The following is a 72,089-nucleotide window of genomic DNA, read 5'->3' on the forward strand; positions in this document are numbered from 1 at the left end:
GCAAATGGGTGGGGTGAGTGGGGTGAGGGATGAGGGCTGGTTTTCACGTCACCAAGAGTCTAAATGCCCTGGCACCCACACCCTAGGCTCCCCGTCACAGCCCCCAACTGCCAGCAGTTGCCCACCACCATCCAGAGTCCAGAGAATGATACTGATATTTATATAATTGAATGCATGTAATATTTAGTATTATAATTTCATTTCATGGAGTACATATATGACATTGCTGTCTCATAAGATCGATCAAAGAAAAGGAGGTGGGTGTTTCCCTAGCACCAAATTTTAAATTAGAATTTTACCAACTTCATTTTATTACTTATTTCTTATAATTACTATTATTTTATTATTTTTCTAGCAGCTTTATTATTATGCGAGCCTGGGGTTCAATCTATTTGGGTCACTGGTTTTAGCCCCGCCATGGGAAGGATGTCAAGTCCCACAGACAGCAGCCATAAGAACATGCAAATAGTGATCACGGGTTCACAGATAACTCAGCATTTCAGGGAACTTTTTCCTTACACGGATGTGGGAGGAGCTTCCCCTGCAGCCCATGCAGGAGGAGTCAGTGTGGCACCAACATCAGCTCAGCAGCGAGAGATGGGGAGTCAGGCTGGGGTTTAGGCATGTTGAATGCAGATGAGAAACAGACAATAGGATGTAAATACATGTAAAAAGTAATAAATTTTTTTCATTTTATACTTTGACCGATTCATTAGCTGAAACTTTCAAATGCCAAAGTTCAATATACCTATTGTTTTGAATTATCATTATGTGTGAGAATGAGAAACAATAAACATGTATTCATGTTAACATTATATTAATAATAGTATTCTTTTTCGTTTTCAATTTTTTTTTCAATTACAGTTGACATACAATATCTCACTAGTTTCAGGTATACAACATAGTGTTAGACATTTATATACTTTTCAAAGTGATTCTCCCCAACAAGTCTAGTACCCATCTGACACCATACATAGTTAATACAATCCTACATAATAAAAGGCTAATATGCAAATCGACCAAACAGCGGAACGGTCACTATGATGCTCACTGACCACCAGGGGGCAGACACTCAACACAGGAGCTGACCCTGGTGGTCAGTGTGCTCCCACAGGAGGAGCACTGCTCAGCCAGAAGCCCTGAGCTGGCCTCATGGCTGGCAAGTGCAGCAGTGGTGCTCCCACCTCTGTGGCAATGCTAAGGGGAGCAGGCCTAAGCCGGCAGTCGGACATCCCCCGAGGGCTCCCAGACTGCAAGAGGACCCTCCCCCAGTGCATGAATTTCATGCACCAAGCCTCTAGTACTATCATAATGAGAGCATCCTTAATCATCATAATTAGTAGTATAACACTGTCACTGTACCCACTACATAGAATGGTCTAAGAACCTTTGGCTTTCCCAAAGTAGTCTGTGCATATAAAGACAAGCTATAGTACCAAGCACATGTGGCTGATCCTGTACTCGAGTCTCTCCCATCCCCCACCCCCCACCCCATTCCTAGTCTTGTTCTCCTATTCACCCAGTGACGAAGGACGCTCAGCTATTCCAGGAAGATGGATGGAGGCCATCACCATCCTGCGGCTTTTGTTTCTTATCACCTCAACGCCATTAGGCCTTTTTCTAGTTTCACGCAAATTAACTGCTCATCAATTCCATGATTGCCAAAGCTCGCAGCAGCTGTACCTCTCAGACTAGGATGACTTTAAACCTATTTGGTTCTGACTTCCCAGCACATGAGCCTCCCTTTGTTCGACTCAATTGATTCATTCCATCCAGTTTATAACCAAGCCATTTATTTCACTTAACTATCTGCCGAGCCCACAGGAAAGCCCGGGCGCCGGGCCTCCCACACTTGTGGATCAATGACCCCGCCATCAGCTTGTGCCCACAAATGAAAGCACTCGTCCTGACTAACTAGCTTCCCCTGGTTTCTGTTTTTGTTTTTGTCGAGACTATTTTCAGAGGCAGTGAGATGTCCAACAGCCCTCAAATATTGAGGCGGATTTCACTTAGAAGTGTTTGATTAAATAGAAAGAGGCTTAAGGGAGATGATTCTGTGCAGACTGAGCAGCATTTATGGGCAGCCCTGGTCCTGCCCTGACCTGAGCAGGGCCCCTTCAGCCATCACTGCAGGGCCCAGGCCCCATCGCACCGCTCCAAACACACACCTTATTTTACGTAATGATTCCCATCTCACTAGCAGAGGTCTGTGCAGGGCTCTTTGGATGTTTTCTAAAGAGGTGCTGGTATTTATAGGTGAACACGTTGTAAAATCTTGCTCCAATTCACCTCTCCTTCCTCTCTTGAATTTCTACCACACACAGAGGGGAAAAGGTTAGTCCACATTTTAAAACAGAAAGCAAACACACAGCGGGTGCTCTGAGTTATTTATGGGATTTGGTTTGATGAGGAAAGGAGAATTTATTAAAGTTTGTTCCAGAGGAAATTCTAAATTTTCTCAAGGATCAGGCACTTGAAGGTAAACATATCATTTTATTCTAGCATCTCTTCAGTACATGCACATGGTTTAGAATCAACCTAGTTGGGTTCCTGAAACTAAGCCTCTTCTTATCCACGAGGCCAAGGCTGGATGTCATCCTGCCTTCACTCTCCTCTCCCCGCTCCTCACAACACACCCCCACACCCAGCCTGTCAGCTCAGAAAAGGAAGCTGACCTGAAACTGGCTGTTTTCCTGGGCTTCTGGGTCCACATGGTTGCTCAGTCATAAAGAATCTCCATCCTAGCTTCTCAGATTCGAAAACCTTTTGGAGAAATTAGCCTTTAGGGGTTGTCAAAACCTAACTTGTCCCAACACAGTTTAATAGTTAATAACAAAACAATGGGTTAGGGTTTATAAAATAATCAAGGGTGTTTGGTATAGGAGTCATTAAAAAGTGGTAAAAGCTATTCCCATTTGGACAAGTGTATAAACCTTCAGTTAAGGGAAATCTAGAACTTCCTGCAATCCACTTCCAAAGTTCTCATGCTAATGTCTGGTGACGTCTAAAACAAAAACATAAAGGAAAGTGTCCCGTAGTCACTATTATATTCCCCTCACTCTCTTCACTGAGAGAGAGATGCATACACATATATATGTATATAGGTATATCTACACACACATATATAATCATGCACCAACTACTGATGTTTCAGTCATGTGGCTCAGTGACAAACTACATATGTGATGCCGTATGCCATGCAGCCCAGCTATGTAGTGGGTTATCCCATCTAGGCGTGTGTAAGTACACTCTATGATGTTTATACCACAAAATAACCTAAGGGCACATTTCTCAGAATGTATCCACATCCCTAAGCAGCATGATACCGTACACATGTGGACATACATATACAATTTCAGCACAAAATTCTACTTTGAATCTTATGACAAACACTTCGCATTTACTGCTTCTCTGAGTTCTGAAAAGTTCTTTTAGGGTTTCTTAGAGGTTCTGGAAGTTTTTTCATGAAAACCTTTTAGTAGCTGAGAAAGATGTTTTTCACCGCCTTCTCAAAAACATTGTCTCAGAAAGAAGCTTATTTTTTCATATTTATAAAGATTTCAGAATGTCCTCTTTTGAAAGGTGTCTATTTAGGTCCTTTGCCCATTTTTTGATTGGATTGTTTATCTTCCTTTTGTTAAGTTGTATGAGTTCCCTATAAATTTTGGAGATTAGGCCCTTAGCAGATATGACGTTGGCAAATATGTTTTCCCACGCAGTGGGTTTTCTCGTTGTTTTGTTGATGGTTTCTTTTGCTGTGCAGAAGCTTTTTATTTTGATGTAGTCCCATTTGTTCATTTTCTCTTTAGTTTCAAGTGCCCTAGGAGCTGTATCAGTGAAGAAATTGCTTCAGCATATGTCTGAGATTTTGTTGCCTTTGAATTCTTCTAGAATTTTTATGGTTTCCTGTTGTACATTTAAGTCCTTTATCCATTTTGAGTTTATTTTTGTGTATGGTGTAAGTTGGTGGTCTAGTTTCATTTTCTTGCATATATCTGTCCAATTTTCCCAACACCACTTATTGAAGACACTATCTTGGCTCCATTGAATGTTCTTTCCTCCTTTGTCAAATATTACTTGAGCATATTGGTTCGAGCCAATTTCTGGGTTCTCTATTCTATTCCATTGATCTATATGCCTGTTCTTGTGCCAGTACCAGGCAGTTTTGAGAACAGTGGCTTTGTAATACATCTTGATATCTGGTATTGAGATCCCACCTACTTTGTTCTTTCTCAGGATTGCTGCAGCTATTCGGGGTCTTTTTTTATTCCAGATGAATTTTTGGAGAGTTTGTTCTAGATCTGTGAAGTATGCCGTTGGTATTTTAATGGGAAGTGCGTTGAATTTATAGATTGCTTTGGGTAGTATGGACATTTTAATGATGTTGATTCTACCAATCCATGAACACGGTATGTTCTTCCAACTGTTTATGTCTTCCTCTATCTCTTTTTTCAACGTCCTGTAGTTTTCTGAGTAGAGGTCTTTTACCTCTTTAGTTAAGTTTATTCCTAGGTATCTTAATTTTTTTGGTGCGATGGTAAATGGGATTGTTTTTATAATCTCTCTTTCTGAAAGTTCACTATTGGTGTATAGAAATGCCTCAGATTTCTTGGGGTTAATTTTGTATCCTGCTACATTGCCAAATTCATGTATTAAGTCTAGTAGCTTTTTGATGGAGTCTCTAGGGTTTTGTATGTATAATATCATGTCATCTGCAAATAAGGACAGTTTTACTTCCTCTTTTCCAATTTGGATGCCTTTTATTTCTTCTTCTTGCCTAATTGCAATGGCTAATACTTCCAGTACTATGTTGAACAGGAGTGGTGAGAGTGGGCATCCCTGTCATGTTCCTGTTCTTAGGGGAAATGGTGTTAGTTTTTGTCCATTGAGTATGATGTTGGCTGTGAGCCTGTGATAAATGGCTTTTATTATGTTGAGGTATGATCCTTCTACTCCCACCTTGCTAAGAGTTTTTATCAAAAATGGGTGTTGGATTTTGTCAAATGCTTTTTCTGCATCAATTGATATGACCATGTGGTTTTTTTCTTTCAATTTTTTTATGTGATGTATCACGTTTATTGATTTGCGGATATTGTACCATCATTGCATCCCTGGGATAAATCCTACTTGGTCATGGTGTATGATCTTTCTGATGTACTGCTGGATCCGATTTGCTAAGATTTTTGTTGAGGATTTTGGCATCTATGTTCATGAGGGATATTGGCCTGTAATTCTCTTTCATTGTGTTGTCTTTACCGGGTTTTGGTATTAGGGTGATGCTAGCTTCATAGAATGAGCTTGGAAGTGTTCCTTCCTCTTGAATTTTTTGTAGTAGTCTGAGGAGGATAGGTTTTAGTTCTTCCTTGAATGTTTGGTAAAACTCCCCTGTGAAGCCGTCTGGTCCTGGGCTTTTGTTTGCTGGAAGCTTTTTGATGACTGCTTCAATTTCTTCCATAGTTATTGGCCTATTGAGATTTTTAGATTCTTCCTGATTGAGCGCTGGAATGTTGTATTTTTCCTAGAGGACATTCAGAAAGCCAAGAGACATATGAAAACATGCTCAAAGTCACTAATCATCCGAGAGATGCAAATCAAGACGACAATGAGGTACCATCTCACACCTGTCAGACTGGCTATCATCAACAAATCAACAAACGACAAGTGCTGGAGAGGATGTGGAGAAAAAGGAACACTCGTGCACTGCTGGTGGGAATGCAGACTGGTGCAGCCACTATGGAAGACAGTATGGAGTTTCCTCAAAAAACTAAAAATGGAACTCCCATTTGACCCTGTGATCCCACTTCTAGGAATATATCCCAAGAAACCAGAAACACCAATCAGAAAGGATATGTGCACCCATATGTTCATAGCAGCACAATTCACCATAGCTAAGATCTGGAAACAGCCTAAGTGCCCATCAGTAGATGAATGGATTAGAAAACTGTGGTACATCTACATGATGGAATACTATGCTGCTGTAAAAAAGAAGGAACTCTTACCATTTGCAACGGCATGGATGGAACTGGAGAGCATTATGCTAAGTGAAATAAGCCAGTCAATGAAGGAAAAATACCACATGATCTCACACATTCATGGATAATAGAGACCATTATAAACTTTTGAACAATAATAGATACAGAGGAAGAGCTGCCTCAAACAGATTGTCAAACTGCAGCGGGAAGGCCGGGGAGGGTTGGGGGGTAGGAGGGAAGGGGGTAAGAGAGCAACCGAAGGACTTGTATGTTATGCTTATATGCATAACCAATGGACATAAGACACTGGGGGGTAGGGGAGGCCAGGGGATTGTCAAGGGCGGGGGAAAAAAAGGACACATGTGTAATACCCTTTTGTAATACTTTAAGCAATAAAAAAAATTAAAAAAAACAAACAAAAAAAGATTTCAGAAGAACATTGTTTGGGACTCTTAGAAAACAGCACACAAATTCCCACAGGAAGTTCTAGGGTTTTTACACAGGGACAGAGGTTTGCACAGTCACCTGACTCACTCTTTACAGAATCTTTTCAAACAGCCAAGTTCAAAGCAGTGCCTCTTACATCGCAGAACCGCTGCCTGCAGGATGCGTTCATGATCTGCCCCACCAGGTGACATGGCTGCCATGTCTGATACTACTACTGGTCTTACCTGCACTTCTCAGAGCTATCACTGCGATGATCATGATGTCTTTTTCTCTTCTCTTCTATTTCAAAATAGGATAGTTGTAGAAAGTTAGCTCAGTAAAACTGTTGTGATCCATCTTGGCTCCATGTGAGCAAATTGGTGCTGCTGATATTTAAGCATCGAGTGCTTCCCCCTGCGCCGCCCCCACCCCACTGCCCCCACCACCAATTTCTGTCCTGGGCCGAAAGTAAGAAGTGTGTCTGAGAATCAACTGACTCCATTTCTTGCTTCTGACCTGCTGGCTCTCTGTGTGGAGCCCACACCAAGGAACGTGTCCCCATAGCTTCTTAGCATCCCATACCTGAAAGTTATTTCTAGCCATGCAATTGGAGGAGGCAAACTCTGAATCTAGATGGTGCTCCACTCCTTTTCCCTTTTTTGGAACCAAATTTGAAATTGTTAATAGGGATTAAAGTATGGTATCCTTCTTTTCATAGACTGGTTTCTCTTTCTAGGATCATGATCCAGAAGTCCATCAGCCTGGACGGTTCGGATTCCATATGAAAAACAACTTTAATATTCTCAGAAACAGGTTTAATTTAGAACCAAGAGGTACATGAGTCAAAATGAAAAGTATGTTGCAGTTGGGGTTAGGCGCGCCTGGAAAGGAATTCTAATGCAATCTTTTGCTAGTTATGTACCCAGGAATAATCCCCTACAGTCCCCCTCTGTGAACTAAGAATGATGTGTAGAGAGGCCACAAGAAAATGAAAACATACAAAATTATCTATATAGTATTCATCATCTGTTTCCACTCAAATAAGCCTATTATTAATTGCAACAGTTAATAGCAATGTGGTCCTTAAACCCAGTTCCATAGTCCTCCTCTGGTCCTAAACAGTTGGACTACACTTTAAAGAGCTGTATCCATTCTTGGCCAGCACACTTTTTAGCTGCCTCTTCCTGTCGAGGCCCTTGTCACAGTAATTCTGAATGCACAGAGAACCGTTATGCATTGATCTGAATATTCCTCCACTTCAGTTACATGCATGCAATTTAAATTTCTTAGAGCACATCTGGTGCTCTCAACCGCTGGGGAGACGACTGGGTGGACAGGATTAGGAGGTTGCAGACCTGCGGCTCCTCCTTCTTGCATAGAGGCTGTGGAGTCACCGGGCAGGTTTTGAACCCTAGGAAGCAGTTGACTGGATGACCCAGAGCTGAAGACCCTGCCAGCACTCAGCAGCTATGCCTGACCTCACGGAACTCGGAATGAATCAGGAGGGACTGATGAACCCAGGATGACAGCAAAACAACTCCTTAACACTGAGTGGCATTTTTTTGGTTTTAGGTCATTTTTGTTTGTGTGTGTGATTGGTTGGTTTTTAAGACAGACCTTCAGGTGATGCTTTCTGTGTCCTTAAATATTAATTGCTTGCCAGGCTGCTGCTTCCTTTATTTATAGCTCGTTTGGCAAATAACGTGTGACTTAGTGGCTCCCTGGGCAACACTGAAGGGAAACCAGACCCCTCGCATAACTGGACTGGTCCTCGTCCACGGTTCGGTCTCTGCAGCATCGGCATGCCACCAGCTTCGTCCCAAAAGCTCTGTCCACCTTTGATGCTTCATGCTCTTTTCTAAAATTTAATTTAATTTAATTTTACTGAGGTAAGAACACTAATGATGAGATCTACCCACTTAACAAATTCTTAAGTGCCCCACACAGTGCTGTGGACGATGGTGACAATCTTGCACAGCAGATCTCTGAGCTTGTTCTCTTGATGGACGGGGACTGTCTGCCTGTGGATTAGACACCTGTGCTTTTCTTCCTTCGTGTTTCTCCATCTTCCTAAAGTTCCTGTCTACTTATTTCACACCCGACTGACCCCCGCTCTTCCTTCATAGTCAGGAGGAAGGACAGTATGGGAGAAGTGCTTTGAAATCTATTTTAAATGTCTCTGGATGCTCGCACTGGGGTGCTGCGTGCCGCATGGCTATTTGTTAGGAGGAAGAACGTCGTGTTCTGGCTGAGAGCACAGAGGCTTAGGCAGCCTCATCTTGCCATCACCTCCTGTCCCCAGCGCCATCCATCCTGGGGATGTCCTTCTGCTCATTAACAGTGAGGCTGCTTTGCTCCTGTGATGTATCCACACGGCCTCGAATCATGGTTCCCGTGTGCTGCCCTTTCACTTGGGATTCAGTGGCCTGGAGGGTTGTTTGCAGGGAATTAAACCAGACATGTATCCCCACAGGGCGGAAGCATCTGCATGGCACTTGTAATACATGTGACCGGGCATCATTACAAAGGTGGTGCTAGCTGTGTGAGGACACAGAAGCTCCGCATGGAGCCATGGGGTCGCTGGGAGCCTCCCCTCGCTGGGGAATTGCAGGATAGTAGGGCTCCTGGAAACCCTGGATGTTCCAATTCAATCACCTCATTTTACAGCTGGGGATAAAATGACCCTGAGGCCAAACAATTTTCCCAAAGACACAGATAATTTATTGCAGACCCTGGACTAGAATCTGTGTGTCCTAATTCCTGGGTTAGGCCTTTGTTGGTTGGTTTTTTAACGATATTGCTCTGACTCTTTACATTCTGGACTTTCTTATAACAGAGAGAATGAAATAGTCACAGTGATTATCATATGTCTCGGAATTTTCTCATGCAAGTTGTTGGGGAAAGGGACAGGAAGCGTCGTGCGGAGTGTGGTCTGGCAAAGAGTAGGCTGCTCTGAGGAAATAAACTGAAGTGACATTTATTTCAGTCTGCGTGACTCAGACATAAAAATCATTTCATTGGTGCCCTAGCCATTTTTGCTCAGTGGATAGAGCATTGTCCTGCAGACTGAAGGGTACCAGGTTCGATTCAAGTCAAGGGCAGGTACCTCAGTTGCAGGCTCGATCCCTGCCCCAGAAGGGACACAGGCGGGAGGCAACCAATCGATGTCTCTCTCACATTGATGTTTCTCTCTCTGTCTCTCCCCCCCCCCTTCCTTGCACTCTCTCAAAAAACAATGGGGAAATAAAGAAAGAAAGAAAGAAAGAAAGAAAGAAAGAAAGAAAGGAGAGAAAGAAAGAAAGGAGAGAAAGAAAGTCATTGCTACTACAAGGTAAAATTTTCTCCCAGAGCAAACTAAATCAGTTGATTTGTTATAATCAGGATCATTGGAAAGCTGTGCTTTATTCATAGCTGGAACTGTGCTAGTTCCCCATTATTTCTGGTCAGAAGGTGGCAGGACACCTGACACTGTCCACCTCGCTCAGGGCCATTTGTAAGTCATGCTTCCAGAGGGGTCCCTGACCTAGTAAATGACACTAGACATCACCATTTACCTGGGGATACTGTGTTATTCTGGCAAAAAGAAAATTAAGATTATCATACAATCATGCCGGTGTATTCCACACTTAGGAAATTCATAGGATGGAAAAGTTTTTATTTTTAAAAAATATGTATGTGTCCTGAAAACTCACCCCAGTGCCAGGTACAACTCAGAGGCACTCGCTGTATTGAGTTACCTCTGGCAAGGGACCATGGGAGTCATTTCCTCCCGCGTGCCTACAGAAACTGGGAAAGCAGCATGGTCCTGGAGCTCTGCGGGAGGAAGTAGCTGGAAGGAGACATTTGTCTAACACAGTGATAAATTGCTTCTCTCGTTCTCTCGTCCCCTCATTTTCATGGGGCATCTTTGGTACATAAAGCAGGTGGGAAAACACAGTCAGCTCTTTGTTTCCTTTTGCAAGCTCCCATATACACCAACCGTACAGCCTGCGGGAAATAAATGGCACGTGGGTGATTTCGCAAGTCCTGCCAGGTGAACGCAGCAGCCCTGGTTAAGGTGATCAGTAGAGTCATTATGGGGAGAGGGGGGCTGGTCCTTCCATGTGCACAAGATTTCAATGGGCAGAGATGGAAGAGGGAGGTGACGAGTATGTGAGCAGGAGAAAGCAAAGTCAAGCAGAGAGTACAGAGGTGAAATCCTGGAAGTGACCACAACAACAACCATTAGAATTATGGGTTTTGCACAGGAAAGATGGTGTAGATAAGTGAGTTTGAAGAAAGCAGAGAGGAGCCTGGAGTGTTCGGCTTAGCACTGGCTTTGGCATGTTTACTAGATACCACACAGACTTTCCAGGGCACCTGCCTTCGGTTATATAGACGCAACAGGGGATTCTTCCTTCGAACATTTTCAAGTAGGAGAGAATTGAGGCTCACAAAAGAAATATCAAGTACAACATAAGAGTAATAACACTTGACTAAAGAGAAATGGAATCATCTCATTGTCCACATAGCAAGTATCTCTTGAATTTGATTTCAACTAATAGACCCATTTCAACATTTTCTCCTTAACTTGTAGATATCTGGACCATGACTTCCATGCTAGAACAATCTGTGGCTCTAAAAATCAGGAATTTAGAGTGGCAGGGGTGGAGAAAAATCCCACCATTGTACTGAAAGTATCTCCTCGGTGGTCATAACGAGGCATTAATATAAAACCAACTTAAATAACCGGGTCACACACGATGAGATTATAAGGGTCCACAAGCTGCCCTGAGCAATACCCCGTCACCTGACAGTGATCAGCCATGGGGGCAGGGCAGATTTCAAGCCCAAGTAACAGTGCAAGGCTAAACCTCTCATTTATGCAAAAGTCTAATTAGCTCTGCTTGGAGAGATAGGTGTCTGACAACAGGCCGGGAAGACGGAAATGCAGACGCCTTGGCCTTGGTGTACACAGCACAGATCTCCTCAAAATAGGGCGCTGCTATCATTTATCATCCAAACCAGGGCGCTCCTAAAAGTGAATGAGGGCGCTATTAATAATGAGGCTGGGACAACCGGCATACACTGGGACCGTCCCAGGCGACCTGGGACAAAGGGTCGCCCTGCCTGTGAGGATAAATGGCAAGGACTGTCCCACTCCACCCTTCATCTTTCCCCAGCCTGAGGCCTCTTTGGAAAGAAGAAACAGCAAGTGTCCCATTTTGTTGTTGAAAGTGGCCTCTCTGGAAATGGGGCACAGGACGTGTGCTTTTCATTGTTAGAACTGCCCCACATCGTGACTGAGGGAAGCTCAGAGGAACATGACGAGAGAATTTGAGTCCAAGTTCCGTGGGTGTGTAGGAGCCAGAAACACAGAAACCCCCCTGCTCATTGGTGCCCCTGAGAGGACACTCGGTCCAGGAGGGCTGGGTCTAGGGGCCTGTCCTGGGTGGGGGGCTTGGCCAAGAACAGTAGGCAAACAGGAACTCCGTAGCTCCAGGGATGGGAGACAAGGTGGGGGCAAACGTGAGGGCAGGGGCTCAGGGAGAGACAAGAATGCAGCCTTTTGTGCTGGAGTGGCCAGGACGCAGGAGGGACAGAATCCCACTCACCGCGGACCCATGCTGCCCCCTGACAGCTTTACAGTGGATTTGCCTGCTGGTGAAGACACTGCTTAAAAAGAAGTGAGCTCCACACCATGAAGTCTGGAACTTTCTAACTGTGCTGGAACCCGTGGAAGAGGTGCCGATGGGAAAGGCCATCCCCGAGATCTTTGATGGTCACTGAACTACATGAGTTTGTGGTTCTAGGTGTGAGCATTTTAAGGTGAGACATGAATCCAACAGTCAGTAGACAGCAACCTTCATAAGACTTGGCATGGAGATGTGTTGAGTAGGTGAGGGCAAGACCTGGGGAGAACGTGGCCTTGAGCTCAGTCCTGTGGGTACCTTCCCCCAGGAGGCTCCCGACCTCCTCAGTCCCACCCTCACACCATTCAATATCCTCATCACCACAGCAAGGCCAGCCAGGCTTCACTCGCTCCAGCAATTTAGGAAAACTGCCAGCCTCGTGGGGACAAATTTGTTTCACTCTTTCTAGTATTTTCACACTAAAAAAAATCATGCTGCCAACGTGTGGGATGGTCCTGTCTGCAACTCTAGTGGGGAATTTTTAAAATAGTCACCTGGATGCTTCTAAAACCTTCTGTTTTGTCCCCATTAAACTTCTCAACAATTGAAGTAAAAAAAGAGGGGGAAACCCCACAGGCCATTTAACAGATAGTATTGTCACCTGTAATTCTGAGATACATTAGTTAGTAAAACAAACGAGCTATTTTTTCTTTAAAGGGGGTGTTGGAGGGTGCTTCACACATCTCACCATAAAGTTTCTCTTACCTTTCAAATAAATCACCAAGTCTATAAAAGTTATATGGCCGAGCGCTGGGCCTTCCCAGGGAAGCCCAGGGTGGACGCAGCAGCGCTGGGAATGAAGGCCTCCCTCTTTGACCAGCACACAGAGGCAGGGCCCTGCAGGGCTCTGTCTTCCTGCCTTCTGGGATAGCAGTGGGCTCTCAGCTCACTGAGCACATGAGGTCACTTTTCCTTGACCTCTGAGTGGCATGTGTGCCGCATCGTGCAGGCGGGATCCTGTAACCCAGAAGCACTGTATGCAGGACGGTGATGCTGGAGTTAGAAACCCACCCAAACACACAGTGCTTTGCCAGAGTGAGCGGTTGTCTTCACCTAATGGGTCAGTCGTCAGTCTCTCAAGAAGGTGCAATTTGTTCCAAGCCTAAGAGGATTCAGCATGGCCTGATCCACAGCGATGTCGGCAGCCACTTGCCCTCCCACCCCCTCAGCTGACATTCGCAGCGGATGGAGCCAGGCCACATGCTCTGTGACCGCTGCCTCTTCTGGGAGTGGAGGGAGGGGCGGGGAGCAGGGCTCTCGACTCAGAAACCACTCAGGTTGCCAGAGCTAATGATCTTTTCCCCATTCACGAGCACCTACTAAGTGCAAGCTGTTGTATTAGACACTGTTCCCACCATCCTTTGAAAATGGTGTTATTACTATCCCAGCTGTTAGAGATGAGGTCACTGGGCCAGAGAGTGTTAGCAACCAGCAGGAGATCTCACAGGTCCTGAGGTTCTGGGTGAGTCATCGTCGGTCCCCAAATCCAGTCTTTTTTATACGTTTACAGTTAATCAGCTAGTGGAAATGAACTTAGGGACTGGTCACATCGAGGAGATGTGTCACGAAATTACCACAGAGTAGAAATCAAAACCAACACACACTCTTCAACCTTTCCAACTGACACATGGACCGAGGGCTTGGCACAAAGAACCCGAGGCCTTGGGCTAACCATTTTTGTGCAGTTTATCAACCACAAATGTCACCATTGCACATTGGGTTATAAACTTTTGGCTCAGACTTTTCACTACAAGCCAGCTCAATACTGGTGATACCCATGTTATGACAAGTGCCACCTACTGAACAGCAGAGTGAGTGCCTCTAAAACCGTTCAAAACGCCAACTGAGCCTCCCCTGACCAACACAACCAGTGCCAACTCCATGCAGCAGCCCACTGAGATCCAGCTTCACAGTCACTCTCGAGGGAGAAACTTGGGGCTCATCCATCTGAAGCTGTGGGGCCACCACACCTGCCAGTTTTCTCACATGGGGGATTTAAAAAATGAGTCTTTCAAAGAATCTTTTGTTTGAAGTAGAGAAAGAAAAACCACTGTGAAAAGCAGGCACACACACACACACACACACACACACACACACGCAGATTTCTGGGCAACACGCCAACGGGGCGGCTCCTAAATGCTTTCTGTCTTCCCCCTCACCTCACATTCAACTCCAGTCGACTGCAGAGGCTAAAAATTCTCCCACAGACTATTAATGCATTGTTAATATTTTTCACATTTAACACTTATTTATGTTTACTATTTTAAGTCATAATCCACACAATAACCCTACAATGTAATACTCTTGTTTTTATTTTACAAATGGGGGAATGGAAGCTCAGGGAAGCTAGGACACTTCCTAAAATCACATCCTCATTGGCTGAGGCAGGACACAACCTGGTGGACATTGGTGCTCACGTGCTACCCTGTGAATCAGCTACTGGTCCAGCCCTGCATACAGGTAGTGCTCAATAAGTGGTAGCAAAGATCAGTGCCACATAGTCAATGGAAGGGAGGCCTTCAAATTCTTGTTCGAGTTGCCATCTTGTAGTGTCAACCCCACGACCTGTGCTGTTTAACCACAGCCTGTGGTGCTCTCCTCGTCCTGCGTATGGTATTACTAGTATAACCACACGTCTCAGACACGGCCTGTGCGTTAAGCTAGTTGCTTTTTCATTCCTTTCCCTTCTAATAAATGGTGCTGAGATTACTTTGAAATATTCATCATTGCATGCTGTTTCTTGTTTCAATGAGTTAGTTCCACAACTACTTCCCTTAACACTTGGAGTGCGGGTGAATTTCCCACCAAAATATAAGATGGCTCTGTCTTTTGGTTTTGTTCCATCCACCAAAAGGGTGGATTACAAACAAATATTTGGTAATACGCAGTTACAATCGGCCCGAGTTTACACGTTTCCCGCACTCCACCGCAAATCTATATGAACCGAGTTAAAGACGGCTCCCGCGGAGTACGCGCAATTCACGCGAGCCGACTTAACTCGTTTCCCACACTCCATTAAGAAAAAAATTATAGGCCCTCCCTTAGGATAGTCTAAGACTCAGATTTTGATAGTGAGTTGCTATTTACAAAATAATTGCAGTTAATTTATTGTTACTAATTTAGTAAGTGTGTGTGTATATATATATATATATATATATATATATATATATATATATCGTCTATATATACATACATAAAATTCATATACTATATATTAAAAATATATACTTTTTTAATCCAAAAAATTATGAAATTATTTGTTTTTCATCTGATACATATTCACTAAAATTACTAAGGGGAACCCTGGCCAGTGTGGCTCAGTTCATTCTCCCATGCACTGAGAGGTCAACAGTTCAATTCCTAGTCAGGGCACATACTCAGGTTGTGGGTTCAATCCCCAACATGGGAGGCATGTTTCTCTCTCATCTCTCTTTCTCTATCTCTCTCTCTTTTTCCCTTCCTCTCTCTCTAAAATCAATAATAAAATGATGAACAAAATAGATTCAGAGACAAAGAAGCATGGAATGGACTGTGGAAGAGGTGGGTGGGTGGGTGGGTGGGTGGGTGGGTGGGAAGCGATCAACCAAAGAACTTGTATGCATATATGCATGACCCATGGACACAGACAATAGAGTGGTGAAGACCTGGGATGGGGACCGTGGGCTAGAAGAGGTCAATGGGGGGGAAGGGGGACATATGTAATATTTTCAACAATAAAGATTTAATTAAAAAATAATTAATAAAATCAATTTTTTAAAAAATTACTAAGAGGAGCTTAGTTAGGTGTCCAGGGTCAGGGAAGAGGAGCCTTGGTTAGGCATCATGTCCACAGTAGAGTTAGGGATTCCCTATAAACTGGCCTAGCAGGACTCTTGGTAAAACTGGGCTTGGCAGGACAGGCCTGATTCAGAAAGGGGTCTGACCAAAGAGATTGTGGGCAAGGATAGAGCCCTTGTCCCCTGGGAGCCAATGGTATGTTTCGGTGCAACATGTTGTCAGCAGGGCCACAAGGTGAGGTCCCAGTCCACTTGGGGGGGGGGGGAGTGGGGACTGTGCTTTTCTAGCTACCATTTTAGGATTGTTTTTATAAAAGCATATTAATCTGGAAAGATGATTCTTGTGAAGTTCAAGAAGAGGATTTATACAAATGAAAATCAGACTTTTATCACATTCAGAAATCACTGGGGACAATCCAGAAAAGCCTCAAATTTGTGGCTTTTAAGGATAACTGAGTGGCACTTGGCGCTTATTTATCTAAAGGGCTTGCAAAAAAATAATTCAGGCCCCATTTTGAAGCCTGCTAAGTGTGGGCTACTTAAACTGTCAAGTACCTTCCAATTATGGTAAACAACCCTTTGAATATTCAGCTGTGAAAACAGGGATCGCCCAGTTCCAGAGGAGATGGAAAAATTGCTTAGTTTGCTTCTTTTGGGCAATTATGGATTATAAATCCATGATTTATTTTCCTGAGACTATCTCTGGTATTATCTACCAGATGAAAATGTTTTTATTAGCAGAAATGTTTACAAAAAACCCCATTTGTAATTTGGTGTGCAGTTTTGCTTACACTGTGTGGTGCCTGAGTTCAGCTTAAACATACCAAATTTGAATGTCTGTGTAGCCCCTAACAAACCAGGTAAATGAAATGTTCACGTGTTTTATAGCCCCCATAAAACATGTGCTTCAGTCCTGATTACCTAAAGAAAAGAGTCAGGCAGATCTTAGCTGTAAGCTCACAGTACCTGACTAATTATCATGTGACATTTAATTTAATGTTTGATTCATCGTCCTGAACTTTCCAGTGAGACAAGATCATGAAATCTATGGTTTCCAATTAAATTCTATTTGGGACAATTTATGCAAATAATTTCTCACCCAACTGTAGGTACTATAAATGCAAAACCATTTCCTGAATTTCACTGCTAATACAGATGTTATTTCTATAATAATAATAAAAAAGCCCTCTATGTTTCTCAGACATTACAACATGGGTTACACGAACCTGGAAGTTGTAAATGCAGACAAAAGGGCCAACGTGACTCCTGAAGGAATGGGTTGACCAAACTGGTGATGGAATCTCATTGGTTGAACAGGTGTCAAATAGTTACGATAGTGTTTGTTCAACTGGGGGTCATTAAAGGCTGGTTGTCTTGAAGTCTCAGATTCTTGAAAATATTAATTCAGAATGATGGAAGCTGAGTAATAGACAATATCTGTTTTGTGAATTCAACCATTGCCCATGCTCAGGGGCCTTTACAGAACAAAACAAGACGTGAAAGACCAGATTTGGAATAAATGCCAGAACCCCTGGTGGTGAAGAGCCTGTTGCTGGCACAGCATTGGAAGGTATCCTGGGAGTAAAAGGTGTGTGTTCGCCTGCAAGAGGACGTGGCCACTTGGGACAGAGCAGACCATCGGAAGCCTCAGAAGACAGAACAGGCAGGTGTTGATGCCCTTGGAAATTGGAAACCTCTGAAAGTTCCACAAAGGAAATGGGGTTCCAGGAATCCAGTCACACATCCAGACACACAGGGAGAGGGGATATCAAGGCCCAGGAGATGAATGAGACTCAGGATGAGGTGTATGGGGTTCCAGGAATCCAGTCTTCCATTAGTGTCACAGCAAAGTCCTGCCTTGTCCTGGGAACACCGATATCCGAGCTACAACACAGCCTGCAGGCTCTGCCCCTGAAGATTCTGCTTTGGGGCTGAGCTGGGACCCAAAGAGCCCTAGGTTGACAGGTGACTCAGGACAGACCTGATGCTAGAGATAGACTGGGCCCGAGGGCTGCACTTGCCCCCACTTCTCTCGCTCCCTCCTGCCCCCACGGCAGCACTCCATCCCTCTCCATTCTGCCATGTTCCAAATCCTCATGTCATTCTTTCCTGGTGTTTAAGGGTGTGTTGTCTCCTCTGAACATGAGTCTGGACATCTAAGTAATTGATGCTCTGTTTGGAGGTCTTAGCTGGTTCCCCGCCTGTCCATCAGGAGCAGGGCTCACCCAGGACATGGCCGACCTGTGTGACCCTGGGCCTCAAGGCGGGTCACAGCCTAGGGTCACATGCTACTCAGGAAACACCTCATCCTGAGTCTCATTCATCTCCTGGGCCTTGATATCCCCTCTCCCTGTGTGTCTGGATGTGTGACTGGATTCAATGCCTGTAACTTCTGTCCCCACCCTTCCTTTTCCCTAAAGTCAGTTCGATTCTAGTCAGGCAGGAATCCACGCACATGTGCTGGTTCTCAGACCCCATAGGAGCTCCCATCCCCAAGGTTCATCCTAGCCCCTCCCCAGAGACCAAATGCAGAGTCTGCACACACCCCACTCCACATGCTTTGCAAATTTAGCTGGAAGTGGTTGTGAAGGTTTTATATAAACTGCCATGCAGATTTTTAAATATTAAGGAAAGATCTAGGGCAATGAGCGAAGGAGCCAGGGGAAATAACCAAAATTAAAGATGCTCAAGTCAGAAGTTAGCAATGACCTAAGCTTTTTTTTTCTTTAATTATGATTCCACTGCTTCCTGTGGGAAATAAGGAGCTCTCAGTACAGGAACTTCTGGCATGTGTAGTGCCTTTAATGACAAAATATAGGGGCTTGTCCACCTTGCCCTGCTCTAGGTATACGTGTGGTTTACTGTGAATTTCATGATGGCTGGTTGTTAATGTTTTTGCTGTTGTTATTTTGGCACTGGGACTTCCCAAGTGTGATCTATTTTCTTTATTTCCCTCCTCTCTATTCTTCTCCTTCTTCTTCTGAGCAATTAAGCCTACATAACCCAGCAGGCTCAGAGAGGCCTTGACAGTGGTCCAGAGGCATCTCTGAAGTGAGGAGTGTTGACACAGAGAGAGCATCCTAGGTGGGAAGAGCCTGGGCTCCAGACTCAGCCAAACCCAAGTCTCAACTTCTGATCTTGGCTGGCTACGATCTTTTTAAAGTTACGTAAACTCCCCAGTCTTCAGTTTCTTGTCAATAAATGGGAGATAGTAGCTGGTGCCCAGCAGGCCGCTGAGATGATTAAATGAGATGATGACTATGAAATGGCCAGCACATCACTGAGTAGACAGGGAAATGTCATTAGTGAATGCAGTCCTCTGAGCCACAACACCTTCTTAATGGGAAACCTGCTATCAGCTCTATGCAGGCCTCATCCAGTCCTTTGAAGGATGTGGAGCAACAGGGACTCTCATTCGTTGCTAGTGGGAATGCAAGATGTCACGGCCACTCTGGAAGACAGTTTGCTGGGTTTCTTACAAAACTAAACATACACTGACAGTACGTTTTAGTAACCACATTCCTTGGTGTTTACCCCCAAATGTTGAAAATTTATGTCACACAAAAACCTGCACAGGGATGTTTATAGCAGTTTCATTCATAATTACCAGAACTTGAGAGCATCCAGCACGTGCTCCAGTAGGTGAATGGATAAACAAACTGCAGTCCATCCAAACCATGGAATATTATTCAGCACTAAAAAGAAATGAGCTGTCAAGCCATGACAAGCCATGGTAGAAACTTAAGTGAAAGAAATCGATCAGAAAAGGCTATAAGGAGCCTCACTGGGGAGAAAAAACCTGCTTATGATTCCAACTATAAGACATTCTGGAAAAGGAAAAACTATGAAGACAGTGAACAGATAAGTGGCTGTCAGGGGTTGGAGGAGGGCAGGATGAGCAGGTGGAGCACAGAGGATTGGGGGCAGTGCAACTACACTGGATGATATTCTCATGGCAGATATGCTTTGGTTTTTACCAAAGCCCATCAAACCTGAACAACACAAAAATTGAACCCAAAGATGAATTTAGTGCATACTAATGCATCCTTATCACTTCACCAATTGTCACACAGACGAGATATAAATAAACTGAGAAACCACGTGTGATAGCTGGAGTTTATGGGGACTGTCTGTACTTCCTACTCAATTGTTCTGTAAACCAAAACTGCTCCAAAAATGGTCTATTGGCTTAAAAATACTTTAGAAACTGTAATAACTTGTTAATTGAATTTATCCAATTGAACATTACAACTAATCACATACCTGCTACTTGGATTTTGCCCCAAATACCTCCTGACACAGAAATGCTGACTAGTCTCTGTCTACACCACAGTCAACTCCATATGACGGCATCAGCAGTTCTCCCGGGTCCCAAAAGTCTTCTCTGTACAAAATGTCCCCAATAGAGCAGGACATCTCTGGCAGAGGCGAGGAGCAGAGACCGCTGCCCATTGAGAAATGCACATTTCCCTGAGCTGAGTAACTGTTGGGAGGTGGCGTTCTGCCAGGCTGTGTCCCCAGACCTGGGATCCAGGCTCAGCATGTGGCTGCTCAAGGTAGAAATGAGCAGGAGGATATGACTCCCTCCAGGCAGACCTTTCAGAAGTCTTCCTTTCTTCTTGGACCCGTTGGAGACAATGGATTTCAAGGGCCATGGTTGACCACAGAGCCCAAATCACTCTGAGGAGCTGCCACCCGGATTTGACAGGTTTTCTATAGCTTTCTTAAAATTACCACCCACTTATTGGCTTTAAACAACTCATGTATCCCCACACAGACCCATCAGTCAGAACTGTGCATGGCATGGCTCAGCCAGCTGGGCTCCTGGTGCTCCATTCCATCCCAGCTCACTCAGGGTGGCTGACTCCGTGCCTTGAGGCTGAAGGACTGAGCCCCAGTCCCTGACTGGCTGTCAGCTGGGGAACTGTCTTTGCTCAGAACAAGGCTTCGGAATGAGTTCCTTCTCATAACCCCAGGGTACCCCTGCCCAGCAGTGGGGGGAGCACCTCTGCCTGGCACCTCTCTGGATCCCCTCCTGCTGCATCTCTCTGAAGTTAATGGGAGAAGTATTCTCTGCTTTTCTTTCAAGGGTGATAAATGGGGCCCACCATGATTATCCAGATGCCTCCCTGTGTCAGGGTCAGTAAGCTTGATCACATCTGCACAGCCCCTCTGGCCACATAAGGTGCCATATTCAGGTTTCAAGGACACAGGTTGGACATGGGGGGTGGGAAAAGGGGAATTTTCACTATCACATGTACACCATGATGTGTTAAGACACCTATTGTTACCTAGGTACAAGCACTTTCCCTCAGAGCCTTCCCCTCTCTTGGGAGCAACACAATCTAATGGAAGTGGAGGAAAGACCCCAAGTCCAAGGGGTTTGAGTGCCCACCTTTGCTCAGTCCCTTTCTAAAGGAGGTTTAGGACAAGTTTGTGAATATTATACCTTCCCTGTCTCATCTGTAAGCAGGAGCAATTCTAACAGATGTCTTGAAAAGTGATCATGCACACACTCTGCCTGGCCGGTGTGCACTCAACAGTGTGGGCTCTTCGCACAGGCTCCCCCTCTGCATGGTGCTCCTGGCATGCACTGCCTGTCCCAGCTCTCTCCTCCCCTCCCCTACACTGCCCTTCCTGGGGAAGCCCAAACCATAGGCACCTCTTCAGACTAGTGAGAAAGACACAGAGGCATCCAATAAAATAAAGAAGAAAATGACTAGAAACTTGGCTCAAGCTGATCAGTCCTCCTCATTCCCTCTTTCTACTGGTGGGGAGACGAAATGAGAGGATTTTAGAGCAGGGAAGGGACAGCCTATGGGGCATGGAAATCCATTTTCCCTTGAGCTAGAACCAGAGGGGAGGTGCCAGACTACAAGCCAAGGGCATTACTTCAGCGGGGCCTGTGAAACCGGTTAAATATGCCCTCAGAGAAATGAGGGACCTGAGTAGTGAGACCTCAAGTTTGAGTCACAAGTGCAGATGTCAGGAACAAGGGAACCTGGCTGGGGAGAAAAGGCCTGCCTGTGCCCCATTCTGGGCTCTGCCATTCACTGCACCCACTCACTCATCTTCTCAACCGGCTCCAAATGACAGATCCAGGAGGCATCGGGAAAAAGTGAACCAAACCAGCCCTGTTTTGTGTCCGTAAGCTGGCCCCCTGCTAAGTGTTCCATTGGGTCTTTATGATTTGCAGTCACCATTCCTGTCAAATTCCACCCAGGGGGTGGTCTCACCAGCCTATAAACTGCCTGAGGACAAGACATTCCTAATCATCTTGGTTCCTTTGACTTAGATAATTTCTAGCATGAATGAGCCACAAATGTCTGTTGAATCAAGACAGACAATGCCCCAGTGCTGCTTAAGGCATCTGTGATAGTGTACCTACAACTTTTTCTCTGGTAAACTTAGTGAATGCTTGGTGTGCACTGTGGAAAGGACAGGAGCCAGGTGTGGTGACAGGGAGCATCTCTCTGCCCTTCCTCTGCAAGTCCTGGTTTCGGGGAAGTGCGTGGTTAGAGCAGGAGTTACCCAGCTGGGAAGTTCTCAAGACCAGGAGGAACAAAGGGCATGCACCTGGATAAATTAGGAACCAGAGCATAATCATGTAACCGATCACAGGGCAGTGCCACAGACACCGTGAGCAATCACAGACCCGGTGTAAGTAGGCAGTTTACAGAGGACAGGAAAGTGGGACTAGAATTCTATAGATCTCAAAGAATGATATTGTTGTATTCAAACCTCCTTGGTCCACTTAGCCAGGAGGTAGTGATGCTCTGGATGACTAATTCAGATGAACAAGAGCAAGTGATGGGCTCAGGACTCCAGACTTCTTTCAGGGAAGAGGATCTCCCTACATTGAACCATCAGAATGTGTGTGTATATGTTTTAGTTTTCCTTCATTTTTACTTTTGTTTATCACAAAATGTTGAATGGTTTTCTTTACCAGTAGTTGAGCTGTGCTCTCTGATGCATGGGTCCAACATTTTATCAATGGCTCCTGTCACCAACAGACCCAGCCTTTCTTCAGCTCCTAGAAATGACCAGAATTGAAAAGCACAGACACCTGGAGTAAGCCAGTGAAGATGGCCATTATCATTACTAAGCAGGTGTCGGATGGATTGGTCTTTTTATCGCAATGCAGATTTACAGTGCAAGAGCTGATCCATTTTTCAATTTGGTGGACCACCGCTGATAAATTAACAGATGCCAATTGATTTTTTCCCTCCAGTTCCCTGTTTACACCTGACAGGCCGTACTTTATAGCTGAGCAGTTATTTGAGGTTATAAACATTATAATTAGCAATTTTTTAATTAGGCTGACAATTAACAGGAGATTTGCAAAGCTGCTAATTTGACATGTCCTACTCTCCATAGTGTTTATGTTAACCACAACTTGAGCGCATTCAATTGAACAGAACCATGGTGTCTAGAAAAAAATCAATCTCAGAGGGACCTTTTCTCCCCACTTGGCTAGCATCGGTGGCACTTCAGACAGAGAAGTGGGGATTCAGTGCGGTGTCGCAAGATAACAATGCTGACAATACTCGCTGAACCCGCAACAATAGATGCTTTTGAGAAGAGATGAAGCCCAAAGTACCAATACAAAATTGCAGGTTGAATTAATTGCACTGAGGTAGAACTCCAGAGTCATGCAAACCTCCTCATGTTTGTGGCTGGGTTCCTTACAGTGCTGCCTGGGAACACAGGTCCTCATGGTCAAGGCAGACATCCTGGTGCACATGCGCAGCAAGTTCATGTGTGACTGCTTGTCTTCTACATCAGGTTCCTCAGTGCCATTCTGTGCTGCATTGAACTGATGAGGAGATCAGAGTGAGAGAGAGAGAATCCAGGAGAGAAATAGATAAAGAGAGAGGGAGAGAGAGAGGCAGAATCTGACAAAAGAGAGAGAATAAGAGAGAAAGAGAGACATAGAGGGAGAGACAGAGATAGAGGAAAAGAGAATTAAAGAAAGGGGAGAGAGATAGAGAGGGAGGGAGAACCAAACAAAGGAAAGGGAGAGATGCCCTGCCGGTGTGGCTTAGTGGTTGAGCCTCAACCCATGACCAAGAGGACCCTGGTTCAATTACTGGTCAGGGTACATGCCCAGCTGTGGGCTCAATCCTCAGTAGGAGGTGTGCAGGAAGCAGCCGATCAATGTCTCTCATCATTGATGTTTCTATCTCTCTATCCATCACCCTTCCTCTCTCTCTAAAATCATTAAAACATATTTTTAAAAGAGATAGACTGCATCTCTGGGTTTCCAGGATACCCCAGCTTTTCCTGCCTTTCTTCAATGCCTTCCAGTCAAAGGAAGCTTTCATTCTGCGCTCTGACTCCAGGATTCTAAAACATATCCCTCCGTGCATAGGGTGCCCTTACATATTGCACTTAAAGCCTCACAAATCTTCCAAGACCTGTTCCTTGGTAACTGCTTCCAACAAAGATGACACCTGTTGTGGGACACATCGAGGGCGTGAGAAGCAGATGTCCTGGTAGTTACAGGGTGGGCGGTGAGATGAGAAGTGTGGGGTAGGGTTTCCACAATCTGCCAAAGGCCAGGAGAGCAGAGGGGAAATTGCTTGAGAATTTTCAGTAAGACAAAGAGACAGTGTTACTTCCATTTTTAAAAGAGGAAAGAAACTTTAAGCATGAAAGAGTATGGATTTTTTTCATTCCATGAGTTATTCCTTGCTTTCTTTTCCCAGGGCTAAATCACACTGCCTAATTGCAAGAACTAGCCATTAATTAAAGTCTGCAGTGCTACCAGAAACAACTTTTTGAAGCTGAGATATGCTGTTGAGCTTTGATTAATAACATTTTAATGCTTTCAGATTTCTTTTTTGAAAATCCAGATCTGAAGAAATTTGCCAGTTGGCGATGCTGGCTCTGAACTGAACCTTTTGAATTGTTCACTCACTGACATTTTCTCTGGTGCCATCTCTAAAGAATATAACATGTGGAAAGTGGCATCACCGGATTGGTCAGAAGTCCTAAGCTTCATGAGCACCTTTGCTCAAAAAAAAATGTGAGGAAAGGCATTGCTTTAGTTTAGAAAGAGAGTGTCTAAGTGTTTTATCTTCAAGCATCTTGCTTTTTAACAAGTTTGCTTGTCCTAGTATATTCACTTCTTGGTATGGGAGGCACTTCAGCGTTCTCTGGGCTACAGGTGAACTCTACCTTGAGAATAAATTTTAAAATACCCCCATAGGACAAGGACATTACTTTATAATTGTTAGTTATCTTTATTGCAATTAGTTCTATACCAGTGAACACATTTGCCTAAAGAAATTGGGTTCTAGTACATAGAGTTGAATTCTATACTGATCTCAATGCAGTGCCCTGAAATTTCCAAACCTTAAGAACTCAATATTAAGTGCAAATGCCTCTTATTAAATCAGAAATACATCATTCCCTAAGCTGTGTACTTTATAACTTAGGGAAGCCCAGAGTTTTGTGCAATTGAGCTTGAGCTCTCTGTTCCTCTTTGTCTCTCTGTCTCTCTCTCTCTCTCATCTCTTTCCCTCTGTCCCTCCCTGGATCCACAGAGGGGTGGCAGGTGATGAGGAGAGAGTGGGTCTGCAAAATCCCCGGGTGTGAGGAAGTCTGGGACCTTCAGAGAAGCATAAAGTGTTCTGAACACTCTATTAGCCCAAAGGAAATTATTTTACAATTACTTTCCAGGATATTAATTGATACCCATATGGATGATCACATGCCTCACAGAAAGTAAAATCATGATGTGTATTCTCTTTGAAAAGACAGGGAGGTAATCACAGTGTCCCAGAAATATATTACTAAAAATTCTAAACATTTTATGCAGACTTCACTCTTACATGGGTTCACCTCAGTTATCTGGGCAATTCAACCTGTGCATCATTTCACTGGGAAGAACTGGATAATGAGACCCAGTCATGTGTCTGTGTGGTTCAGACCTGGCACGCAGGACTCAGCTGACTTCTGAACATGTGTAACCCACTCATTTACAAGCTCATGTGTAGTACAAACGTATGAAGTAGCCGTCTTTCTCCCTCCAAGAGGTCATTTCACATTCACAGGAGCAGTCAGAAGCAGAAACGCCACCTAAAATATTGAAAAATGTGCACTTCCCAGTGCTGACCAGTCCCGAGGTTCTTGTGAAAGTCGGCAGAGCTCAGGAGGGAGCTCTCGAATACAAAGACATTCTCCGGTACTCCAATTTTTAATTCCACTTTTTTTAGTGTAGTTTCTCACACCCTCTCTAGAATCAATCAAAACACTGGTCTGTGACCTAGAAAATAGAGTGTTTTAAAATACCAAAGATTTCTGTGCCCTTTTATTTTGATGGCTGAGCGCCAGCCCATCTTTGCAGTGGTTCTGTTAGAATAAATGGTTAATCAATAGCAAATTAGTTATAATTAAGTGCATGTTGCAGAGGTATTTGCAATTTACTGATTAAACGTTCACTTCTAATGGGCCCAGCGAGCCTGACAGAAGCCCAGCCCGGAAGGGTGTCTGAACAGCTCCACAGCCGCTTTTCCACTGTTCGGTCCAGCCAGCAAATGAAGCATGCAAGGCCCCCGTCGGCCCCGAGATTTCTAACAAGCACCCATTTTCCATAGCATGTGCTTTTCTTTAGTTGTTCTAATGGTTTGTCTCTGAGGACAACCCATAGTCAGATTAAGCATACAAGGTGACAGCTGCCCAGCGCCCACAGAGAAAACTCAAGAAGAACACTGTAATCCAGACACACCTGCTGTCCCCCATGTCCCCTCCCACTCTTCGTCCCTGCATCTCTGCCCCAGGCACCAGGACAGATCTCCTGGGCCTGTCGTCCTCCCTGCCACTCCCCGCCCTGCTTTGGGATTCACACTGGAATTGAGTCATGAACTATGAGTAAGGACGTCACTGCCACGCCAGCTCTAAGGGATGTGCCCAAACCATGACACAACCCAGAGCTATGCTGTGAGCGACCACAGTGGCCAGTGAGAGTCACCCAAGAGTCCTGGGTTTAGGAACTGGTCAGGGCCTGGAGAGGCGGGATTTGTGGAGCTGGGGAGAGAGAGGTGAAATGTAGGGACCCTAATGGAGAGCTTTCTGCATTCGGAGCTCATCCTCATCAGTGCAAATATGTTTCCTTGGGCCATTGTCATCGCCAACCGCCCACTAAGAGCAGGCTTCCTGCACCTGGGCTGCTCTGTGTGGGATGTGTGGTGGACAAAAGAGAGCCCCTGCCCCCAATGCTCTCACGCCCCAGAGGGAGCAGGCAGAGGACAAGCAACCACAACAATGAGTAAGTGATGGGCCCCGTGGACTGTGGGAGGGAAGGGCGTTTAGATGGGAAGGGGATAGCATCTGGAGTGGCCAGGGAGGGCCAGTTGGCCGTGGGGAGTGGTGAGGCCTCAGCAGGGCCAGGAAGGAGGTGACAGTTGGCTGAAAGCCTTCATGCAGGGGAGCCACATGGGAAGAAGGTGGGGAGTGGAGGCCACCACAGGGCAGCGAGCTGGGGAAATGGGTCTGGGAGGTGATGGGGCAGGGGCATTCTCTTCTGAGCATGGTCTGACTGAAAGCTCAAAGGATTAAATGTTGGCCGGGGCTAGGCAGCCGCAAGGGAGGGAGGAGTGGGGCTGAGGGAGGTTATGTGGAGGAGAGGATCCAGGTGGAGGGTGTAGCTGGGCCCACTCACTTTCCTGCTGGATTCTATGGGCACAAAGGGCAGATGGCATCAGAGAGAACCTAAGGGGAGGGAGGGGACCTCTTTAGAGGGGAGGCTGACGCTGCCCCTTTCCCATCTGAATGTCCTTCTGTCCCACAGTCCAAGGAGCAGATTGGGTTGAGTTAATCAGTTCTCTAAGAAGCAGACAGCAGGCTGGGCTTTACCAGGCAACAAATTTGTGAGGAGAAATGTCTGAGAGAACATGGGAGGTCCTGGGAGAGGCTAGGGGTCGGGAGACATGATTCTGATCCCAGAACTTGCTCATCTTATATCTGGAAGTCTGTGCTCTCTGACCAACACCTGCCCTTTCCCACCCCCAGCCCTGGCAGCCACCAGCCTCCTCTCTGCGCGGCTGAGTTAGATTCCACATGTGACTGAGATCAAACACCCTTTCCTCCTTAGATTAATGTGAGCCTGGGCCCAGGGAGCTCCAGAGGAGATGCCCCACTTTCCTTATCAGCATTTTCATTCATTATGCAGAACAAGGATGTCTATCGTGGCCATATCTATAAATGGCAAACCATGTCTGTCTACAGTTTCTGTAAGTTGAATGCATTCAGTTCATCATGAGATGATCTGGAAGGCAGTGCCCGCAAGCCAGGCGGCACTGCTTTACGGATGAGCGTCCACGCATGGGCAGGGCTAACAGTGACAAAGACCTTAGCTGCAGCCGCCATGGAGCTTAGCCAGGCAGGAAAGTGGCCTCCCTCTCCTCTGTGGCCCATGGTTGCCAGGGGGGATCTGGGACTGTGGTGCAGGGCGGGGGGACCTTCCTGCAGGAGTTCAGGGTCTCAGCAGGCCTCCAAGAGTGGACCCATGGTCAACGCACACCAGGGCATGCCAGGCGCTGCCGCTGCAAAGATATTCATCCTGAGCTGTTTGTTTGTGCACAGGAGGCTCCTAATGGAGCCGTCAGACTCCCTCATTGGCTAATAGTGTAATTAGGCCCATCTGGAGGGGCTGTGGAGAGGACTGTCGCAGCTCTGATACTGGCAGAGAGGTAATTTGTCATCCTGCGGCCGGTGACCGCACTCTGGCACCCCCAGCGCGAGCAACGCCAAGCAGCCTGTTCCACGAGGGAATAGCGGGCGGCTGGAGCCTGTGTGTGGTTCACCTTGGCACCAAGGAGAGACTCGCAGCTCTCCCACATCCTTGAGATGACCGCAACCAGGGGGAGAGGGCTTCTGAAGGTCAGGCTGACATTGTCCTGTCAGCCATCCCCAATATAGTGACAAGCTGCCCCTGCCACACACACGAAACATGGAATCTAAGTGGCTGTGGATTGTCAGCATTTGCTGGCAGCCTTCACTTAAAGGCAGGCGTCCTCCCCACCCCCACCTCACCCTCCAGCCATTAAACCTGGAGGCATGTGTGTCTTTGTCATGAACCTCATTTTTTTTTTCCTTCTATGGAACCAATGTCAGGCTTTCTTGGACCATCTAGGTAATCCTGCAGCAGGAAACAGAATTACAACCACACAGCGTGAAGGATCTTTGCTGGTGCTTGGGGTGAGGAAGGCACCCAGTTTACTTTAAGAGACTAAGGGACAGAGCAAATCAGAGCCTTTCCGGGCGGACGGCCAGGACGTCCGATGCAGTGAGAGCAGCACCTGACACTTTCATGTCCAGTCTGTGATGTCACAAAGGGTAGACTTGGGGAAAACTTCCTACGTTTATGTTGTCATTTTCCCAAAAATCTGTGTTTTGAGTCTGCTACTCCAGCTTTATTTATGAGGCTGCATCTCCTATCCTCCTCCCTTTTGTATTCTTCCCATTTATCACAACCCTTAACATACTCAGCTTGTCAAGCATCTCATCAAAGTGTCTTTACCTTCTCGTAACGCGGATGCTGACATCGTAACAGCAGCTCCCATTGCACACCCAACATTTCCTTCCTCTTTAAGTGGCAAAGACTGAGGGTTCATAGCTTCTGGAGACTGTGAGGGCTTCTCCTCCCCCAGAAAAAAAAAATAATAATACAAATACAGAAGCCAGCCTGCGATTCATTTCCAGCTGTATCATTCCCAACCTCTGCCTTAAATGACAGCGGGAGAAAAGTGGTGACTGTGCAGAGCCCTCCAATAACCATCACAATATCTGGGGTGCCCCTCTGTACTGAAACAGCAGCACCAGCAAATAAAACCCACTTTCACTGTCCACCCACGTTTAATACTTTAAAGGCCCTCAGAGAGGGTCGGCAATTGTGTTGGTGCCCAGTCCCAGTGTGGGCTGCCTGCAAGGACGTTGCCGACGGGCCCTTCCCACCCCCAGCGTGGATAGGAAACCCCTCTCCACTACACCATTGATGTCTGTGTGATTACCAACCCCCAGGGCATCAGCAGCCACCGGGCTCAGAAATGGTCTTAGGTGATTTGGGCAATAATATGTGCAGGTCACAGATGCAAGAATTTTAGAACTAAGGAGACTATCTTATCTGTCTCAAAAATATACATTTTTACACTGATACAACTGAAACCCAGCAAATCCGTGGCTCAGTGAGCTGGAAGGTGGAAGGGAAACTAGAATCAGTGTCAGCCACCGTCTTAGTAGCCACCAGCCTTGTCACGCTCGGCAGCCCCATCGGTCAAACCACAACAAGCTTCCCACTCCATCTGGCAGGCTGACCCAGGTCAGAGGAGTCTTTCTTGCAAAGTAATCAACAAATTCCTTCCATGGGCCTAAACGTGTGAGCCACCCGTGTCTGTGTGAAGAGTCTGCCAGCTGTGAGATACCCATACATTGTATATCTGGGCACATGTTAGCTTTCAAATAAGCAATGGGAACAATAGAAGGGAGAAATTACTGTGGATCCGAATGGCCAGGGAAGATGTAAATGAGGTAAAGGATGAGGGGAAGCATGATAGGTGGAATAGCAAAGGCCATTCCCCATGGAAAACTGAACATCCCGTAGTGGAGATAGTATATGCAGAGTCATACTGGACTCTAAAAAAGTCAACCTCTAATGTAAGTGGCACCAATTTATGATATGATCTCAAACCAAATACATTACTGGGGACATTTGAAAGGCCATAAGAAAAATTCCCCTTTCTCTGACAGTTGTTCTACATCAAAAAATTAGGTTGATCCAACCGCACATGAACGAAGGTTCAAGTCAGGGTTGTTTTGTTTACCTCTGAGACGTGGGTCTACAATTTTGTAGCCATGTACTGGGTACCTTTTTAGACTCTGAGCTTTGTCTGAGCATTAACGTCCTGGAGATTTCACTAAATATCAAATCCGATAATATCTTTGCAAAGTGTGGCAGAAATGCAGGCTGTTAAGAGGTAACCTGCCTGTGGTGAGTGAATAGTAAGTAGGTCAGATGGTAGCACTTCCTGGCTGAATGACAGGACGTGGTGTGTGAGCCCCCTGAGCCTCTGTTTCTCTGCAAATGGGATCCTGATGGTGCCCAGACAGTGCCCTCCACACGGCAGTGATGCTGACTCCAGCCCAACGCATGCAAGATGCTTTTACCATAGATGGCATATAGAAAGTGCTCAATAAATGGCCGTCATGTTTGCTACTGAGACACCGATAGCACTATGGTTAGATTCTGTTAGTCATTATAACTACAGATTTATCTTCTGCATATGCGTGTAATAGAGAAAGGCAATCACATAGCATCAGAGGTTGATCATGGGGGCCACAATCTCTACAGTGAAGACCAACATAGATGCATTCTTGAAAATAATGTTTATTTTATTTTTTTAATTTAATTTATTTTGTTAATCCTCACCTGAGGATATTGATTTTTAGAGAGAGTGGAAGGGAGGGGCAAAGACAGAGAGAAACATTGATATGAGAGAGACACATTGATTGGTTGCCTCCTGCACCCCGACCACTGCCGGGGCTGGAGCCTGCAACCGAGGTACATGCCCTTGATTGGAATCAAACCTGTGACTGTTCAGTCTGCAAGCCGACACTCTATCCACTGAGCCAAACCAACTAGGGCCATATGTTTATGTTCTAAGTTCATAGGTCTCGAGAGAATGCAGCAGTGATTCAATGTATACTGTGTTTATTTTATAAAACTAGAAAAGTAGCATGAGGAAGAGCCAAACAAGTATTTCCTAGAAAAAAAAATATTCCTTTAAAATATACTGTTCACCAATTCCTGGCATGTCTCTAGGCCAGTCTGAATTAATTCAGTTTATGCAAGGTCCTGGAGTTGCTTGAGAAACAGGCTGAAAATCAAGTGTGCTGTGCTCCCATCCCTCATCCCTGCATCTGGGAGCTTTAGGTTGAAGAAAGTGGCTCTGTGCCTGGTTTTGTGGGAAAGGGTTAGAGGTAAACCCTCCTTTGAAGGGAGTGCTACTGAGGAAGAGGAATTATTTTATGAAGCAAAGGAGAATCCAGAGCAGAAACGCTATAAACCTCTTATAATAATCTTCAGAAGCTCAAAATGCCAGAGAATGTTACACTTTGTTTAAAAAAGAAAAAAAGAAAAAGAAGCGGAAGCTTTTTAAAACTATAAAAAATATCTATTTTTCAGTTTTCTAGGCTCTCTGCTAACATGTCTATATGTCTTCAAACCCCAATCTAATTGGATTTCCCTAAGTTATTCCTCTCAGAAAGGACGTGTACATTTAGAATTTCCTGCATCAGCTTAATGGCATTTCAGGCTCATAAATTAGAACTTCAGGTTCTGCTACCCCCGGAACAGGTAGCATGAGATGGCGTTTTGTTTCTGCATGAGGCGATGGGAGAAGGAATGGCAGTTGAAGGGAAGCAGCAGATCGTGTCGTCTTGCATCTCCGTCTATAAAGTTTCTTCAAAGAACTCAGAAACACTCTAAACACCCGCGTCTGTGTGAAAAACCTGCCAGCTGTGAAGATACACATAATCATACATGTGGGCACATGTTAGCTTTCAAATATGGAAACAATAGAAGGAAGAAATTACTGTAGATCAGAAGGTCAGGAAAGATGTGAATGAGGTAAAGGACGAGGGGAAACGTGTTAGGTGGAACAGCCCGGGTGTTTAGAGACACGGGTGTTTCTTCAAAAGGTGTTAAAAATGAAACGCCTCAAATGATGTCTTTATTTTGGTGGGGGTCTCTACAGGTACTTACCAGTTTTAGTTATGCCTCAAAAGGAACATGGAGCTACAATAAATGGCCTCCGCAGTGACCATGATCTCCACATGAGCGCCTGTGGTCACATGGTGGGCAGTTCTCTCCCCTGGATTCTCTCCTCCCCAAATTTCCAGGCCCTTCCCATTTCCTCCTCACCCCATCGCCGCTGGCTGCGAGGCTGCTGTGCTTGAGAGTCCAGGGGAGCTGGTCACAGGTGCGCTCAGTGGCAGAGTGTAGGGAGTCACACCTCCGCAGGTCTCTAGCGTCAGCTGAGCTGACAGCATGTCCCTCTCCCAAGCATTACAAATTAAAAGGAAGATTGGGTTGCCTGGGAGATACCAAGCCAGTAGAGTGTAGAGAATTTAAAATGGAAAGGACTGTGCAAGTTAGAGTTGGGAGGAATCGATCCGACTGCAGGAAGGAAGGACATCCAGTGCCTTCCGTTCCAGAGTGCTCCTCTCACTGGGACTGGGAGACTCAAGTTTCTTGGCCAATGGGTTCAAAAGCAGTGGTTCATGCATCTCTCAGCGACATGGGAGCTCACCAGGCCCTCAAACCAGGCACCCCCACCACCGGCCTCAAAGGCAACCCCCTCCCCCAATACTCATGAACATCCAGAGCCTTTAAGGGTTTTCTTTAAATGTGTATTTTCTCTTTTCTTATGCAATAAGACTAACATTCATTGTTTTAGGACACAACTTATGCAAAACATGTGGGGGACACCAGAGCTAAATGAAGTCACCCAGGATACACATGGTCTCAGTGCATGTGGAGGGCAGGAGGCTGGGTCCTCATGGCCTTATGTGAGGAAGCCCAATAGATTCATGGCAGCAGTGGTGGAAACTGAGTCAGGTTGGGCTGGTATGTGGGACCCATGATTTGCAGAGGAGGTAGACCATGTCTATACATTTGGATCTATTTTCATGGAAATTCCTTATGAGTTTTAAGCTCACCCTAGCAAAGCCTTACTCATCTTTATCAAGTCAGCAAAATTATCCCTTCCTCTAGGACTTTTTTGGACCTCTCTGCCTAAGGCTAGGAACCTCAGCTATGTGCCCCTATGACATCCTTCTGAGGCCTCTCAGCCTGTCCTACCATCACGCTCTTTAGCCCCTGCAACATCCTGCTGGCTCGCTTTGCTAAAGCAAACGTTCCATGTGGTGAGGTTTTTGCCAAATATCTGTTTCTTTCACATCCAGTAACCACATGTAGATCCTGCTTGCCCAGAAACTGGAATCCTACCTTCTGCCTCCGTCTTTTGTATGTGTGTTTGCAGACACATTACACGCATTGTTGAAAGTGCCTGTGAAAATTAGCATGACAAAGTCACTTGAAGGATGCCTAGGCATCATCTTTTTGAGAGAGAAACCTCGTGTCATAAATGTACACATTCACAGAACAAAATAAAAATCCCAAACCTCAAAAAGAGGGGTTTGATTCCCATTCAGTCTATCACTTTACTCAGAAAGTCGTTTAAAAGGCTCCCTGCCCTTTTTAACCGTGCGAGACCTATCAGCGGCGGGGAGCTCGGCGGGGCTCCTCTGTGCAGACAAGAGCAATTGCATGCACACCAGCGTTATCATTGCCTGTCCACTCCGGGCTGCTCCAAGCAGGACAAGACAAAGCTCTGGTGACAGCAATTGGAGCAGCCTGCACATTTCTCTGTCACTGCCTATGATAACCTGTGTCACCGCCAGCGTGCACTCCTTCTGCTTTTGCAAAGAAAAGCTCAGGCATCCCTTTGTCCTTCTGTCGGCTACCCCAACCAAGCCTTGATAGCCCAGTGAGGTGATAGATGAAGGCAGCTAAAAATAGTTTGTTTTGCATGTAACATACAAGCAAGTGAATAATTTTCTTCTGTAAGCGAGATGCCCGGGGACAGGGAGAGCTCAGTGGCAGTGGCAGCGAAGGGACGTAGATGGAGTGCTGCTCCTAGCGCAGTAAATCAGCAGTGGCATAGCTTGGCACACCCGCCCATGCTGCCGCAGCCGGAGGGAGGAAACATCAGGGCCCTGGAGAAATACTTCTTGCATTTAAAAATTATACGTGAGCTCTTTGTGGTTGACACAGGGAATTTGGCCATTTATTCCCAGCCTGCACCAATGGCACAGTGAATGCTGGGTCTCCTGCACTAGCTGTGTGCCTCTGAGGTCACCTAATGCAGGAGGCGGTCCTGTGACCTGTGTGGTTTCACCATGAAGCCCCCGACAGGGAGGCAGGAGAGCCCACCACGCCACCTCTGGTTTCATATGACTGGCCTCATGGAGCATCCGGTTCTCGAAGGGAAAGTTTTCAGGAGACCAGTCAAGTCCCCGAGGTTCCTTGTCACTGTCACTTCCTAAGTTCCTAATCATTCTCAGAGTTGGGCTTGGAGACAGGAGGTTGGGTTTCTGCAGACACAGCAGGTTAGCCAGAGTGCCTTTTCCCAGAGAAATTCATTCCATTAAGACAAGGATAGGAGAGAGAGAGGCCGGTGAGCTATCCGTGGTCCTGACCCCAGCGGAATTGGCTCTTGCAGGCAGCCTGTCTTTCCTCTTCTCTATGTCACAGGGCTTCCCTCCTCTACTCCATGCATGCACTTCCTCACCTTTTAAAAATCACTAGTGTTTCTTTTCTTTTGGAAATAAAACCACGATATAATCCAAGGCCCCACTGTGAGCGTCCTTCCCAGTCCTCCAGCCCTGGGAGAATTTAACATCTGGAGTATAAGACAACAATATCGCATGGCACAACAGCGAGTGAGTGTGTGTGGGATGGGGAGAATAGGGTCATTAGTCTTTGATCTCCAGATGGTTAACTCTATAGGGTGCAAAGACTTTATATTAAAACTTTTGCACAGAGAGATTTCAGAACTTCCACTTAAAAATCATTAATGTTCTGCATACAGGATTTTGTTTTTCTGTATTTTTTGCTGTATTTCAGGGCATGGTTTACTTAAGATGTTGCACATTTAATAAAGTGACATGTCAGAGTATGTCAGAGCTGAATTTTACTCTCCAACTCTGTGCCCTTAGTATATGGTCACCTCAGTTTCCCCGTCTGTGAAAGGAGAAAGTACTTTTATCCTCATTAACTCAGAGGGTTGTGTAAGAAAATGCCTACAAACCTCTTATCACTGGATGTACACCCAATGGTGATAAGTTAACACGGATGTTATTAGTAATTAAATCAGTAAAAGACATTATAGGATGGCATTTTCCCAGATTTAGAGGAGTTGGTGCTGTGGCCAGTCTGCCTTACATTTCTCACAGAGTATACCTGTGGTGTCCATCAAGGGACTGAGCAGGTATGTGTGTGTGATTGTGTGCATGTGAGTATGTGTGTGAGTTTGTGAGCATGTCTGTATGTGTGAGTATGTGTGTAACTGTGTGTGAGTGTGAGGGCATTTAACTGTGAATGTGTGGGAGTGTGTGTGTTTATGGGAACACACTTGAGGTAATCTGATATTTTGAAAACTCCAAGGTAAAATGTACTTATTGGTAGTAGGCCAACTCTAATAGATAAGTTAATGTAATATGTTTTATCAATGTAATTTTTAATCTGATCAAATGATCTGATTGGCAATAATAAATGATTTGAGAAATGAGAATTGGGACATGCTTAATTATAATCCTATATAATAAAAGCCTAATATGCTAAGTGTCTGGTCGGCTGGTCGGCCATTCAACCAATCAAAGCATAATATGCTAATGATATGCTAAGGACGCTCAACCACTCACTATGATGTGCACTGACCACCAGGAGCAGACAGTCGACTGGTTGACCAGTTGCTATGATGTGCACAGACCACCAGGGGACAGGTGCTCTGACCAGTAGGTTAGCTTGCTGCTGGGGATCTGGCCAATCAGGACTGAGTGAGATGGGCCAGACACACCCTGGAGCCCTCCCATGGTCCCTCCCCAGCTGGCCAACCTCCCATGTACCTCCTCAGCCCTGATCCTGCACCGCTGGGGTCTCTTGGCCTGGCCTGTGCTCTCTCGCAATCCAGGACCCCTTGGGGGATGGCAGAGAGCTGGTTTTGGCCTGAGGGTGGAATGACTGGTCGCTATAATGCTCACTGATCACCAGGGAGCAATCACTCGATGTAGGAGCTGCCCCCTGGTAGTCAGTGCGTTCCCACAGGAGGAGCACCACTCAGTCAGAAGCTGGGCTCACAGCTGGCGAGCACAGCAGTGGTGGAGGGAGCCTATCCTGCCTCCATGGCAGTCGGACATCCGGCTCCTGGACTGTGAGAGGGCACAGGCTGGGCTGAGGTACCCCCCCCCCCCCGCACAAATTTCGTGCACTGGGCCTCTAGTAAATAAATACTTAAGTAAATCTGCCAGAATGTGCATATGGTCACCTTTCGCTGTTAACAATTTTTACCAATATTTAACTCACCCACATGGACATGGAGACTAAAGAGGCCAAGTTCACTGGTTTTAAGATATATAGTTAAAAGAAAGCAATTGATTATTCATTCAACAAATAATTATTCAGCACCTGCCATGTGCTTCGCATTGCTTTCAGTGTTTTTGAAATAATATAAACAAAATCTATGGCCTCTGGGAGTTTGTGATCTCATGCAAGTTGTGATTTTGACATCTGAGCTTGAAGGCCAAATTTTCAAAAAGATGTCACTAATGACACACAAATAGAGAATAAGACTTTTCAGTCTAAAAAAATCAAAAACAAACCATAACACATGTCAAATGCATCTGTAAGGAGATGAAGTGTATAATGATTTACAACCATCCAAAGCAGATATTTTAGAAGATTTGTGAAGAAATCACCCTAGCAGGCTGGATAGGAGCAGAATGTGGCAGGGTCCTAGGCTGATTAATTAGCAGGAGGCTCAGATGCATTCGGGGTCAGGGTTCTCCTGGGCAGCACTTTGAAAACAAAGATGTAGAAATATCAGGAAACTGCTCTGAGACACACACTTCCTGAGAAGTGATGAATGCAGCTCTGTTAACTGTAGGTGATTCTGTGTCAAACCCAAAGCTCCTATGTTCTGGAAAGAAACACAGGCCTTTTATTTCCTTTAAAAAACACACTGTGGCTTAAACCTCATTCAGGTTTATCTGTAAAACTAGAGGCCCAGTGCACAAAATTCATGCACTTGGGGGAGGGTGTTCCTCAGCCCGGTCTGTGCCCTCTCACAGTCTGGGAGCCCTTGGGGGATGTCTGACTGATGGCTTAGTCCCACTCCTGCCACTGCTGCTGCTCTCACCAGCCTTAAGCCCGGTTTCTGTCTGAGTGGCACTCCCCCTGTGGGAGCACACTGACCACCAGGGGGCAGCTCCTGCATTGAGTGTCTGCCCCCTGGTGGTCAGTGCACATTATAGCAACCAGTTGTTCTGCCCTCTGGTTGATTTGCATATTGCGCTTTTATAATATAGGATGTTTGGCTCGTTTATATATGTAGTTTAGGAACTGGTGTTGGGTTCTTCCTGTCATTCGTTTCTATAAAATTACAATGAGCAACTGAACTCAGTTACTCTAGGTCCACAAACAGCAAGTCAAAATGTGAACAAACCCTTTTCATAGTGTTGGCCTGACTGTATTTATTGGCTTTTATAACTCATTTGGAGACATTTCATTCCCTGTCAGGGCTGATTTAGATTTAAGTGCCTTAAGATTTTTTATGTCAGGTGTTAAATAATACTTTATATCAGGTGTTAAATAATATTGATAACTTGTGGCTTTCTTTTTAATACCGATATTTTTCTTTAAATATGTATTTGTGATTTACTAAATTTTTTCTAGAATTTGGCTAAATTTGCCTTTCAGAAGAGCAAGTAGGCATGAGGATAGAAACAATTACTTTTCCCCTAGAAGCTAAACTTTTTCTGGATTCATAGTACCCATTAACTTGAGCTAGGAGTGAACGTTAGGATCTTGCTGCTTTTGCAGGTAAAAAGAAAAGGCAGCTGTGCCCTGTCAGCATGAGCTGTATTTACCTGCTGTCTCCTTTGGCGATACCCTCCCACACTCTTTACTTTCTATTACTAAAATTCATTATCTCTCATTTGTCTCCTTTTTAAAAGTAATTTTTCACCAATATAGTTCTCAACTGACATTCAAAAGCAGAAAGTATTTCTTTTTATTGTAATTTTTGTATCAGAGGACCTCCCATAAAATATTGATTGCTGACATATTAAGGTGTGTGTATATGTAATATACACACAATACATCACACAGCTGTCTGAATATATCTTTCAGGCCACAACAGGACTCACTTCAGGTTGGCCCTTTATCTGTAAAATGTTTGGCTCATTTATACATGTAGTTTAGCGTATCCACCATTTGTTGTTGTTGTTGTTGCTGTTACTCTCAATTTAAGTCAAAATGTTAATAGCTCACTTTAGCCCTTTTAGCTGTGATAAGCTGCAAGGTCTGACACTTGCTTTTAACCTTTACTAAAAAAGTAGAATGCTTTTTGCTTGTCACTTTTCACCCACTTTCTTTTACACATCATGAATGATTATCACACTGAAAGGGGAAAGTAGTATTCCACCATTTCCCTTCCAGCTTGTCTTATTTTAAACACACACACACACACACACACACACACACACACACACACAACTGAGCATTTAGAAGGAGAAAGCTTAAAAGTAAATGCTGGGTGGGGAGAAGGGCTGCAAATTGTTCATGGGACCTTGGTGCCTCCCATGCCTCCCATTCTTCTAGAACTTTCTAACACTATTGGATGCATTTATATCATCCCCATCCCAGCTGCAAAAACACCTTGAACATAATGAAGGATGATAATGGCCCTGATATTCCAAAACAGAGAAACTCACTGAGCCCCTTCCTTCCCACTGGTAACTGTGGCCGTGGACAAATCAGTTAAGTTCTCTCTGCCTTAGTTTAAAAAAAAGGAAGGAAAAGGAAAAAAAAATGAGCCAACATTACCTGCAAAGTGGACCCAGGAATGAGAAATATTTGAGCACCTGGGGACAGTGTTAAGCAAAGAGAAGATGCTGAGCAAATGGCAGCTTTTCCCTTTTCGAGGCTGAGTGTAGGTCTGACTCTGAGTCCACAGAGGAGCAGCCCTCCTAGCTCCAACACCTTTCAGGAGAATGGGCTGGACCACAAGCCACTTTTTATTAGGTGTGCACTCTCAGAAAAGGTTTTAATCCAAAGTCTCATTCCTCACCTGGAAAATGATGGCAATGGAATGATCTACCTCATGGAGTGGTTGTAAGAAACTATACAGTACACCTAAGGTGCAAAGAGCAATGTTCTTCCCATATATATATATCTCCTTTACTATAATTGCCTTGAGAAAAAATACCAGTGAAACTGGAACAGTGGACTGAAGCCATAGCAGGTCTCAGTTGAGTAAAACTGTTTAAGAAAGCATGCCTTAAGCTACATTTATGACAGCTTCTGTAAATGCCATTTTTATATTAATGCTCAAAGATTTATTTGACATCATGTTACTCAAATATATGTACTTTTGGCATTTAAATTAACTTCTTGTCCCAAACCCTAAATGGAGAAATATGTCACCTGTTCTCAAACAATCAAGGCTCATTGTTAATTCAAAAGTTAATGATGTTTCCTGGCCATTTCCATATATTGAGGTGTAATATCCATATCTGTCCCCCGGTCTCTCCTGGAATGATTAAAAGTTGCTTCATTTATACTGGGTGCTGAATTTGACAGGGTAATTAAAGAAAGGTAATGGCAGCTGGTGGGAGCCGAAGGGAACCTCTCATTTTGTAAAGTTTCCTCCAGGGTCGTCCAACACCCGTCTCTCCATGAACTGCCAGGGCTCCATTGCTGGGGGAGGAAGCGCCAACCCTCCCTACACACAGAAAACATTTGCCGGTTTTCTTTCAAAGGAAAGAAATTGCTGCTTTAATTTCTCTGTTTCCATCTGGCACCTCGAATACAAATATCTTTGGAGAAACAGCAGCAGCGCATCAGGAAGCGTCCTGGAGCACTAGACCTTCTCCTTGTGCAATCAACCTCCACTGATATGGCGCCAACGCAGAAAGGAGGCGAATTACTGAGAGTGACTGTTAACACATCATCATATGAAACCGTAATTCAAGAATGACCCCAATTTTCAATGATATCCATGTTCCAGGGATGGGATAGCAGCCTTATCAGGACAGGAAACACAAAGTTATCGTAATATTTTTTATTACACTCTACCATGGATTCTGCTTTACTTTTTAGAATCAAGGAACAAATAAGTTCATTATGTAAAAGTATTGAAAGCTCTACATTGAGAGTAATTATTTAAGAAAAACTCTTCTCCATCTACTAGAGAAAAGCATATTTGCTTTTTGAGAGTGTATTAGGTTTCATTAGATGGGCATTTTTCACCAGTAATCAAGATTTAGGAGGCACGGTGCAATTATAGCGCTTATCAAGGGAGAGCTCTCTTTAAAAACAACACTTGAGATTATCAATGCAAGTAGAAGTACAGTTGGTGTAAGTTCTACTCATTCATCTCTGCCCCCAAATGGGCGAGACACAGAATTTGAAGGGTTTCGTGGAGACATTGTTGCCGTCATCACTGGTAGTGTCTGATGGTATCTGTGGAAAGCCGTTTGTAAAGGAGCTCAACATTTTCCCATGAAACAGCTTGCTCAGCAGCACCCCTCTTCTGCTGTCATGTTGGGAGCAACTTCCCGGGATATTTAAAGCAGCAGCTTTTCAGCCCTGGCCAGTGTGGCTTAGTTGGTTGGAGTGCCATCCTATACACTGAAAGGTTGTGGGTTCAATTCCCAGTCAGGCCACATACCGAGGTTGTGGGTTTGGTTGTTCCTCTCTCACACTGGTGAAACGCTCTCCCCCCTTCCCCTCTCTCTCAAAAAAAAAAAAATCAATCAACATATCCTTGTGTGAGGATTAAGGAAAAAACAAAACGTCTTTTCAGTGATGAAAGGGCATGGAGTCAAAACGACATTCTTCTTTTTAGAAAAAAAAAGGCTTATTCTTTTAAGTGCTAAGAGTTAGACAAAAGTGACAAAATTGTTGGTTGGAAATTATTTTTTACTTTTTATTTTTATTGATTTCAGAGAGGAAGGGAGAGGAAGAGAGAGATAGAAACATCAATGATGAGAGACAATCATTGATCAGCTGTTCCCTGCACACCCCCCTCCAGGGACTGAGACCGCAACCCAGGCATGTGCCCTGAATGGGAATTGATCTGTGACCTCCTGGTTCATAGGTCAACACTCAACCACTGAGCTACACCAGCCGGGCAGTTGGAAATTATTTTCAAATAATATATACTCAAGTTGAACAGTTCAAGTATTGTTTCTTCGAAGTTTTCTTACCAGCCTTATATTTACATTTATCCTTGTGCTGACTGTGACACCTCTGGCAACTGTTGGTGTGAAACAGGCACCATTTTCCTTTGTGCTTCCTAAGCAACTGAGTCAGCTGTCACCCATTTCTTTTTCAGTGTTTCCCTCAGCCTCTTTGCCACTCTTCCCTCTGGGTCCACCTCCTCCCATGCTTCTGATGATCTACTTCTCCCCTTATTTATGTGGAAATCCATTACCTAATATAACTAATATAATATTACATTCGAGGCAGGAACCACAGTGATCCAGATACATATCAGGAAGTCCTCAGAGGAAGGCGCCCGACGCCCCACACCTGGGCTCTGTCACAGCTATTTCTGCATCATTCCACAGCCTTTGCTCGCGGGTTTTACCCACTTCAGATTTCTTCACAAGGTTCTTGGTGGTTTTATTTGCTGGAGGAGAGGCCTCTGGGTACATAGTGTTGTCTGGACACCAACACAAAGAATTGATGATCCAGCGATGAGAACGATCAGGGGTTCAGGAAAAGCCAGAGCTGGTTTTGAGGGAAATGTTAGGGGAGATAAAAGGGGCCAGAATCACCAGGCTGGCAGGCAGTGGGAGAGCTTTGAACTCCGTGTGAGGGTATTCTGAGAGAGAGCATTGCCTGGTGTAGGAGTGCATTAGAGTGGACACATATGGAAAATTTTTACTGGGAGATTTTTACCAAACTGTAAGTAGCAACATCTGAGTTGGACCTTTTAGGTTGGGTCCTCTCCAAGAGCAAATTTGACATAAGGGCTTTTGGTTCACTTGAGGTGACGTGACCTAAAGGCTCACCACTGTCTCCGATGAGAATCCTTCAGGTGTCTTTGTGAGTAATCTATGATATGCATGTGCCACGTCCTAAATAGGCCACAGGCCCGGGCAATGCTGAGTTTACCCTCCCCGGCATTTTCCACACAGATGGCTTCCAAAATCTCTTAGTGAATGAATTCACATGTGAGCATTTCTCCCTGAGAAGTGGTTTAAATAATGAATGGAAATGAACCTTCTTGAGATAACCTATTAAGATTATGTATATTTTTAAACCTTAACAGCCAGGGATGATACATGCCCTAAGGCATTAGAATAAGATAAATGTAAAACTCCATAAACTCTTGCAGTGCACATTATGATCTTTTCAGTTTCACAAATACACTTATTTTTGTTCATATGCATTGGGTCCCAGAGAAATGTTTAAGTTTACACCAGCCTTAAAGGGTTTCAATGAAAATCGGCTTCTATAAATACAGATGGGTTTGCTTAGCTGCATCCAGCTGTGACGGTGAATTGACTAGAATGAAAATAGACCAGAAAAATTAAGAAGTGTTTGTTTGGAAAGTAACTACTGGTTTTCATGCAAAGCTTATTAGAGCTAGTTAAAGCCGGGTTATTAATGAATATTTGCACATTTCTATTGCTTTCAATTTACCAGTATTGGTTGTTTCTGGTCATGAAATGAATTCAATTAAAGTATTTTTATTACACACACATATACTTCTTTACAGTGTATCAACTGGAAAAATTGCACAAATATAGGGTTGCTTTGAAAGCTCTTAAAGTAATTTTGGGTGTTGTATTAAACTATAAATACATAAAGCAAGTGCAGAAATCACCTTTTATGCCTGGTGGGATTCTAACCTGCAACCTTGAGAAGAAAGGAAGTCCTTCCAGAGTAGGAGGGCATCAACCAAAAGGAAGACCCTTTCTGGTCAGGCTCAGTGGGCTGTCCATCGTCTGTGTCTGATCTTGGTAACTGGACAGTCCATTTTGCTAAAGGAACAGGGTTGAGAATAAGCAGGTGTACGAGACCGCTTTCGTGACCTGCCTACATTAGATTGGGGACAGAGAATTTCAGAAGAGTGACCCTGTTTTGTTGCTTTTTATTTACCAACCCGCTTTTCTAATGTGGTTATATCGATGTGCTGATTTCAAAATAAAACGTGCTGAAGTTGAATTTTGTCCCTGTTGGGTTAAAATTTAAAGCCATGTGTTGAGAGCAGTTCCTGCTCAAGTAATTGGTCATTTGGAATCTGATTCCAGGGCAGGCCTGGCCACATGTGTCCATCAAGACTGGTGTTGAGGGAGGGGCCACACCCTCAAGAGAACATGCTTGGTGGTGATGGAGGGACAGGGAGCGAGGAGGGAGCACGAGGGAAGCCAGTCATGACACCCATCCCAGTGGCACAGGAAGCAGCAGCGTCCCCACGCAAACACGCTCAGAGCCCGATGGAGCCTCGGGTGGTAGGGAATGTGCAGATGTGCGGAGAAGTGAGGAAGCATACAGAGGTCTTGCTGACTTTAGGCTGGCCAAGAGCCCCCTCAGAGCTGCTCCAGGACAATGCCCACGAGGCTCTTAACAGATGGTGTGACCTGACAAAGGACACCCTCGGGCTTCAGGTCTCAATTGTGCTAGAGGAGCAATGGGCACACAGAGGTGCTGGCCAGGATCACAAGCCTCACCTCCAGTCCCAGGGCTGACACAGAACAACCCAGGAGAGCCACACAGCCTGCCCAGCCTTCCTGATGGTCAGTCCATCCTAGGTGCCAAGTAGGAGGGTCAAGTGAGAAAACCTCCTGTGAAAATGTTTTGGAAAGCACTCCACACTGTGCAGTGCCAGGGGGTACATCAGGCTAACCCAGAGTGAGCATCCAGGGGAACCTGGTTTTGGTGACTACTAGTCTGTGAGGTGTTCTGTTCATTAAAATGCCACTCGAAGGGTCCTGCAGGTGAATAAGAGAGGGTCTGTCTGCAGTGTGGGTGCGTTCGAGAGATACAGAGGATTTACTGTCCATCCTTGAATTCCTGTTTCTAGGTCAGTTATTTGCCACCGACTCCCATCAGACTTGGTGGCAGTGACACTTGTCTCCAGGGGCAAGAGCTAAAATTCAGCCCTATAGCCCCTTCTTAGGACCAATATCATGGGCATGTGTGTGATCACAAGTCTAGGGCTCTGAGCCAGCCCATGTGTGTGTGTGTGTGTGTGTGTGTGTGTGTACATGTGTGTATCTGTGAGTGTGCAGACACATACATGTATATGCTTGTGTGGCTGTGTGCATGTTTAAGCGATTGGAAAGCTCTATGCTGCCTTTCTTCTTGTTTAATATAATGATAAGCTACCATCCAGTGTAGATTCCTTTATGACCCCAGGAGCAGCTTAGATGTTAGGTAAGTACAATTAAGTTTCTAAGATGTACAACTTTGAAAATCAATAGCCTTTTATTAAAATGTATTTCAGTCCTACCCCTGCCAAGAATAGACACTTTCTCTGAGATATCACATGCAAGAGCTCCTCTCCAAGATCATAGACACCTTTTGGTAGCAGTTTCAGAAGAAGAAGGTGATCATTTTAAAGGAGAGAATAATTGTTATTTAGAATTTCCGTGGCCCAATATACTTCCAAAATAACTATAATAATCTGATTAACTTCTTATAATTGCTTTTGCAAAACCACCATTAAAAATAAAGCATTCCCCTTAATAAAGGCATACAAGTAGAATCACATTTTCTTAGATGTTGTAGCCAGAGTAGAATGAAAACTATTTGCTTACCTATATCTTCATGCAGTGCCATACCTTATTCAAAATCTACATTGAAAAGACATCAAATAACCAAATTACCTTTATAATCTTATCTATCTACCTATCTATCCATTCATCCATCCTCCCAGCCCACCTTTGCCCCATTCCTCACCATAGTTCTGTGGTAAGCATATTTCACTGCATTCCAACATGGTGCACTGGAAAGATTATGTGACTTTGGAATAAGACCAGCGGCTCTGGATCCAGGCCTGCTTGGCCACTAGAATGTGACCTGAATGTAGTAATAAGAGCAGCTTATTGGTAGGTGCATCGGAGGCAGGAACATGCCCTTCTCTACCCCCAGATTCTATCTCAGTGCCTGGTGATCATGGGTTCTCAATAGGCATCATGGGACAGAGAAAGAAAAGAATGGAGTGGGGGAAGAAATGGAGGACATTTCACAGCCTGGTGTGAAGCTCACAGTGAAACTGTTTGGTCAGTTGTTAAGCGCCTCACAAATCTTAGTTTCTTCTTGTTCTTTGGAATTCCTGGGTGGTGAATTGGTTCACAGGCCATTATCTTGCCATGTTTTACAATGGGCAGCTGCCTCTGCAGAGATATACGCATTTCTCTTATGTTTCTGTAAATCAGAAATCTATAATGCACATAAATTTTACCATAACAGCCTGGAAATATGGACTGACAGGCGCCTCATGGCGGCACCATTCTGCTGCTTAAAACCACAGCTTCAGGACACAGGAGGGAGCAAACTCCTCCTTCACCACCCAGCTCAGAGTGGCTGTCAGCAAATAAGATGCAGATAGTTGAACCTATTTGGGATGAAGACTGAGGCCACTTCTTATGATTAAAAATGTACAAGATCCGCCCAACCGGCGCGGCTCAGTGGTTGAGCATCAACCTATGAATGGGGAGGTTCAATTCCTGGTCGGGGCACATACTCTTATTGCAGGCTCAGTCCCCAGTGGGGAGCATGTAGGAGGCAGCCGATTGATGATTCTCTCTCATCATTGATGTTTCTAGCTCTCTCTCCCTCTCCCTTCCTCTCTGAAATGAATAAAAATATATATTTTTAAATATACAATACCCAATTATTCAGATTGAAAGTTGAGTTTTAATGAATGTTCAGTGTAAAATGCTTTTCTACTCTCTCTTTACAAAGACACATGGATACAACAGTGAATAATATTCTAACAAAGTCATGTGTCCATCTGCCCCCCGCCACCTGTATGCTCTGTTACATCTTTAGAGCACTTATTACATAAAATATAGAATTTGTGTGTTATCCTGCCATCACCAGAATGTGACTCTTATGAAGGCAGTGCCCTTGTCTATCTTATTCACAAACCTAGAGTGGCCCTTCATAAATAGTTGCTAAATGTAGGAAGAAATAAGTTTCTCCTATTTCTGGCTTGAAACACTTAAAGCCAAACTATCCAGTGATTGGTCATCTCTTAGAAATGGCCTGGAACCCCACCCAGTCCATGGCTGGGTAACCCTGAGTGGCAAAGTGCCAAACCAATAAACATGGAGAGCTACAGAGCTTTGACACAAGGGATGGATGTTGAATGAATGAATGAAGTCAGCCCCTCTCTCCTTGGTTCCCTTTTCTCTTTTTCTCTGTCTCACCTCAATGTCTCTCTCATACCCCACCCTCTCCTCTTCATAAAATTTACTTTATTTGAGGGCGTTTTTGTTTGGTAGTCACTGAGGGCCATGAGCGAGGGTGCCGTGCTCACCCCGGGGAATCCTCAGAGTAGTGGCTGGAACAGCACCAGGTCACGTCCCACGGACAGCAGCTCCTCTGTGTGTTTTCTTGAGATTTCCAGCAAGTGGAGGGACACAACCTGGCATGTTTCCAGTCTCCCCCAATGAAGTCACTGAGAAGAACAAAACTGTGTGCTGTTGTTTTGTGCTAATTATGTTTCTCAGATCACAAGCCCAGAAGGGTTCATAAAAGAGACAGAAATTTGGGACAGAAGAGTTTGGGGAAGCTTTTAAAGGAAGTGGGGTTGAATGGAGTCTCCTGAAGGGTCCCGGAACAGGTGGACTGGCAGGAGGGAACAGAAATAGAAATACCCAGACATGTGTGGCTGCTCCTGGGAGAAATGGGACCTGATGGGATGGGACTGAGTAGGCAGAGACCCTGTTGGAGAAAATAAATTAGTCTATGTGTGTGGACATCTGAACATCATAATAAAGAGGTTACTATGAATCCTAGACTAGACCTACAATTATTTTAAAAATAATGTGGGGTTTTGTGTGTTTGTTTGTTTATTTTGTTGTTGTTGTTTTAGAAAATGTAAAACTGCATGGGAAGAGTTCCAAAATGGGGATAGAAGCCCTGTGTTCTAGGCCGTTGCTGACAGGGAGGCTGGGGAGTTGAGGACAGGAACTTAGTTTTCTTATGTAAATAAAAAGTAAAAGGGGAATCAAAGAACTGCAAAGATCAAAAAAATAAAAAACAAAACCTGTGGACTATTAAAAACCATGTTCCTTGTGGACTCTTCACATCATCTATACTAATAAAAGGGTAATATGCTAATTTGACTGGGAGACCTTCCGGGTGTCCTTCCAGACAAAGCCATGGTGACAAAGCCATGGTGGTGGGGCTGAGGCAGACGTGGTTAGGGGTGATCAGACCAGGAGGGGAGGGAAGTTGGGGGTGATCAGTCTGACAGGGGGAGCAGTTGGGGGCAAGCAGGCCAGCAGTGGGGGGCAGTTGGGGGTGATCAGGCCATTAGGGGGCAGGGAAGTTGGGGGCAAGCAGGTCGGCAGGGTGGGGGCATTTGGGGATGAGCAGGCTGGCAGGGGGCAGTTGCAATCAGGCTGGTGAGGGCGAGGAAGTTGGGGATTATCAGGCCAGCAGGGAGGGCAGTTGGGGGCAAGAAGGCCGATGGAGGGGGGGGGGGCAGTTGGGAGCGAGCAGGCCGGCAGGCAGAGTGGTTAGGGGCAATCAGGCAGGCAAGCAGGTGAGCGGTTAGGAGCCAGCAATCCCAGATTGCGAGAGGGTCCCAGATTGGAGAGTGTGCAGGCTGGGCTGAGGAACACACACACACACACACACACACACACACATGCACAAATTCTGTGCACCGGGCCACTAGTTTAAGAATATTTGAGAGAAAGCACTTGTAAATTGCTCAAGTCAGTTCTGATGATGTTTCCTCAGGAGGGAAGGTCCCATTGCAATGATCAGCTTCCACTTGGTTCATAGCGAAGCCTTGAGAACACGTGGGCTCTGCCTTTTTCTCTTGTACTTTGTAGTAATCTGAGTCTCAAGTTCCCCAGGAAACAAAATAAAATTCCAGCTACGTGCCCACAGCTTGCGTGAAACAAAGAAGCACAGACTGACCTAGAATTAAAGCCCAGTCTCCAGAAATACAATGTGGCACCTGAAAGGTAAACAATGACCAGGCAGCAATGACTTAGGAGTGGCACCAGTGTCGGGTGGGAATGAGAATCAAGGGAGTATTGGGGCTCCACATCCTCTATCATGCACAGGAGAGAGCGACTCACCAGGAAAGTCTTTCTGAACCCACCGAAGGCTAGTGATCAGTGTTTGATTAAACATGAGGAGACCCACGCTGGGGCAGCCCAGGATTTAAATCCACTCCTTTCCATCTGACTCACTCCCACGGCCCCTGTCCCACTGTGTGTGGAATGAACCTAGCGTCCAGGGCGGCTGCCAGTCACCCTTGACACCTAGTGCAGTGTTAGAAATACGTTTCTGTCGGCAACAGCTTGGGAAGAAGAAGCTGTTATTAAATTATCTCCTCCATGTGTGAAAATATCAGTGTGTCTTTCTTATGTAGAATGGTGGTTTAGAAGCCAACATGGTGGCAGAAGTTTTAAATGTTTTGAAAACACTCCTGAGAGCCACACAGCAGTAATTAACAGCCTTGCAAGTGCTGAGCAGCAAGCCGCTGATCATAACGCAGCCTAACATCGACAGAATACAATTAATCACAGGGCTACACAGCATGTGAGGATTTAAACTCAGTTATCACAGTGCACTGTGTGGCCCTGCTGGTCCTTCATGATGTAGATGTGAAGTTCGTCTTTCCCCCAAGCACCTGAGGAAAAGCAGAAGGAAGGCTCTGAGAATGAGATTTCCTGATATGTTTACTCCCACGCCTCCTGCCCCCTACTCCCGGGTGCTCTCCAAGGACAGCCCTGTGGGAGGGTCAGCAGCACCTCCAGACGTCCTCCAGAAGGTGACAGCAGGCCACTCAGTCATAGAGGGACAAACAAGGGCCCACACTTGACTGGAGGCCAACAGGAACAAAGGGTCATGATGATTTAGGAAGGTGATCAATCTGTTGGCATTGTTCATAAGTGCTGGGAGGGCAGCAGGTTCTCTCCTCATTATGGCCAATTCCCATCTGCTCTATCTACTCTAAGCTCCGTGACACCTTACAGAGATGTCAGATTTAGCGCCCGGTGCATTCTTAACAAGTACAGTGGTAGGTGCTGGCCACTCTGCAGAGCGCTGTCAGAGAAGGTACGTGTACTTGCCACACACAACTGATTGGAATCCCAACCTGTAGCCAAGAGCGTTTGGAAACAGAAACGGTTGGTATTTCATGATGCACGGCCCTGCACAATTCACTTTATTTTCTTCCAACAGGCTGACTACTGACAACTTACTTTAAAAATACAATTTTAAATGAGTGTCATATTAGTTTGGACTTGTCAATTCCAGACATGTACCTCATAGAGAGGATGGGGGTAACCTCAAACGTTGACTAATTAATCCTCACCCAGGGGCCCATGCTGCAAGCATGTGTGGGAGCTAGAAAAATGACCACAGTTTATTGAAGGAGATGGATTTATATGGTAATTACATGTTAACATATGTTATATAGAATATGATAATGTACTATTAAAAATACACTATGATAAGGGCCAAGTAGAAGTGAATACCAAGAGTAGGAGACGGTGACTAGGGAGTAGGGAGAGATGCCATGTGGTGGTGGAGAAAGAGGGACAGGGAAACCTGGACAGAATGGGTACTTGGGCTCAGACAGAATGCCCCTCAGCGTGTTTCCAAGTCCTCTAATCTGTCATGTTGAGGAGAAACATGACCAAAGAGATGACAGATTCCTAGAAAGTTGCATTGCAGATGGCTTTATTTTATTTATTGTCGTAGAGGACAGGCGATTGATGAAAATTATAGTAGACACAAGTAGAAACCAGAGGACAAGGAAGACAGCAAACGAGTGAGAAAGTCAGGAATGATCCCCACTCCTATACCTGGTGTGCATCTCCTAAATTCACCAGTATCTTTGCCACTTTATTTCCTATCACAAATGAATCAAACATGTTAATTCCATGAGAAATCTAGGAATTGTAGATTGTACAGCCACGGCATCCTATGTGTGAATTGACTTCTATTTCATGTCTGCATAGCTTATGTTTTTATACTTTCATTAAGGGAACCATGTGAAGACTGAAATTTAAGTTTAAAGTCCAAGTTGGTGTGTTATACACTGGCCTATTCCCTTCAACCTCCAGCAAACATGAGAAAATAGAGAAATAGAAAATAACTAAAAAAGGCAATCAAAAGAAAGAAGGGCCAGGAATTTCTCTCCACTACGCAAACCAATCTTGAATGCGCAGATTGGCCCCACACTCAAAATGGAATGGAGTGCCTCATGATCACCAAAGTCCTTTTCATGTCTCCAATTCTGTGACACAATCTTCCAGGGTTCTAATCCTTAGTAACTTTGACTCTAAAAGCCACCTCTGAATCAATAAATCAATCTGAAGCTTGTCAACCCCTTCTTGGGCACGTTGAGTTATTAAAATGTATAAGCTCAGCCCAAGTCCTTGAGAAGCTAGCAATTTACTTGAGGAGTTGATTGCAGGACAAGTGGTATGCCCAGTGGCACATGGATGCAGACACGGCACGGTGAGCTGCTCATGTGGGCCAGGAGACCAGATGCACTGAGCCTGGGTGTGAAGGGAGGCCGGGAGTTTGTTAGGAAAGAAGGGAGAAATCGAGAAGTAGGGCAGGGCAGAAAGAGAATTCATTAGGAGGAAGCACAAGGTGTATTTTGATTAATGAGAATGGAGATAAAAAACCAGGGCAGACATTTGAATCTGGTTATACAAAATATAAAATTGGGCAAGTTCAGAATATGTAGGTTCCTTTGTGTATAACTTGTAATGGGTCTTAGGAATGACAGACATCTAAGAAGTCTCTGGCCACTCCACACCACCTTCCCTATTGCCCTGGCAAATCATTTAGGTCAGTGGTCGGCAAACTCATTAGTCAACAGAGCCAAATATCAACAGTACAACGATTGAAATTTCTTTTGAGAGCCAAATTTTTTAAACTTAAATTATATAGGTAGGTATATTGTTATTAACTTAATTAAGATATTCCTAAGGATTAGGAAGAGCCACACTCAAGGGGCCAAAAAGCCGCATGTGGCTCATGAGCCGCAGTTTGCCGAACATGGATTTAGGTCAATCATCCCTGTAGAGCCAAGGTGTGGCTTCAAAATACCAGGAAAGACCAGCAGTCACTGTACATTTTGAGTTGAAGTGAGTTCTTCATATGTGATGGCCAAAAACTTCTCTCTCTGGAGCCAGCCCCAGGTAGGGCAAAGAAGTGACAGGTGGAAGGGATGGGTCAGGCAGGAGAAGGCCATGGGTGGTCAGTGGAGGTCACATCTGAAGGTCAAGGCAAACCAAAGACAACAGGCCAGGTGCAGAATTGTGTTGGAAATCCAGTTGAGACCCATATTCACATAGAGTGAGAAATGGGCAGTTAAGACAGAGAGGGGTCAGTATGAACGAGGAGAGAAGTGAGAACACACAGGAGTGGCAGGAAACAGCCAGCCAGCTTTGCTGGGAGAGGAGTTGGCAACGAGTGGACAAAGAGGAAGTAAGATGGACAGACAGGAGGTTGAGACAGGAGGCCTTTAAGACATTTAAGAAATTAGAACTGGTCACATGGACCCAAACCACTGAAAGCCATCATCCTAGATTATGTCTGTTGTCTGCTTGTCAATGGACATTCTTCAGTCCTGTGTCTTGCTACCAGCTTAGCCTTGCTAAATGCCAATTTGATTATGTCCCAAAATTTTTCATGGCTCCCCAATTCTTAAAGAAGTGCAGACCCCCAGTGTGCAGTTTCATGACTCTACAATGGTAGCATAGTCTCAGACACAAGCCTAGCACTCTTGAGTCCTATTTCCTCCCCAAACACAGACTATTGCTGCCCATGGCCCTGTCAACCCAACCATGGCCTGCAGTCCAGACCAAAGTCCTGGTGAGCTGGCCCTTCTGGCCCAGACCCTAACTTGTCTCACACCCTTGTAATGAGTCATTTGGTCTGGATTTCACACTGATGGCCTATCTCCTAGTGACTCACAGAAAAGATGCTTCTGTGTCCACTCAACCCAGAGCTGAGACCCAATGCCTGAGTTAGGTCAGTAAACCCTACGTCCTATGCCACATTCATTTTTGTGTCACAGAAAACAAGCTAAAAAAAATGTCTCTTTGGGATTTGTATTTCTGGACCCATCTATCACTAATTCTGAATAATTTATGGAGGCATTTTGCCAAGTCTGAACAGACACAAAAAAATTCCCATTTTTCCTGAGAACTAAAAAAAATAATCTTCAGCTAAAACAACAGTGATGGGAAAAGTGCTAGAAATGTCTCTACATGTATTTTTTTGAAATTTCTTTTTATTGAGGTATGCATGTGCTTTAACTGTCCTTAAACAAATATAGGATGACATCACCTGTAGTTTAATCTTTTGATTTTTTTATTCCTAGTCAAGAAACATTTCAAGCACTGACAAAAGCCATCTTCTCGTCTGGTTCACTTGCTTTTAAAGTGCATTTTACCTTTGCAGACTCTGAGATGAAATTAGAAGCCATTTTGTTCCTGCCTGTTGGTAATGAATAATTATGCTGTCATGCAGTGCCTAACTATTCATTACACGACTGCCTTTTTATTTCAAGGGGTTATTTAATAATTTTTTAATAAAGAGTTACATATGTCAGTCTCTTGAAAACATATCAATCAAGGTTATTTTCTGAGGTGGAGGACTGTCATAACCTGGCGAGGATGCTCCTAGTCTGTGATTATAGACTTCACCGGGGGTGCTCTGCTGCCTGGAGGACTGTTGCAGTGTCTGGAAACATCACTCCCGGGCTGTCCTCAGCCTGTATTTGGAGACAGTAGGACAGGACAACATGGTAATTCATATGATTGGTATGATTCAAATCACCTGTTGGAAAGCTGCACTGCAGAAAAGTAGTGGTTGCCCTGGAAGTAATGGGGAGTCTCTGAAATAGTCTTCAATGGTTTCAAAGGCAGGCTTGTCTGGGTTCTCATCCTGCATCCATTTTGTCCTCGCTGAGGTACCTGGGGCAAATCATTTTACCCCGCAGTCCCTCCTTTGCAGCATGCATAAGATGTGGAGAATAACAATGTAAACCTCCTGGATTGGGTGAGGAGTAGGTGCCATAGTTCCTCTTGCCTGCTCCACACGTAATAGCCAGTGTTAGGACAGGGCTTCACTTTCATGCTGGTACTCGTGAGGGTAGAGGTCTATCCTTCAGTGTTGATGGGGATTTGTGCTGGCTCCAACTCTGCCTGTAGCCTAGTGTTTCCATTCCTTTTGGGGGAAATTCCTAGGTGTGGAATTACTGTGTCATATGGCAAATATCTATTTAACTATTTCAGACGCTACCAAACTATTTTCCAAAGTAGCTGTGCCATTTTCGATTCCCAACAGCAATGTCTGAGGATTCCAGTTTCTTCAGATCCTACCAGGCACTTGGTATTTTCTGTTTTTAAAGAGTTATTCTAGTGGGAGTACAGTTATATCTTAGTGTCCTTTCCTTGTCTTTAAATAAATATAGGATGACATCACCTGTAGTTTAATCTCTTGATTTTTTTATTCCTGGTCAAGAAAAATTTCAAGCACTTACAAAAGCCATCTTCTCATCTGATGACTAATGATGTTAAGCATCTTTTTTCATATTCTTATTTGCAGTTATTATATCAACTTTGGTGGAATCACTAAAGTTTTGCTAACTTTTAATTGGCTTTTTGTCTTATTATTAAGTTGTAATATTCTTTATATATTCTGGATGAAAGTCTTTTATCAGATATATAATTTGAATATATTTCCTCCCAGTGTAAGACTTATCTTTTCATTTCCTTATTGATGTTTTTTGAAACTCAAACATTTCAAAATTTGAAAGAATCTAATTTATTTCCCTTTGATAAATAGTGCTTCTTGTTATATCTAAGAATTCTCTGCCAAATTCAAAATAACGAAGGTTTCCTCTTATGTTTTACTTTAGAAATTTTAAGTTTTAAGGTCTATAATTCATTTTAGTTGATATTTGTGTTTGATGTGAGGTAAAAGTCTCAGTACATTTCTTTGAATGTGATTATACAATTGTCCCAGAACCATCTGTTGAAAAGACATCCATTACCCAGTGAATTGTCTTGGCACCTTTGTAGAAATCCATTTCTCATAAATGTAAGAATTTATTTTTGAACTCTTAATTCAGTTCAAATAGTCTGGGTCACTGTGCCTTTAGAGTAAGTTTTAAAATCAGATAGTGAAAGTTTTCCAAATTTGTTCTTATTTTACAAAATGTTTTTCCCACTATCTAGGTCCTTTGTACTTCCATATGCATTTCAGGATCAACTTGTTATTTTCTAAAAATAAATAAATAAACAAAAGTGGTTTTGCAGGGACTGCATTGAATCCATAGATTAGTTTGGGAAGAATAGCTATATTGACATTATTGATTCTTAATTTGCAAACATGGAATGTCTCTTTATTTATTTAAATCTTCTTTAAAATAGCTCAGCCTGTTTTGTAGATTCCATAATATGTCTCACTTCTTTTAACTTTCTTCCTAATAATTTTTGGATGCTCTTATGAATAAAAGTATTTTCATTTCCAGATTATTTGTTCCTAATAGTACATAGTTGATGTGTTTATATTATCTTGCATCCTGCAGTCTTGCTAAAATCACTTATTAGTTCTAGTATATTTCTATACATTTCATCAGGTTTTCCACATACACAATAATGTTACCAAAAATAACAGTTTTATTTCTTTCTTCTATGCTGCATGCCTTTATTCATTTGTTTGATTGGGATTTTTATTACATCATCACACTAGTTAGAACCAGCAATATTTGTTAAACTGATGTGAAAGTAGATATTCTTTCCTTGTTCCTGAGCTTAGGTGAAAGTATTCCTTTGTTAATGATTAAGTCTGACATTAGCTGTGGGTGCTTCATATATGACTTTTTTTTTTTAAATATATTTTATTGAATTTTTACAGAGAGGAAGGGAGAGAGATAGATAGTTAGAAACATCGATGGGAGAGAAACATCGACCAGCTGCCTCCTGCACATCTCCCATGGGGGATGTGCCCACAACCCAGGTACATGCTTAATTAATTTTTATAATTTAGGCCAACTTTGCATTTCAGGCATAAATCTTACTTGGTCTTGACATACACCCTTTTAATATGACGCTGGAATTGGTTTGCTAATGTTTTGTTTGTAGTTTTTGCACAAACAAACAAGAGATATTGGTCTATATTTTTCTTTTTGGTCATATCTTTGTGTTTGGTATCAGTATAACATTGGAACTATTGAGTGAGGTGGTAGTTGCTTCCCCGTCCTTTATTTTCTGAGTTTGTGAAATATTACTATTATTTCTTCTTTCAATATTTAATAAATCCACCAGTAACACCACTTGGGCATAATCTTTTCTTAGTGAAAAGTCATTAATTATTGTTACTTATTACAGGTCTATTCAGATTTTCTTTCTTATTTACTCACTTTTGGAAATATACACATTTCTAAGATCTTTTCCATTTCCTCTAAGTTTTCTCAATTTGACACATAAAAATGTTCATAACATTCTCTTATGATCTTTCTAATGTCTGTAGGTTGGTAATAATGTTCCTTCTTTCATTCTTGATTTTGGTAATTTGTGGCTTTTTTTTTGTCAGTCTACCTAAAGATTTGTCAAGTTTTTGGGGGGGTTGTTTATTTTCTATTCTATTTATTTCTGCTCTAATGTTTATTATGTCTTTCCTTAATTTATTTTGCTCTGCTTTTTCTACTTTCTTCAGCTGGAAGTTTAGGTTACTGATTTAGGGCCTTTTTCTTTTCTGATAATGGTGTTTAAAGCTATGAATTGCCCACTAGATACTGTCTTAGTTTCACTCCACAAATTGTGACATATGATAAATTTGCTTTCCTTCAATTCAAAATATTTTCTAATGCCCCTTGTTCTTTCCTTATTGATTTATGCATTACTTATAAGTGCATTATTTAACTTCTAAATATTTGGGTATTTTCCAGATTTCTTTTCTTGTTAATTTTCCATTTAATTCTACTGTGGTCAGAAAATATAAATTTTATTATTTTAATTCTATTAAATGTATTTAAATTTGTTTTATAGCCAAGCATATTGTCTACCTTGTAAAACGTTTTATTTGTACTTGAAAACACTATATACTCTGCAGTTATTACATAGAATGTCTATATTTATCGATTAGGTTGAATTAGTTTATGCTATTGTTAATTCTTCTATATACTTGCTAATTTTTCATCAAATTGTTCAATTAATAATATAACAAACATAGCTTTCTTAGGGTTACTCTTTGTGTGGTACATATTTTTGTATTCTTTTTACTTTACTTATTTGACTCTATGGTATGTGTATATTGTAGACAGCTTATAGTTAAATCTTTTTTATTTATCTATCTTATATCTCTGCCTTTTTAAATTTGGGTGTTTAGACCATTTCTATTTAATGCAATTATTAACATGGTTAGATTTACCTTTGTCATTTAGCTATTTGTCTTCCATTGGTCTCTTGCCATTTTTTGTTTCTCAGGTCTTTCTTTGAATGACTGAGTGTGATACTTAATCACTTTGTTAACTATTTCACATCATTCATTGCTCCAAATCAAATGAGGCACTAAGTATAGCCGAGAGGCTGTAGTCCTCACAGCTTGTTCTAACCTGGCAGAACCTCCACCGGCTGCAGGGGGCAGGATTTGATTATTTCTTCAACTGGCCATTGCCAGAAGTCCTGCCTACGACTGATTTTTAATGGCTTTAAGTTACTGTTGTTGAGCCTGCTGCAATGTTCTCTCTACCAAAACAAAGCTCTTATCCTATTTATTTAATTCATGGAACAACTGATAATTACCAAGTTACAGATTTTAACTACTTCAATCTTGGTAGGTGACCTTATGTACGATCTAATTTTAAAATCAGTGACATTGGTAAATGGAAAAAATAACTTGTTAGAAGTAAAAATTGCTTTGAGAAATGATGGCAAAATTTACTGATTGAATATATCATCATTTCCTATAGCTATATGGGTTTTCAGGGTTGCTAGAATCTTCTCACTTCCTCTTTAATTTGTAACTATTAGAGGGTCTGTTTAAAAAATTGGTAAACTTACATGTCATACTATCCAGCAAACAATTATAATTTTTAGTTGTTGAATGGAATTAAAGAGATGATAGTAACAGTGGAGGGTATTTTTTAAATAAAGCTAGAATCCTACAGTCTTAAATGAGGAAAATCTCATACATAAGCCCCTTCTATTTTTTCCAATTATGAGTAATGATATGACTGTAAAATGTATCTTATGCTTTGCCAACTCCTTGCTGGTTAGACTTTTATTTTAACTGGTGGGATTCGTCCACACCTTCATTCCAGCAGACTTCCACCCTCGGTGGTATGTCCCTGTGGGGTGGTCACCATTTCCCAGTGACAAACTCAGTGGACTTCAGAGGGGTGGTGAATTTGTGTTCCCAGCATCAGTGTCCCACCCCCTGGTGGGAGCATTCAGGAGAATGACTTCTCCTCTGCCAAATGGCTTAGGGACCAAGGAGGTGGAAATGCCCATGGTGCTGTCTTAGCTACCTGTTTAAAGAAAGCTTGGCCGTTTTCTCTGGTAGAAGTACACTTCCTGTGGTCAGCATCACCTTCACTGCACCTCACTCAAGGTTGTAAGCAGAGGAAAGAAACAACTTTTATGTGAGGTGTCACAGTGAGAGGGGCCATGCTCACCTTCCCACCCTCCCCCAGCTCCTAGGCCTCTGCATTCCGACTCTGAGAACTCTGGCCCTGACGTGTCCACTTCATCCTGCTTCCAGGTCAAGTGCTGCTGGGCAATGGGCAGTGAGTCCCAGGGTCTGAGCTGGAGATGGCATTTCCTCCCCAGGAAAGTGATTTCCACAGTTAGAGGGGAGGCACGGGCTGCTCGGGCGATGCACGGGGATCTTAAAGTACACGCATGCTGTTGCTGGCAGAGCATCCCCGGAAAGGAAGGCAAATCCTTAGGCGCCAGCTACAGCTGCAGGAGACGGCGGAGGGGGGGGGGGGGGGGGGGCGGGGGCAGAGCAGCATTGGACAGCGGCGGAGAGCAGAGGAGAGCGGGCAGCACAGGGGAGAGAGTACTCTTGCTGTTGTTTTAAACCATTCTGCCACAGGCTCATCTCAGTAGACAGAGGCATAAATGGGCCCACATCGTGGCTAAGTTGCAAGGCTGCTGTGAGAGGAAAGAACTCATCTACCTTAAAGGTCTGGTTATTTGTCTTATTTGTCTGCGCCCAAAAGAAAAGGGGCTTTTCTGTAAAACCCTCCCATGAAATGCTGAACTAGACACATTTTCTCCCTGTGAACACACACTGAGGGAACCTATTTCCTATCCTACTGATGGGAACTGGACAAATCCCAACATTTTCTCTCATTCCTTGTAACCCAAACAGCAACACTTCAGGGTTTACTATCTTTCAAAAATTAATCCACCCTTTAAGAAAACTAAATCATTGCTTTTTTGTATTTTATAATGTTCACATTTAAACCTGGGGTGGTGTGCCCATATGTATTTGCTTTGCCTGGTTTAAAAGTCCCAAGGAGAAAACAATGTCTTAAGGAAAATTTTTTCTTTATTTTGCTTTTGAGGCTGCAATAAGACCTCATTTTAATATCCTGATAATATAGTGTAGTCAACTCTTTTGCTTTACTTGTCCTAAAAGAATAGTTTTAACTTTCACCACTGTAAGTTGATGGCATCTGTACAGAAATATACATTCCCCTCCAGAAGATGGAAACGCCGTACTTCCCTCCTGAGCAGCTCCGGCTGTTTTCAGGCCTGAATTAACGTGTCTGTCTGGGTGTTATATCGATGATGGACATTCAGACTTCCAGGTATAATTTCCAGTAAAGAAAAGCCATTTTATTTCCATCTGAATAAGCACTCTATCATACTAACCAAGTCAAACAAAGTTATTATCTGGCTTTTTGCCAAGGAATGAAAAATAGAAAGGTCATATTTTTAATAGCTTTGTACTCTATAGTAATCAAATTTGTAAGCCTGGAGAAATAAACTCCTTGAGTCTATCCGCGCTGCTGAGCGTGGTTAACCCCTAGCTGGCTGTTCTCCGACATAACACCACTCACTGCTGTGGCTTATCTCGCTATTAGCTTCGTACACGAAAGCATCATGTTCTAATCATAAAATGACAGCAGCCAGCTAATAAGAAACATGTCTACTCAACTCCATATTTGAAGACTGTACCAAAAGACAAATACCCATTGAATTTCAGCTCATGGATGAGCAAGATTACAGTGTGGGAACCTGGATACACTTACGTGTAAATCAACGTTAATTAAAAACAACACCTGCTTTAAAAGTCTTTTTTGTTTGAGGTGGCTGCACTGTGTTCCTTGAAATTCCAAACAAATTATTTCAGACTGTTGCAGCAGTGACTTTCAAGATTCACTTTTAAATTACAGGTGATTCGTGGGTTTAAAGAATGTCTTAATGGATATCACCATCAAAATAGTAATGATAAACTAGAACAAAAAAAAATGTAATGAATCCTCTTGAAGGATCATAAAATTTATATTTTTGCTTAAAACACTTTATGGAGTGTTTTTAATTCACTGCCCAACACACAAGACACATATTAAGTTATCGTCAATGCTTATTTTGCAGAAAGATTTCCAAGAACTAGGTTGTTGCCTTATTGTAACTGTAATTGTCTTTCTTGCACATTTCTCCTTCCTCACATTTCTATACTTGAGATATTAGAATTATAGCAAAGTTATTCTTATCTCTGCCATACACATCCTGCTGAGCTGACTTTAGACCCTTTTAATTCTGAAGATCTATACATTTGCTGAGTCATTTAGTCAGTATGGGACGTGATTGATGAACTCCAGTATTCTGAAGTGAAATGCATGGTAGGGTGCTCACACCTCATTATCAGTGGCTTTCACCCAAATTTCAGGCACTCTTTAATTTAGACAAAATTTCAATACCAACTACTAATGCAAACCAATAGTTTAAAAGATAGTTTGGCAAAGTCTTCCTCAAGGTCATATAGGAAATAATTTAGGCCTTAATAGGACAAGAGGCAAAATCAGGATATTTTGTAGATAATCATTTAAAATGCAACCAGTTCAAAAAATGTAAAGACCCATTGTTAGCTGGTTATAAAAATAAAATAAAAACATACATAAATAAAATACACACACACAAAACACACAAACAAACAAAAACGAGGTGGCTGGCTGGATTCAGCCCAAGGTCCCAGTGTGCCATCATCTGGTTTGAGTTCAGAGCCTCAGGCAGCATTTTATCTAGCTGTTAATCCTAAAGTCTCTAAATTCACACCAACCAGGGCCAAGATACTGGCTCATGATTTGGATAAGTGATTTAATGTCTTCAGCTCCAATCCCATCTAATAAAAGCCTAATATGCCAAGTGTCCAGTCATTCAGTCGGCCGTTCAACCAATCAATGTGTAATATGCTAATGATATGCTAAGGCCAGTCAACTGTTCTCTATGATGTGCACTGACCACTAGGGGGCAGACAGTTGACTGGTCAACCAGTCGCTGTGACATGCACTGACCACCAGGGAGCAGAAAGTTGACCGGTCGACCAGTCACTATGACGTGTACTGACCACCAGGGGGCAGATGCTCCAACCGGTAGGTTAGCTTGCTGCTGGGGTCCAGCTGATTGAGACTGAACAAGATGGGCTGGACACCCCCTGCAGCCCTCCTGCAGTCCCTCCCTCACTGGCCAAACTCCCACGTCTCTTCCCGGCCTCAATTGTGCACCAGTGGGGTCTGTCAGCCTGGCCTGCACCCTCTTGCAATTTGGGACCCCTCGGGGGATGTCAGAGAGCTGGTTTCAGCCCTACAGCAGAATGACCAGTCGCTATGATGTGTACTGACCATCAGGGGGCAGATACCCAATGCAGGAGCTGTCCCTGGTGGTCAGTGCGCTCCCACAGGGGGAGTACCACTCAGCAGGAAACTGGGCTCATGGCTGGTGAGTGCAGTGGTGGTGGCAGGAGCCTCTCCCACCTCCGTGGCAGCACTAGGTCAGACATCCCCCAAGGGGTCCTGGACTGGGAGAGGTGCAGGTTGGGCTGAGGGACACCCCCCCCCCCGAGTGCACAAATTCCATGCACTGGGCCTCTAGTCTATATTTTAATATATAAAAAAGCCAGAGGCCATCATGACCAAAACAACTGGAGAGACTACCAAACAGCAGGCTGCATGGGGTGAACAGGCCAGCAGGGGGTTTAGTGAGGGACAACCAAACAACTGTACAGCAGAGTGCCTAATATGCTAAGTGCCCAACCATTTGACCGTTTGACCAGTCACTATCACATGCACTGACCACCAGGAGGCAGATGCTCCAACTGGTAGGTTAGCTTGCTGCTGGGGTCTGGCTGATCTGGACTGGGTGAGACAGGCTGGACATGCCCTTGAGCTCTCCCACAGTCCCTCCCCAGACTCTAAAATAATTCTTCTAATTAATTTCCTTTCAATGTGCACGGATCCATGCACGTGGCCTCTAGTTTCTTATAAATGAAGACAATGATAGTGGCTACCTTGGCATTGTGAAGATGAACGATATTAATAGTAGGTGTTATCAACTGAACAATTGCTAGCACTGTTTTGAAGTCTTTATTTAAAAAAAATTTAATAAGCACCTTCTACTTTGTTTGGCCAATGGTTATTTTGGAGGATGCTAAGGGTGCCCCAGGGTGGGCATCTGACAGTTCCCACTTGATGCTTTGCCCAAAGGTAGAGGAGGAATTAGTGCAGAAGTAGGAAGACCTGGCCACTCACCTCAATCCAGGACAACACTGAAGGCTGCCCCAGCCCCCTCACTCCCTGTTGGATGCACTACCACCACATCCCACTCCTGCTCCCTTTGTCCTCCCAGCAAATGAACCTCAGAGCCTTCCTAAGACCCACCAGCATGCAAATCTCAATCCCAGAACTAGCCTGCAGGAGGTGCTACAAATGATATGGCACAGAGACTAATGAACAGATGGAAATCCCGTAAGAGAAAGTCCCCCATTAGTCCCTAAAGAGGGACAAAGTGATCAAATACTGAAAACATCCACTGCAATTTCCACTGGTTGGGTTGAGGAATCTCAACACACCCTGCAGCCCTTTGATACGTGGTTCTTCTTCATTTCTTGTGCTATTGGAGACAGGCATTGCTCGGCACAGAGTGAAAACAGAAAAAGATGGGGAGGAGGTCCTCCTGGCCTCCTGAAAGAACCCACTCCCGGGGCGGTGGGAGGCCACACATTGCCAGAGCTCTGTCTAATTTATTTATTTACTCACCACTGCCAGGGCTTCTCCCAGAAGGGAATGAGTGGATGAAAGACACACACAAAAGTCTCATTGCTGGGAAAATATATCAAGTCACCTTGAGCTAAGGTCATCTGGAATGAATTCTACACTTCTGGGCTGAAATTACACCAAAGGCAAAATTATTTTTTTCTTCCCTCCCTTCAGCCTAATGCACATGTCATATCCCTGTCTTAAGAATGTCACAGGAGGACAGAGTCTTGTTTCCAAGGAGAGAGAGAGAGGACGGGGAGTGTGTTTAAGACAAGGGTGGGGAAGATAGGGAAGGATACAAAGTCCTCACCATTAAAGACCCTCTGTTTAATTGACATGCAGGTGAATGAGAAGTTCAAGGAATGTGGGTCTTGGTTAGTGAAGCTGCAAAGGGAAGAAAGTCAATTATTAGAGAGAAAATACCATCTCGACAGGCGATTTCCAAAGGAATAGGAGTGAATTTCCCCCTTGGATCAAATATATGGCTACTGTCGAGTGTCCTAAATGATTTGTTCTAAGAGTGAGTTGACTGAGGAACTGAGAGATGCAGATTTTAGCAGCGACAGGGAGCACATGCTGACTTATGGACATCCCGCACACTGAAGGTCCAAAGAGAAAAGGAAAGATCGGCTGCTTTTACCATGCAGTCGCTTTATCTGGGCCTGCAAAATGGACTCTGAGAGTCACCCATATGTGATTTTTCTCAGCCGTTTAAGAGAAAAGCTGGTCCATGGAGAAAGAGCCTTCCTATTCTTCCTGCTTCAGCTGTTTTTCTGTGAGCTTTAGAACTTTACAACTTAACAGATAAACAAAGGGTACAAATTATTTTTTGACATATAAAAAGCTGTTCATGTTTAATATCTATAACTCTATGAGTTTGAGGATATGTATATGCCCGTAAAATGGTATAATTCTACTTCTGGATGTGTATCAGAGGAATTTAAATCAGTACCTCCAAAAGATACCTACACCCCAGGTTCATTGCAGCATTATTCACAAGAGCTAAGACATGGAAACAGTGTAAGTGTCCATGGGTGCATGAGTGGATGGTATATACATAGGAATATTATTCAGCCATAAAGGAGACAGAAATCCTGACATTTGTGACAGCACAGATGGACCTTGAGGGCATTATGCTAAGTGAAATAAGTCAGACAGAGAAAGAAAAATACTGTATGATCTTACTTATATGTGGAATGTAAAATAGTCAAACTTGGAAGCAGAGAGAATAGTCAAAGCAGGGTCTGAGGGCAGGGGAAATGGGGAGATGATGGTCAGGGGTACAAAGTTTCTGTTATCAGGATGAATAAATTCTGAGGCTCTAATGTACAGCATGGTGATGATAGTTAATAGCACTGTATTGTGTAGTTGAAATTTGCTAAGAGAGTAGATCTTATGTTCTTCCAACAAAAAGAATAATGATGATGATAGTAATAAAAGGGGCTGGTGATGATCTCATGCTGGAAGGGTTTTTGCATGGCTTTTATTATAGTTTGTGTTTCATTGTTTTTATCTTTGGATCTTTATTATAATGTTGGAGGGAATATCCACAAATTCATGAGCATGCAGTACGCCCAATCCCCTTGTGAATCCTAGGACACAATAGAAAGAGCTCTTGAGCCTGAGGTGCTGGTAGACCAGAGGGGTCAGACAGATGACAGGAGATGGTAGATGACGGTGACGGTGAAGCACTGGCCCCTTCACTGGGCATACCTTGAGTAGTGTTGGCACACATGGCTGTGGAGAACCAAGAGCAACTCTGTCTCCACCCAAAGGAAACTTATCCCCAAGGGAACTTTTCCAGGTTTGCAGGCCCCTTGGGTTCCTGACAGGCTTCTTCTTGTCAGCTTATTTTACCAGGAAAGTAGCAGATTACTGAAAACAATCTTCCTTCCCTTCTTTGCAAAGACATGTACTGAATGCCCATGAGAAACCTAGCACCACACTGAATGTGAGGAATAGAGATGCCTGAATCACCTCATTGCCCCCCCTCCCCCTCAGAGCCACTCATTGTAGGGGGAAAAAAGGGAGAAATGAATGAATGTATTATTGAGGAAGACAGACACCTGGTTCTCTATGAGCATTGTGTGTACATTGAGGGGCAACAGGGGTGTGAGGTCCAGAGGGGCCTCAGGGAGACAATGAGTGAAAACTGGAGAGGATTCTTGAAGGACCAAGAAGAACTGGCCACCCTGAGGAGGGATGAAGGGACAGTGCATCTCATTCCCCCACTTCTCTCTCTATTCAAACCATCCCCAGCCCCACACTCTCAGACCTGCCCCAGAAGATGCCTTTTAATACATGCAGAAATGTGACCCTTCTAACCAAAACCAAGTAAGAGGTTTGAAAAGGCAGGAAATACTGGTGAATTCATTCATGAATATGTCTATTCCAGTTTGGGTGGCAGAAAGAATTGCGCTACGTCTAAGGTGGACCTGACTTTAGGGCAGCGGTTCTCAACCTGTGGGTCACGACCCCTTTGGGGGTCGAACGACCCTTTCACAGGGGTCGCCTAAGACCATCGGAAAACACATATATAATTACATATTGTTTTTGTGATTAATCACTATGCTTTAATTATGTTCCATTTGTAACAATGAAATTGGGGGTCACCACAACATGAGGAACTGTATTAAAGGGTCGCGGCATTAGGAAGGTTGAGAACCACTGCTTTAGGGTCCTTTGTGAAACCTACATGAAGTAGCACCTGGCGCCAGGAAGACCTTCATTCCGCTCTAGCTCAGAGGGACATGTGTGAAATCAGTATAACTTGAGGTGCTCATCCTGAAAGTGCCTCCCACCCCCACACCAGCCACCTGGCTACCTGAGCGACCCACAGCCACAGGCAGCTGAGGATAAGCCTTGGTCTTTAATCGCTGCATATTACAGTTTATCACTATGCAGTTTAGTGTCTCTGACCTGTTGGGCCCCTACTAATAAAACAATCTTTAAAAGTAAAACAGGCGGTAATAATAATAATAATAAAATCAGCAATCCAATTCAGCTGGTGGCTGCCCAAGCTTGAAGGTCTCCGGGCACCTTTGCTTAAATAGCTAAAAAAAAAAATTTATAATAAACGGATGCATTAGGCGCCAATCTGAAGGCACCCTGCTAACCTCATAATGAAAAGGGCAGACTGAGGCTGCCAGCAGCCCTCCTATTAATTACTTGCCTTTAAATGCTGGAGAAGTGTATTTAAGCCAGACACCTGGAGAGGCTGCTCGCTAATTGCATGCATTATAATGACTACAGACACATGAGGAACACACTAGTTTCAGCTTCACAACAGCCCATCATCCAGGGAAACCTAATACATTGATTTCAGCCACACCCATGTGCTCAATTTAGCATGTGAATAAAAATGAATATATCCAAATAAAGTTCCCTTTTTATGTCTTTTTTTTATGATTACAGGCAAATCCCATAGATGTGTCTTTTTTCTCACAATGTTCAGAGGGCATGCAAACCTGGCATATTAAATGTGAATATTGAACTATCCTTTGTAAGCTAATACTCTGGCTCAAGAGTCAAGATTTCTAGTAAGGAGAAAAATAATTTAGCAATTTCACGAGTGCAAGAGAGGTGAGGCAGTGCGGAGCCCGATGTGCAAGCTGCCCAGACATAGGGAGGTAAGATGCTCTACACTGTGGTGATGCCAGCACCAGGCAGCAAATGGTTAACCCCAAGACAAAACCCCTTGTGACCAGCGGGTCTCTTGCAATCATCAGTAGAACTAGCTATTATAGTCAATTTAATAGCTTGAAAATGAACTCATTAGTGGTCTTTTATCAGTGGAAAAAAGTCTATTAAATCCGGATGTGTGCAGCAGCAGCACAGAAGCTCATTTCCATCCCGCTTGTGACCTGAACAAATCTGAGACATGCGGTTCTGTGGGGCCAGGGTCAGGGTCCCCAGCAAGGAGACAGTGAGATCTCTGATGCCTTCCTCCAGCCTGCATCCCTCCTCAAGGTTTCCAAGGTTCCTCGGGTTAATTTACAGTTTGGTGGGCTGCTTTTTGTCTTTCTTTCTCTACTCCTGTGTTACCCATGTGCATCTTAATAATCTACAGGGACAGCAAAAAGAAGGTGCCATCACTCAACTGCGATTTAAAAGTTATATATGACAGATTTGTCAGGCTCTGTCCGTGGTGCTGAACAGGCTTAAGACAAAGCAGTTCGCCAAACCGGTTTGGCTCAGTGGATGGAGCGTCGGCCTGCGGACTGAGGGGTCCCAGGTTCGGTTCCGGTCAGGGGCATGTATCTTGGTTGCAGGCACATCCCCAGTGGGGAGTGTGCAGGAGGCGGCTGGTCGATGTTTCTCTCTCATCGATGTTTCTAACTCTCTATCCCTCTCCCTTCCTCTCTGTAAAAAATCAATAAAATATATTAAAAAAAAAAAAGACAAAGCAGTTGAAAGGTGGCACAATAAAGGGCTTTCTGTATTCTCTCCCTTTCTCCTTCCTCCTTCCTCCCTCCCTCCTCCTTTGCCTCACCCTTCCTTCTTCCTCTCTTCCTTCCCTCTGCCCAGGATAACTGCAGAGGAGCGCTTGCACATTCAATGTGTCCTGCTGGTGATTACAATGTAGATTCTCTTGGATGAAGGGTGAGGCCTGAGCACAGACAAGCTGACTCTTCATTAGCTCTGGGACTGGGACCCAATTAGCATAAATCTGTGAAATAAACTGTGGAACAAATAGAAAAGCTTTTCCCAAAATATTCTTTCTCCTAGCATGTCCCAGACTTCCAGGGCTATGCTCTTGCTTTTAAACTGTATCTTTTTCATTGGCACAGGTCTTGTCTCATGAATGAGATGATAAATGATTTGATGGCAGAGGTTCTGTTTTATTCTTCTTTTATTTTTAAATATGTTTTTATTGATGTTAGAGAGAGGAAGGGAGAAAGATAGAAACATCTGATGACAGAGAAACTTCAGTTGGCTGCCTCCTGTACATCCCCTACTGGGGATCAAGCCTGCAACCCAGGCATGTGCCCTGGTGCATGGGGTGATGTGCAACCAACTGAGCCACAGCAGCTGGGCTATTTTATTCTTCTCTTAGAATACCACAACACCAAGATCAGTTTTCAGTAAATACATGTGGACTGAACCCCAGTAGTGATAGCATTAGTGCCTCAGGAGCTAATTGGATTATATTACACTGTTATTAGGCTGCACTGGGTGTGACTGGTAAATAATGATAGAACACAGTCTTTAGAATTATCAAGTGAGCTTTTGATGTTAAAAACTACCATCACTTACCTATTAATCTTAAATCTTATCCACTTAAATCGTACCAACCTCGAAAGATACACGTCATTAGCCCTGAACGAGGTCAGAGGTCAGCTAGTAGAGGCTCAGAGGAGTCAAAATGCTTCCAAAACTTAGGAGGCTGGAACCTGACTTACACAATGAATTACTTAATTGGAGTATATAATTTAAAATTAGTGCATGCTGGCCATTACATGTCTCATATAGAAGATCGCTTGTTCTTTTGTATTGTGTTGATTTTTTTAACTTAACAATCCTCACTTCTTTTTAAAAGGTACCTAAGTAGACTGTAGAATACTTCATTCTGTGTCAACAATCACTGGTCCATTTGCCCTATATTTTCTCAGGTAGACAAAAATGATTTTTTTAAAAGTACATTTCCTTTGACTGAGATTATTTTAACCTCAGGTCTACTTTACCCAACAAGCATTTGTTTGGGCCGAACATGCCCACTTATTTCAGCCCCAGTTTCCAAGTGGAAGGCGGTTTCTGCATGTATCTTCTTCCTCTCAATACCACGAGGCAGCTCCAAGCAGCCCGACGCACCCTCTGTGTTGTCTCTCCTACCACCTCTCAGCCATAGATTTGGAGTGAAAAAATTTCCAACCAGAAAGGAAGTGTGCCTCCTGGGCCACTCTGCTCTCTCTCTTGGCAATGGCAGGACTCACTGGCTCATCCACAATCTCTCTGACTTGGTGTTGGCTCAGGCAGGGGGCCAGTTCAGCCAGTCAGCCTCCTGGCTAAAAGTCCCACTTTCTCACAGGCCACACACCTTCTCCCCCTCCCTTCCTGAGCCTATAATTCCCCTTGAGGGCCTCACCTGGTGCCCTCAACACCAGCAGTCTTGGCCAGCCCAGGGTTGCAGGTCAAGGGTAGGGGCTGAGCTTTGCATTTCAAATTCACTCCCAGGACACCCCTCACCACTGCCAGAGGGTGAAGACCTCTGCACCAAATAGCACTAACACCCTGGAGATTTTATTGAACCTGCTTCCTCAGGGAAGACTGCTTACTTTGTCAAACCAGAATCAGAGAGTTACAGGACAGAAAGGGCACCCAAGTGACATCTGGACCACCTTCACCCCCACACCCATCAGTGTCTCTAATACAAGGGACAATGACATAATTAAAATAGGAGCTGCATTTAATCAGAAAAACTTGATTAAATTAGTGGCCAGCAAACCTCTGAAGATTCCCTCTAAATCACTGTCTGATAGGATGAGGCCCACAGGGACTTCCAGGTCATGGAGACAAATCTGGATTTGCCAGACAGGAGAAAAGAATCTCAAGAACTCATGTTTTTCCCCTTGAAATCTGTTTGAAAACTGCTTATTCAGCCTGGTTTTATATAGATGAGATTTCCACCATCTCGAAGTTATTTTCCCAGTAGGAAAATTTAACATACTATTTATTAATATAACTCCATTATATAAATGAGCTTACTCTGCTATTACAATAATAATTGCATGGAAAAATGCCTTCTGAATTCTCTGACCATACTATTTTGCCCTTTTTCTTATCTCAGTCCTCTGAGTTTTAGCTACAATATTGGAGGCATGGCAGAGTGAACAGATAAAAAATGCCATACTTCTTCAGCACAAATGATAAAATTTGAAGGAAATTGTAGTTGCATTTAGAGCTTAATGCACACAAACTTTCTCACCAAATTTATTACTATAAGTAGTCGGGAAACCTTTGAATTTAGAACCAAGGTAAAATATATCATATTCTATAATATAGTTGGTGCCTTAATATATATTGTCGTCTTTTTATTAAGAAAGAGTAGGCTCAAAAAAACTGATAAGAATGTAAGAAAAAATTTATAGTTAATAGATTTAAGTGAGTTTTTTCTACTTGATGTTAACAAAAAAGAGACTATACTATGATTTCCATGTGAAAAAAAATAGTTTCAGCAAACAAATGCTTACAATTAATATTTTTAAAGTATATTTTTCCTGATTTCAGAGAGGAAGGGAGAGGGAGAGAGAGATAGAAACATCAATGATCAGAGAATCATTGATCGGCTGCTTCCTGCATGCCTCCTACTGGAGATCGAGCCCACAACCTGGGCATGTGCCCTGACCGGGAATTGAACCATGACCTCCTGGTTCATAGGTCGACACTCAACCACTGAGCTACACCAGCCAGGCATATAATTAATATTTCTTGCCACAGTTTTTCACATGTCATCCCAAAGCTGTTTCAGAAACGATATTAGCTATAAGCTGCTCATAAAGATGCAGACTTACCCATGGGCTATCCTTGCTTTTTCCCTTTTCACATACCTCCCCTGGGTGATTCTTAATATGATTTTAGTTGCCTCTATAAAATTAACTTTTGACCTGTAACATTAAAGAAATATAAGTGTGTGTGTGTGTGTGTGTGTGTGTGTGTGTGTGTTTTGTAAGGAAGAGGAAAAATATTTTCCTTCTGTCCAGGTTCTCAGCTAGGGTCCTGTAAGGAAAAAAAACAGATTAAAAAGTTACAGAAATTAACTTGCTTATCTCATGTATACATGGGAGAAACTCAGGGAAGAGTAACTGAAAGAGGTGTCTAGAACTCGGGCTTCTATGCCGCCTTCAGCTAAAACAGAGGAAGAAGAAGGCGGGGGCGGCGGGGGGAGGCTAGTCATGGGAAGGGACCAGGAAAAGCCCAGTAAACAGGACTAAGGTTTGTTGTAAGTGGTGCCTTCTCAACCAATGAGAGTCTCCTTATCTAAAGCCATCCTTCTCCTGATACAGAAAGGTAGATGTACAAATGGAGATTTCCTTTATAAATGCAAATTTCCTTACAAAAGGGTGACTGCTATTCTGTTTCTAGAGCTCCTGTGTGTCTGCTCTTTCTCAAAATAACCCCCATCCCAAGAAGGCACTTTCTGAGGCAGCATATCCTGGTGTCCTATAGTAAGTATGTTCATACATACACAAATGTATGCATGTCTATGCACATATGTGTACATATAAACTAATATGTATATGTGTGTGTCTATTTGATTCCAGCAATAATACTGTCTGACATTGTTTTAAAGTGAAGCATTGCAGTTCTTCCTTGCTGTAAAAGCCAGAGATAGCATTTGGCATAGGGCCTTTCCCCTCAGTTTTTAGCCCCCTGCTTCCCTGTGAACAGGATGCCCAGAAGTTAGAGAGGTCATTGGGAAACACTGTCACACACACACACACACACACACACACACACACACACGCACTACAGAATCATCCAACCTGCACATTTGCATGTGAAATCCTTCTGCAGAGGCCACCGGGAAACTTCACACCATAATGCTGGTGAGAAACAGTTCAGCATTATCTGAAGCCCCATTTTTGTGTTTCAAATGTTTTTCTCACCTCGCTGGCAATGTTAAACTTCTGTAAGAGAGGAGGGGTGCCGAGCACCATCTACAAGCAGGTGCTGTGCCCCTCACCTCTTATCTAACATGGACAGACCAAGACAGGCACAGAACACATTGCCCACTGTAGAGAAACTGTCCTGAATTCACTTGTACGAGGTCGTGAGGTGTCCTGCGCAAATCGAGCATCTAAAACATCACTAATCTGATCAGATTTTCGAAAGCTGCAAAACAACTTTAAAAGCGTTTGTCACACGGCTGTCCATATTTCAAATAACTCTTCCTGCCCTTTTGTTATCAAAATATCCCCCAGACTTCCACTAATATGCCACTTCCTGAGG

This window comes from Myotis lucifugus, unplaced genomic scaffold (genome assembly GCF_000147115.1).
Source record: "Myotis lucifugus unplaced genomic scaffold, Myoluc2.0 scaffold_47, whole genome shotgun sequence".
In the NCBI taxonomy this organism is placed as follows: Eukaryota; Metazoa; Chordata; class Mammalia; order Chiroptera; family Vespertilionidae; genus Myotis; species Myotis lucifugus.